This window comes from Lissotriton helveticus, chromosome 6, assembly GCF_964261635.1.
Source record: "Lissotriton helveticus chromosome 6, aLisHel1.1, whole genome shotgun sequence".
Lineage (NCBI taxonomy): Eukaryota > Metazoa > Chordata > Amphibia > Caudata > Salamandridae > Lissotriton > Lissotriton helveticus.
The window spans coordinates 1,183,410,051-1,183,482,139 of NC_136067.1; the positions used below are offsets into that span (position 1 = coordinate 1,183,410,051).

General features: G+C 45.9%; 1 long non-coding RNA gene across 1 annotated transcript; it reads right to left on the reverse strand.

Annotated features, from left to right (window-relative positions):
* Positions 1–20,579: 20,579 nt before the first annotated feature.
* Positions 20,580–39,612, reverse strand: LOC144761680 (uncharacterized). Its single transcript, XR_013595844.1, has 3 exons — positions 39,327–39,612; positions 21,074–21,170; positions 20,580–20,981 (listed from the first exon to the last, which is right to left on the reverse strand). It is a non-coding gene; the product is annotated as an uncharacterized LOC144761680 (long non-coding RNA).
* Positions 39,613–72,089: the final 32,477 nt, after the last annotated feature.

The window sequence follows — 72,089 nt, forward strand, 5'->3', positions numbered from 1 at the left end:
GGCTTGGTAGTTCGAACTGGACTGTTCCCATGAGGCCAAAGGTCAGAGCTGATTTGCATATAGCCAGTGTCTAGCCCAGGGTGGTGTGGAGGAGTGCAAAAAAACGATAGATTTAGGCCCAGATCCTTGTACTGGGGTGAATGTATGACATTGTTCTACATTCTGTCCATCAACTGTGTTTTTTGCAATGTTCACCCAGAGTGGGCTGGGTATGCTCAGACGTGAGTCCCAGGCTCTCCACACCACTGGAGTCAAGCTATCCAGGCTGATGAAGGCTGATAGCCAGAAACCGGTCCTTGGATGCTTGATTCCGGTCTGGGAAAGACATGGCTTGGTAGTTCGGACTGGACTGTTCCCATGAGGCACAGGGTCAGAGCTGATTTGCATATAGCCAGTGTCTCACCCAGGGTGGTGTGGAGTGCAAAAAAAGTGATGGATTTAGGCCCAGATCCTTGTACTGGGGTGAATGTATGACATGGTTCTACATTCTGTCAATCAACTGTGTTTTTTGCAATTTTCACCCCGAGTGGGCTGGGTATGCTCAGACGTGAGTCCCAGGCTCTCCACACCACTGGAGTCAAGCTATCCAGGCTGATGGAGGCTGATAGCCAGAAACCGGTCCTTGGATGCTTGATTCCGGTCTGGGAAAGACATGGCTTGGTAGTTCGGACTGGACTGTTCCCATGAGGCACAGGGTCAGAGCTGATTTGTATATAGCCAGTGTCTAACCCAGGGTGGTGTGGAGTGCAAAAAAACGATGGATTTAGGCCCAGATCCTTGTACTGGGGTGAATGTATGACATTGTTCTACATTCTGTCCATCAATTGTGTTTTTTGAAATTTTCACCCCGAGTGGGCTGGGTATGCTCAGACGTGAGTCCCAGGCTCTCCACACCACTGGAGTCAAGCTATCCAGGCTGATGAAGGCTGATAGCCAGAAACCGGTCCTTGGATGCTTGATTCCGGTCTGGGAAAGACATGGCTTGGTAGTTCAGGCTGGACTGTTCCCATGAGGCACAGGGTCAGAGATGATTTGTATATAGCCAGTGTCTCACCCAGGGTGGTGTGGAGTGCAAAACAACGATGGATTTAGGCCCAGATCCTTGTACTGGGGTGAATGTATGACATTGTTCTACATTCTGTCCATCAACTGTGTTTTTTGCAATTTTCACCCAGAGTGGGCTGGGTATGCTCAGACGTGAGTCCCAGGCTTTCCACACCACTGGAGTCAAGCTATCCAGGCTGATGAAGGCTGATAGCCTGAAACCGGTCCTTGGATGCTTGATTCCGGTCTGGGAAAGACATGGCTTGGTAGTTCGGACTGGACTGTTCCCATGAGGCACAGGGTCAGAGCTGATTTGCATATAGCCAGTGTCTAACCCAGGGTGGCGTGGAGTGCAAAAAAACGATGGATTTAGGCCCAGATCCTTGTACTGGGGTGAATGTATGACATTGTTCTACATTCTGTCCATCAACTGTGTTTTTTGCAATTTTCACCCCGAGTGGGCTGGGTATGCTCAGACGTGAGTCCCAGGCTCTCCACACCACTGGAGTCAAGCTATCCAGGCTGATGAAGGCTGATAGCCAGAAACCGGTCCTTGGATGCTTGATTCCGGTCTGGGAAAGACATGGCTTGGTAGTTCGGACTGGACTGTTTCCATGAGGCACAGGGTCAGAGCTGATTTTCATATAGCCAGTGTCTCACCCAGGGTGGTATGGAGTGCAAAAAACATGATGGATTTAGGCCCAGATCCTTGTACTGGGGTGAATGTATGACATTGTTCTACATTCTGTCCATCAACTGTGTTTTTTGCAATTTTCACCCCGAGTGGGCTGGGTATGCTCAGACGTGAGTCCCAGGCTCTCCACACCACTGGAGTCAAGCTATCCAGGCTGATGAAGGCTGATAGCCAGAAACCGGTCTTTGGATGCTTGATTACGGTCTGGGAAAGACATGGCTTGGTAGTTTGGACTGGACTGTTCCCATGAGGCACAGGGTCAGAGCTGATTTGCATATAGCCAGTGTCTAACCCAGGATGGTGTGGAGTGCAAAAAAACGATGGATTCAGGCCCAGATCCTTGTACTGGGTTGAATGTATGACATTGTTCTACATTCTGTCCAACAACTGTGTTTTTTGCAATTTTCACCCCGAGTGGGCTGGGTATGCTCAGACGTGAGTCCCAGGCTCTCCACACCACTGGAGTCAAGCTATCCAGGCTGATGAAGGCTGATGGCCAGAAACCGGTCCTTGGATGCTTGATTCCGGTCTGGGAAAGAAATGGCTTGGTAGTTCGGACTGGACTGTTCCCATGAGGCACAGGGTCAGAGCTGATTTGCATATAGCCAGTGTCTAACCCAGGGTGGTGTGGAGTGCAAAAAAACGATGGATTTAGGCCCAGATCCTTGTACTGGGGTGAATGTATGACATTGTTCTACATTCTGTCCATCAACTGTGTTTTTTGCAATTTTCACCCCGAGTGGGCTGGGTATGCTCAGACGTGAGTCCCAGGCTCTCCACACCACTGGAGTCAAGCTATCCAGGCTGATGAAGGCTGAGAGCCAGAAACCGGTCCTTGGATGCTTGATTCCGGTCTGGGAAAGACATGGCTTGGTAGTTCGGACTGGACTGTTCCCATGAGGCACAGGGTCAGAGCTGATTTGCATATAGCCAGTGTCTCACCCAGGGTGGTGTGGAGTGCAAAAAAACGATGGATTTAGGCCCAGATCCTTGTACTGGGGTGAATGTATGACATTGTTCTACATTCTGTCCATCAACTGTGTTTTTTGCAATTTTCACCCCGAGTGGGCTGGGTATGCTCAGACGTGAGTCCCAGGCTCTCCACACAACTGGAGTCAAGCTATCCAGGCTGATGGAGGCTGATAGCCAGAAACCGGTCCTTGGATGCTTGATTCCGGTCTGGGAAAGACATGGCTTGGTAGTTCGGACTGGACTGTTCCCATGAGGCACAGGGTCAGAGCTGATTTGCATATAGCCAGTGTCTAGCCCAGGGTGGTGTGGAGTGCAAAAAAACGATGGATTTAGGCCCAGATCCTTGTACTGGGGTGAATGTATGACTTGTTCTACATTCTGTCCATCAACTGTGTTTTTTGCAATGTTCACCCCGAGTGGGCTGGGTATGCTCAGACGTGAGTCCCAGGCTCTCCATACCACTGGAGTCCAGCTATCCAGGCTGATGAAGGCTGATAGCCAGAAACCAGTCCTTGGATGCTTGATTCCGGTCTGGGAAAGACATGGCTTGGTAGTTCGGACTGGACTGTTCCCATGAGGCACAGGGTCAGAGCTGATTTGCATATAGCCAGTGTCTCACCCAGGGTGGTGTGGAGTGCAAAAAAAGTGATGGATTTAGGCCCAGATCCTTGTACTGGGGTGAATGTATGACATGGTTCTACATTCTGTCCATCAACTGTGTTTTTTGCAATTTTCACCCCGAGTGGGCTGGGTATGCTCAGACGTGAGTCCCAGGCTCTCCACACCACTGGAGTCAAGCTATCCAGGCTGATGGAGGCTGATAGCCAGAAACCGGTCCTTGGATGCTTGATTCCGGTCTGGGAAAGACATGGCTTGGTAGTTCGGACTGGACTGTTCCCATGAGGCACAGGGTCAGAACTGATTTGTATATAGCCAGTGTCTAACCCAGGGTGGTGTGGAGTGCAAAAAAACGATGGATTTAGGCCCAGATCCTTGTACTGGGGTGAATGTATGACATTGTTCTACATTCTGTCCATCAATTGTGTTTTTTGAAATTTTCACCCCGAGTGGGCTGGGTATGCTCATACGTGAGTCCCAGGCTCTCCACACCACTGGAGTCAAGCTATCCAGGCTGATGAAGGCTGATAGCCAAAAACCGGTCCTTGGATGCTTGATTCCATTCTGGGAAAGACATGGCTTGGTAGTTCAGGCTGGACTGTTCCCATGAGGCACAGGGTCAGAGCTGATTTGTATATAGCCAGTGTCTCACCCAGGGTGGTGTGGAGTGCAAAAAAACGATGGATTTAGGCCCAGATCCTTGTACTGGGGTGAATGTATGACATTGTTCTACATTCTGTCCATCAACTGTGTTTTTTGCAATTTTCACCCCGAGTGGGCTGGCTATGCTCAGACGTGAGTCCCAGGCTCTCCACACCACTGTAGTCAAGCTATCCAGGTTTATGAAGGCTGATAGCCAGAAACCGGTCCTTGGATGCTTGATTCCGGTCTGGGAAAGACATGGCTTGGTAGTTCGGACTGGACTGTTCCCATGAGGCACAGGGTCAGAGCTGATTTACATATAGCCAGTGTCTAACCCAGGGTGGTGTGGAGTGCAAAAAAACGATGGATTTAGGCCCAGATCCTTGTACTGGGGTGAATGTGTGACATTGCTCTACATTCTGTCCATCAACTGTGTTTTTTGCAATTTTCACCCCGAGTGGGCTGGGTATGCTCAGACGTGAGTCCCAGGCTCTCCACGCCACTGGAGTCAAGCTATCCAGGCTGATGAAGGCTGAGAGCCAGAAACCGGTCCTTGGATGCTTGATTCCGGTCTGGGAAAGACATGGCTTGGTAGTTCGGACTGGACTGTTCCCATGAGGCACAGGGTCAGAGCTGATTTGCATATAGCCAGTGTCTCACCCAGGGTGGTGTGGAGTGCAAAAAAACGATGGATTTAGGCCCAGATCCTTGTACTGGGGTGAATGTATGACATTGTTCTACATTCTGTCCATCAACTGTGTTTTTTGCAATTTTCACCCCGAGTGGGCTGGGTATGCTCAGACGTGAGTCCCAGGCTCTCCACACAACTGGAGTCAAGCTATCCAGGCTGATGGAGGCTGATAGCCAGAGACCGGTCCTTGGATGCTTGATTCCGGTCTGGGAAAGACATGGCTTGGTAGTTCGAACTGGACTGTTCCCATGAGGCACAGGGTCAGAGCTGATTTGCATATAGCCAGTGTCTCACCCAGGGTGGTGTGGAGTGCAAAGAAAGTGATGGATTTAGGCCCAGATCCTTGTACTGGGGTGAATGTATGACATGGTTCTACATTCTGTCCATCAACTGTGTTTTTTGCAATTTTCACCCCGAGTGGGCTGGGTATGCTCAGACGTGAGTCCCAGGCTCTCCACACCACTGGAGTCAAGCTATCCAGGCTGATGGAGGCTGATAGCCAGAAACCGGTCCTTGGATGCTTGATTCCGGTCTGGGAAAGACATGGCTTGGTAGTTCGGACTGGACTGTTCCCATGAGGCACAGGGTCAGAGCTGATTTGTATATAGCCAGTGTCTAACCCAGGGTGGTGTGGAGTGCAAAAAAACGATGGATTTAGGCCCAGATCCTTGTACTGGGGTGAATGTATGACATTGTTCTACATTCTGTCCATCAATTGTGTTTTTTGAAATTTTCACCCGAGTGGGCTGGGTATGCTCAGACGTGAGTCCCAGGCTCTCCACACCACTGGAGTCAAGCTATCCAGGCTGATGAAGGCTGATAGCCAGAAACCGGTCCTTGGATGCTTGATTCCGGTCTGGGAAAGACATGGCTTGGTAGTTTGGACTGGACTGTTCACATGAGGCACAGGGTCAGAGCTGATTTGCATATAGCCAGTGTCTAACCCAGGGTGGTGTGGAGTGCAACAAAACGATTAATTCAGGCCCAGATCCTTGTACTGGGTTGAATGTATGACATTGTTCTACATTCTGTCCATCAACTGTGTTTTTTGCAATTTTCACCCCGAGTGGGCTGGGTATGCTCAGACGTGAGTCCCAGGCTCTCCACACCACTGGAGTCAAGCTATCCAGGCTGATGAAGGCTGATAGCCAGAAACCGGTCCTTGGATGCTTGATTCCGGTCTGGGAAAGACATGGCTTGGTAGTTCGGACTGGACTGTTCCCATGAGGCACAGGGTCAGTGCTGATTTGCATATAGCCAGTGTCTAACCCAGGGTGGTGTGGAGTGCAAAAAAAGATGGATTTAGGCCCATATCCTTGTACTGGGGTGACTGTATGACATTGTTCTACATTCTGTCCATCAACTGTGTTTTTTGCAATTTTCACCCCGAGTGGGCTGCGTATGCTCAGACGTGAGTCCCAGGCTCTCCACACCACTGGAGTCAAGCTATCCAGGCTTATGAAGGCTGATAGCCAGAAACCGGTCCTTGGATGCTTGATTCCGGTCTGGGAAAGACATGGCTTGGTAGTTCGGACTGGACTGTTCCCATGAGGCACAGGGTCAGAGCTGATTTGCATATAGCCAGTGTCTAACCCAGGGTGGTGTGGAGTGCAAAAAAACGATGGATTTAGGCCCAGATCCTTGTACTGGGGTGAATGTATGACATTGTTCTACATTCTGTCCATCAACTGTGTTTTTGGCAAATGTCACTATCCATGGCCTGTATTTTTGAATGAAGGGCTTGTCAATTATGTGGTCAGGTCACTTAGAGACGTTACAGGATGTCACATGTGTGTTGCCTCCCATGTGGTATGTGTTTTTTGCCAAATAATATGATGATAGGTAAATGACCCAGTGTCCTTGGTTGTGAATTGACATTTCCATTTTTTTTCAGACAACATGAATGCAGAGGAGAGCCATGCTTTCAATGTGGCAAGGGAACGGTGGCTTCATATCCGCCGGGTAAAGAAGGGCTACCGGAACATGGCCAAGAAATACGCGTCTGATAGGAAGGCTGGGAGCTGGCACTCTATGCCAGAGGCTGTTAGCCAGAAGGACAAAAATACCACCTCCAGGGCTGCTGGCAAGGCTTGCCGAGTTAAAACGTCAAAGACACAGGTCTCACCAGTGATTGTGGATGTGCAGACCACTCCAAATCCCATCCCAACTACGAGCAGTGCAGCAGCCATTCCGAGTACCAGCAGCCAGGGGCCGGTTCAAGCTGCACCGAGCCAGGGACCAGCCCAGACCACAACACCCCAGGATCTCGGGACACCCACCACAACGCCTCCAATTGGTGAGACACTAGTGAAGATACTGAACGAGCAGCACCGGAACAATAACTTGCTCCTAGACATGAAAAATGAGTTGGTGACCCTGAACCGGCGGATGGACGAAATAGCTGTCAAACTGGGTATTCCCTGAACATTGACTTCTTCTGCCCCACACCCCTCTTCTGCCTTCCCTCATTGTTATGTGGTATTAGATTATAGATAGTTGTATTATAGTATTTAGATGTAGAGTAGTTTTAGATTAGGTATAGTTAGTTTAGTATAGTGAGATATTTTTATGAGAGGTTAAGATAGTTTTGGGGCTAAGTTTCTTTTCTCTTTGGGTGGGGGGTTGATGTCCTTTTTTAGTTTGTGTAGTAGTGTATAGTTAGTATTACATGTGTAGTTTAGTTTAATATGTGTGTAGGGGTATTTGATATAATGTTAGTTTTAGTCATTAGTGTAGTTTTAGATAGGTAATATTTTATAAAATAAATACTTTTGAATTTATTACTACTTGCAATGGTGTCAGGTAAGTTGCAGAGTGTGGGTCTTGACACATTGTATGTTTCTCAGGCCATCAGTGGAGTGATCCCTATATGTGTGACTATGGATGCAACCTGTTACTGGGATGCATGTATAGTGTTAAGTAAACCTTAGCTGTGGTATCTGTTTACTAGCATGGTTGACATGTTACATTGGATTTATTGTGTATGGGCGAATTGAGCTAATTTGCGTTCTGCTATTTTGAACTAAATGGCAAGACAGTCCACAAGTTTGCAAATTTGCCGGCGTACTTGCGGATTTTGTTGCCATTTGCACAAATATGTGACCACATGTGCCTGTCACTTTGCCAGCGCACCATAATGCAACGAGGTCCCTTGAGTGAACTGGCCATTATAGTGAGGACGGCCGGGAAGATGTTTCATACTGCTAGTGTGTGGTGGAGGGGGCCAAACGGGCCTGAGCTTCTATGGGAGTTCACATGCATCTTGTTGAGAAAGGGTCAGAGACCAAGCAGAGCAGCAGGTGAGGAGAATGCAGGCTCCTTGTCACAGGAGCTTCACGGGGATGGCGCTTGGGAAAGGCATGGATGCTAATATACGTTTGGCTCTGGACCCCAGAATCCTTCAGATGTCCAAGATTGCTCTGCTGCGCGTGTTGGTACATAGCCATTCAGATCCTGCTCAGTGTGTTCATGCGCATGCAGCTGCTGCTGCTGGACAATGTCCCATCTCATACTTAACTGCCCAATACAGGACTATCCTGGCGCTGGGCAGTAGGGTGCAGTGGCATGCAGGTGCTGCACGCCTGGTACATGCACATACCTGTGCCAAGGGGGACACGTGTTTATTGGTGCTGTGTAGGTAGTTATGACTTTATATTTTGACTGCACTGACGGTGGTACCACCTACACAAATATGGAGCATCCAGGCACAAGACTTCATGGTGCAAGAGCATGATGGTGCTGTGCGTTACGGGTATATATGTACTGGGGGCAGCGGGTCACTTGGCACAATGTGTGCTCACACCCAGAGGGCTCCCAGGCAATTGAGCACAAAATATTTTCACACTGGGAGGGCTCCGGGGCAGTTCTGCAGCACGGGGCTCACAATCCCAGGTCTCCCAGGCAGTTTAGCTGTGCCACCCTCTGGTTCCTCACAGCACCCTCTGGTTCACACCTGCCACCATTTGGTTTTCTCACACCACCCTCTGGTTCACCACTGCCACCCTCTGGTTCACCACTGCCACCTTCTGGTTCACCACTGCCACCTTCTGGTTCACCACTGCCACCCTCTGGTTCACCACTGCCACACTCTGGTTCATCACTGCCACCCTCAAGCTCACCACCCATGCAGATAAATTCCTCAACACTGCCAGACACCTCCACTTCCAGATCCACACCGACGCCAACACCACCCTCAGAGGTACACTCATCTACAGCCCCCCGGACCACATTGTCAATTCAGCAAATCCCTCGCCAACCTCGCCTGCAATCATGCACTCACCTCCTCAGACTACATCTTCCTCGTGGAGCTGACATTCCAGCTCAGGAACAAGAACAACACCACCTCCAGCACCTTGTCGGCCACACTGGCCAACCTTAACCTCAGCCAACTCGTCACAAATGAACCCACCCACCCATCCACCGACGCCGCTGGTCACACGCTGGACACCACCTTCTACACAGGCACCCACGTTGCTTTAGAGCACACCACCTGTTTCCACTGGACTGTACCCTGCTGCATCCATTTCCCCTTAAATGTACAGTCCACAGACCACCGCACACAACGGGTACCTCACCACTGCTGGAGGAGAGTGACTGTAGACCAGCTGATCACCACCCTTACCCACAGGCCAAACAACAACTCCAACAACTCCACCAACTCCAACGCTGCAGGCTGCCACCGCAGGCAGTGTATGAACAACTGTGACAACACACTTGTGCCACTCAAGGAACCCTGTAAAACCCACACCAGCAAGCCAGCCACCGTGTTCACCAATGTGCTGGTGCGCCTCCAGAGTTGGATGCCGGAAACTGGAGTGGATATTACTCACCATATGCACTCCAGACAACCACGCAGACCACAAGGATGCCATACACATACATCAGCACCTCTTGTGATTGTCCAAGGGGTACTCCTTCGAAGCCCAGCTGGATGTCAACGCACACGGGAGCAAGGGGCTCTTCTGCATCGTAAGGGAACTCTCCAACTCCAGCACCAACACCAACAACATGACTCCTTCAGAAGTACTGTGCAACTCACTAGCCATCTTCTTCCACTGCTAGCTCGCTGATATCCATGACAGCTTCAACACGACACCCACCCAAACAATGCCAGGGCCCACCTCCCCTGTGAACACCAGCAGCGCATGCCACCTGACCTCCTGGTCCAATGTCAATAGCAACGAGATACACAAGGTTATGTACTCCATCCACTCACGCTCCCCGTCACACCCATGCCCACACCACGTATATAACATGGCAGATGTTGCCATCTGACCCGACTACAGAACAGCAACATTTCCATGGAGCTTGCAACACGGCAAAATCTACACCCTCCTCAAGTAGCCGAAGCCAGGCCACAAGGACCTTAAGTGCTTCCAGTATATCTCCCTACTCCTGTTCCCAGGGCGGATCACTGGGAATTGCTCAACATGCAACTGGCCCACCACCTGGTAGACAACAACATCCTGTACCCATCCCAGGCCTGATTCATACAAGTCCACAGCACCCTGCCAGAACTCATGTCTGCCACTGACGACATCATGAGCCAACTGTGCAACAGCAAAACTTCTGCCCTCATCCTCCTGGTGATGTGTCCCTATGCCAGCATGCCCAGGGCTTCTCCAGGACTTGTTGTACAGTACATGAGGGTATGCAATGTACTGACTTGCATGGTACATGTGTGCCACTGTGCCCATCCACCCACTTCCACCCGTCCCTGTTTGACACTCACCCTGGTGTTGTTGTGTGACTTCCAGAACAGCAGTATCCTGGCCTGCGACTCCTACCACAGTCTCCTCACTGATGACGTTGGCCACCTGCTGCTCCAGCTCATCCAGCTCCTCCTGTGGAGCTGGTCCACCGCCTCCCATCGCACTTGCTGCCCTTAGGTTGGCTCCCAGTTTCTTTTTAGTTTTGCTCTTCGTATCGTGCCACCGCTTCTTGCACTCGTCCACTGTCCTCTTTCACTCCCCCATGGCATTGACCTTAGTCATGATGTCCTGCCATATTTCCCTTTTCCTCACCATGGTGATGGTGGAACTCACAAAGAGTTCCTGCTGGTGTCGCGTCACCTCTTCAACCAGTACCTGGTTCTCCTCCGGAGTGAACTTTGGGTTCCTCTTCCGCTTGGCCTTTCCCTGGGTCTCAGCCTGGCCTTCCTGGGTGTTGTTTCTGCCCTCTGCACTAGTCCCTGGCTGCTCATCATCATTTGCAGTATTCTCCATGGTTAGCTACAATTTTCGGTTTAGCGGGCATTTTTCGTCCCGCTAACGCGTTATATGTTAGCCTCGGGCCTATTGGTTTAGCGATAATCATCGCTGATAGGACCAATGTGCTTTTTTTCACGTTAGTGTGCGACGGGTTAGCGTCGTCACACTAGTTCTATCGCATGATTTTATCGCATTTCTGGGGAAATTTCGCCGCTTAGCAGAGTATTGGTAATACCTCGCTACAGCGGCGATATTTCCAGGCGATATTTGGCGATAACATTTTTCCGGCTAAATATCGTTAGTGATATTTATCGCCTGTTATTGGTAATATCCCCCTTAATTCTTGGTATATCCCTTCACATTTATACGATAAATGAGCCACTAAAATTATAATAAAATGGTTCTAATAGAGGGCAGAAACAAAATGAAATGGATAAGAAAGTTAAAAATACATCATAATTTCCTTTATAATTACAGGTCCTCTAAAGAAATATATATACTTTTTTACCTGCACAGTGTGGTCTGCCAAATTACAGGACCAGGTAATATGACATCCTTTCCTTTAACATATGGGTGGGTGGGGTACTATGTGAAATTGGCTAAAGTTGACTTTAGCCTCCCATTAAAGTCCTAATGATCAAAATATAATTCTTTTAGTAATCTAACTCGGTGAAGATAATCCATTACGGTACCTCGAGTTTTGGCAACATCCAAATGCGACTGACAAGCAGACCCTATCAGGCTCCTTGAGAAGTTGTTTTTAGGCAAGTGAGAAAAAAATCTTTCCTTTTCATCTGTTCCTCAAAACACAAAGTAAAGGAGACTGATTGAGTCAATGTGTATTTTTTTTCTGCACTTATTGTTTCAGCTCATGCCCAGTGCATGTTTTACAAAAAACAAATACGGTGGCTCTAACCAAGGTTCCTAGATATTAAAATCTTTTAAAATTGGTTTGTATAATACTCTAAATAGAAATCTAGAAGAACCATTGGGGTCATGAATTATATTCCTCAGAATTGTTTTTAATTATTTTTATCGACACACCTGGAGTGATTTCTCTAGTGGGAAAAAATCTGCACTTCAAGCACTGTAATAACCCTACGGATATAGAGAGGTAGGGAGAGAACATAAGTGAAAAATGAATGTTTTTATAAAAGGGTGTTTTTTTACAAAAAAATCTTCTCCAATGGAATAAAATATAAAATGTATATACCTACAGATATGTAGCACGTTAATAAATACGAGATCAGAGGGGTCTGTTTTCATAAGGTATTATAGTATAAACTGGCACCATGTATAATAAAGATGGGGTGGGATAATTTATGTTTTGTTATAAAATGAAATGTATCTATTAGAATGTTATGAGAGTTTGTTGTCAGCAACACGGGTATTTTATAATAATACAAATATTCTCCATTGTTTAGAAAACTGTCCCGAAGAAGGTGAACATCAATTGAAATCACCGAAACGCCACGTCGACTTTTGTTTTCTAAAATTGTTTAATAATTGATTATGTTTTTATGATCTTATGGGCAAACTGTATTTTAACTCTGTATGTGTAATAAATTGTACAAATGATTTTTTGACATATCAAACTTTGGGTTTATGTGTATTATTCCGATGTTGGCTGACACAATGAATGTTTAGGCTATTCTAATTGTTTTGTGGTTCTGCAATATGCTCCTTGCTTAAATTGTAATTACATATTTGTGTTCACATCTCTGGGACATACTTGATCTTGTTGTTGTACTTACCCAGTCCCTATTGTGAATAGTAGGGTACCTCCCTCCTTTTGTAAACCTTGATTTGCATATGGCCACGTCTGAACTGGGGTGGTGTGGAGTGCAAAAAACAATGGATTTAGGCCCAGATCTCTGTACTGGGGTGAATGTATGACATTGTTCTGCATTCTGTCCATCAACTGTTGTTTTTGCATTTGTCACCCCGAGTGGGATGGGTATGCTCAGACGTGATTCCCATGCTCTCCACACCACTGGAGTCAAGCCATCCTGGCTGATGATGACGGCTGATAGCCAGAAACCGGTTCTCGGATGCTTGATTCCGGTCCAGGAAAGACATCGCTTGGCAGTTCGGGCTGTACTGTTCCCATGAGGCACAGGGTCAAGGCTGATTTGTATATGGCCATGTCTGAACTGGGGTGGTGTGGAGTGTAAAAAAACAATGGATTTAGGCCCAGATCTCTCTACTGGGGTGAATGTATGACATTGTTCTGCATTCTGTCCTTCAACTGTTGTTTTTGCTCCCGTTGCATACTTTGGCACTTGTATACCATTGCAAAAAGATTTAACCAAATAGGATGGATCCAAGTTTAAGATTTACAAAATTCTTCACACAAGGCCTAGAGTCAAGAAAATCTATCTATTACTCATAACACATAATGAAGTCATGAAGGTCAAGTTGAACATCAATGTACCATCAATTAATGTTGTGGGAGACATCCTGTCACATGCAAATCTTAATGCACAATGATGATACTTTGCACTCCAAATTACATCATATGTCCACTACCTGAAAAGTCAAACGAAAGCTGTACACATGTAGTTTAGCTATGTATCACATTTAACAGATAAAGTTCCTAGAAAACATTGAGGTCCCAACATTTGGGAGACAGATACTCTGAATTCACAGAGCACAACACTCCATATAGCCATATGAACATCTCCAATCCTGCTTCGTACAGGTGATGACGCCAATCATAAATTGTATATCCACAAGCCAGTACACATTTGAAGGTTCTGCGTGTCCCTGAACATCTATGACATGAAGATGTGGGATCACTAATGTCCCAAGGGACAGGCACATCACATCACTCTTTGGTATTGCATGCTCAGATTGCCTTGAAAGGATCAGAGTAAAGACTCACATATGATCCCTACAGTTCTACATTTCACTCCCTTGTGCATGTCACCAGTCAGTGAATGAGTGTTTTGAAACTCCACTGAAGATGAAACATCAACTGGCAAATGCATACTGGCCAATATGTAGGTAGTAATGCTGATAGCACCAGTGATGTTTGCACTCTTAATTCACTGTATGACCAGTACTTATCAATGGGAACTGTTGTACAGTCACTGCATGTGCTGTGCACATCACATGAAATAGGGCCACCATCACATGAGAGACAGGACAGTAGTGAGGGCACATCACTCCTCACACAAGCAAGATAAGTTGCCTGTGTGGTACAATTGTCACACAGATTTACTGAAAACATAAGATGAATACTCACTTCACTTAGCCAGGTTTCTACTTAAAAGGAGAGAACTGGATGTGGACAGGACACTGCTGTGTTCCATGTCAGAAAGACAATAGTCAGGGCACAGCGTCATGCACCTACTACAACATTTACACTAACAATGACCCCTCTTGTGTGTGGCACATGGGCCACCATCATTATGGTTGGTGAAACGCCTATCTGTAACACTCAAAGTTGGCAATATGGCCTGTATGACTCTGGCCAGGCCTCACTCCCAGCAGCTGCTTTTGGCCCCTCAGCTGCCCATCAAGGCCCGGGTAGGCCATCGCCAGTAAGCGGCCCATCAGGGGGTCAGGGTCCGATCTGCTCCCTTTTCATGTTGGAAGGACTTCCCAAGCTGGCCCTCCGTGATCTTCCGGGTCCAGCGCCACAGATCCTCCCACCACTTTCTGCAGTGAGCACTGTGCCGGTTGTTGACACTAGGGTTTGTGCCTCAAAGGTGATGGCTCTCCAAATGGCCATCTGATGGGTGCTGACCTGTATGGATGCAGTAGATGTAGAAACAGATTGTAAATGGAAGTTTAAGGATATATTTATGGTTGATGCACAATGTTTCAACACCTAGCAAACACATTCAAGAGTTAAAAAATTACATGTGTCCATGTCACATGCTAAGCACAACTAAAGCATGGATGCACACTTTAGTGGTCATCTGATGACTAACCTCAATCCTGGTCATGACCTACACTAACTGAACCAGCCAACATTTAGGCCAGGCCCATCCTACATGGAATGTGATATGAGGTACCATCCGCCTGATTCATCAAGCTAAATTGCACTCGCAAAGGGCAAGATTCTTAGAATCTTGCCTTTTGCGAGTGCAATTTTTGCATTTGGGATTCATCATCCCAAATGCAAATTTCGCTATTTAAGAATTCGCACATTTGCGAAGAATTGAATTTAAGGAATCTCTATTTGAGATTCCTTAAATGCAATTCATTTTTTTTTTTTTTTAAGACCAATGGTCCCAAAATTTATTTAAATTCACAGATAAGCCAGTACGTGTACATACAGTGTCAGAACAACGGGTTATTGCCACAAACAGTACTTAGCAGATTGTACATGTTAACACAGCAGTTATACATGAGTGAAAATAAACAGTTGCTGGTAGAAATGCATTGGTACATAAGTGACTGTGCCAGGGAGTGACTCATGGTGCAGTGCCCGCAGTTCGCAGCACTGCAGAAAGGGCCCAGCGCGTTCAAAAAAGAAAAGTCCACAGTCAGTGCATGAAATTGAGTTCCCTGTACAATGCAGCAGGGGATAGAGGCAACAGCGGAGGTGTGGTCGGGCATGATTAGGGGTACAGTATAAACGGCCTCTGTGTCAACCAAAGAGTGAACTGGGAAGTCTAATACTGGGGGGAGGGAAAAACATTCCAAAAAATTGTTGGACTAGTATTCGTGTGTGTGGTAGTGTACCCAGGATCCTAGCTGTGAGTGGTGCATCCGATATGGGCCATGCAGGGTCGGGGACAAGTGAGGAGGCGGCGTCGCCGTGGCTGCGAGGCAAAAGGGGGGGGGGGCACAGGCGGCAGGAGGGCAAATGCGGCAGGGGATGTCTTCACCACACACGGTCTCGGTCACCGGGAGGGGGGGGGAGGGGGCGCGCGGAGCGGGGGGGAAGACAGGGGGGGGAGGGGGGGGGGGGGAAAAGGGGGAGGGCAAAGGGGAGGAGGGGGAGAAGGATAGGGGCGGCGGGGCCCGTGTCAGGTGTGGACAGCAGTCGAGGGAGCCCTCCCAATGTCGCAACGGGACGGCACTCTATTTCGGCTTGCGTGCATGCGTGGTGATACGCAATCAGGGCAACGTCCCAGTCCTGGGCGATCGGGTATTTCCGGAGTCCAGCGGTTTCCTCCCTGTGCAGTGACACACTCTCCGCACAGGCCCAGGTGGCAAAAGAGCGGCGCCAGTCCGCAGGGCGCGGTGGGTCGGCACTCTTCCAGCGTCGTGTGATAAGACGCTTGGCCGTGATAAGGCCTAAATCCCAAAAGCGCGCCCGCATCTTGGTCTGTTTGGTCCTATTGTAGAGTCCCAAGAGGCACACTTCCCAAGTCTTGGGAAGAGTTTCGCCCGTGGCCGCCGTCAGCATGTCCGCGACCGCAGACCAGTACGAGGTAAGATGAGCGCAGCTCCAGAGTGCATGCAGGAGGTCCGAGTCTTGGAGGCCGCATCTGGGACACGCCGAGGAAGTGAGTCCGAAGTAACGATTCAGTTTGTCTGGAGATAGATATGCCCGGTGGATGATGTAATACTGTATAATCTTGAATCGTGCATTGCGGGGGACGACCCTGGCGCCCGCTAGAATAGCATTCCACTGGTTGTCTGTCCAGTCCGTGCCACGGTCGGCCATCCACTTGTCCCTCAAACTCCGAGAGGAAAATTGTGTGTGGCTGTGTAAGGCTTGCGCAAGCCAATGTACAAGGTGTGAACCATCTCCCATCACGTGCAGGTATTGGATGAGTAGGTGTGTGGACGGCTCGTGACTGAGGTCACCCCACGCCTCTGTCAACTCATGTAGGAGTCTGGCGTGTGTCAGAAATTGACCCACCGGCAGCTCTGTGTCCGTGGCCAAGGTCTCGAAGGGTAACAGCTCCCCGTCGCTATACAGGCCGCCTAGGTCGTCCAAGTCCACCGCAGTCCAGCTGCGTAGTTCGGCCGAGGACAGCGTGCCTGCACCCAGGGGTGTCCCCAGTAGAGGCAGGTTCGGGGCATAGGGCACCATGTGTTTGGTGAGCCGGAGGCTCCGCACGAGGCACCGCTTCGCCACTGCTACAAGGACCTGCGTGGGGGGGCGGCCCCGCGCCAACGGGTGGAAGAGGGCGAGCGCCTGTACGGGAGATAGGATGGTATCAGCCGTGGCTGTGTCCACTAAGTTCTTACCGCTCAGCCAGTAGGCAACCCACTGCAGCTGTGCTGCCAAGTAATAGAGTTCCTGATTGGGAACCGCTAGGCCTCCAGCGTCCATGGGTGCAAACAGAGTCTTTAGTGCTACCCGGGGCCTCCGCTTATTCCAGATGAGGCGTCTGGTGAGGGAGTCCAGTTCTCTAAAGATGCGCGTCGGCACATACACTGGCAGATTGGTGTAGTAATAGAGAAGCCGGGGAAGCATTATCATCTTGGTCAGCGCCACTCTGGCGGGCACATTGAGCGGGAGGGAATTCCAGAATGTGACCTGGGCCGTAAGCGAGGAAATGGCTCTTATTAGATTCCCCTCCAGGAGGTCTACGGGGTCTCGATATATGAATATCCCAAGGTAGCGAAATACCGTCGGGTGCCATCGGAGCGTCTCCCCCATCATGCGTACATCACACTGCGGCATCTCGCTACCGAACGCATAGGTCCCTGATTTGGCCCAGTTGACACGGAGCCCCGACATGTCGCCAAATATCCGAAATATGTCCGTGATCGCGGCTGGTATTTGCGTGAGATCTCTGACATATAGCAACAAATCGTCGGCATATAGAGACACCGAGTGGGTGCCATCCGCCAGCAGTATGCCCCAGGCGTCTCCGGAGCTGCGGAGCATCTCGGCCAGCGGCTCCATCGCTAAGGCGAATAATATAGGGGAGAGGGGGCAGCCCTGCCTGGTACCTCTCCCGATGCGGATCCTGTCCGAGAACAACCGTCCAGTCCGGACCCGGACCTCTGGGGCCTGGTAGAGGAGTCCCACCATCTGTACGTAAGCGTCCCCCAGTTCGTATTTCTCGAGGACTCGGAGGAGGTATGGCCACTCCACCGAGTCGAACGCCTTTTCCAAATCAAGTACGATGCACCCCGAGCGTGGCCAGGCTAGGGTCGCATAACGTTGGATTCTGAAAAAACGGCGTAAATTGTAGGACGTGCTCCGTGTGGGCACGAAGCCATTCTGATCAGAGTGTACCAGAGTGGGGACCAGTGGCGCTAGTCTCCGGGCCAGGGCCGCTGCAAGAATTTTGTAATCGGTATTGAGGAGCGCTAACGGCCTATAGGAGCCGAGGTCGCTCGCTTCTCTACCTGGTTTCAGCAGGGAGACCACGTTAGCCTCGTTCAGGGACGCCGGGAGTTCAGCGTCTTCCAGTGCTGCCCCATACATTTTCAGCAGTTCCGGTATTAATACCAGGGAGTAGGCCTTGTAAAACTCCGCCGGGAGCCCGTCAGGGCCCGGCGCTTTGCAATTGGAGAGGGAGAAAATCACCTCACGTAACTCCTCACCAGTAAGCGCGGCTCCTAGTTCGGCCTGTTGGGCAGCGGTAGCAGTCGGGAGCTGTAAAGACACCAGATAGTCTGTGATCTCCACCACCGTGGCCCGTAGCCGCGAGCTGTACAGGGATTTGTAATGCGACGTGAACGCTTCATGGATCTGCTGCTGGGTATAGACCTCAATGCCCTGGGGTGTACGGATGGATAGGATCGATGCAGAGTGCGTGTCCTGTCGTACCAACCATGACAGTAGCCTGCCAGGTTTGTCGCCTGTATTGTGGGTGCGCGCGGAATGTGCAGCGAAGTTGATATTCTTTAGGCGCTCCAGCAAGGTAGCGTGGTCCGCCCTGGCCGAGATGAGTTGGGCATCATCTCCCCCCGCTGTTTCCCGTTCTTTATCCAACAGAGCCTCTTCCGCCTGCAGCAGATCTTTCTCCACTTGCCTACGTAAGCTTGCTTGGACACCGAGGCAGCTACCCCGGTCACCGCTTTAAAGGCGTCCCACTCGGTTCTCGGGGAGGAGGTCGAGTCAGTATTGTCCTCGAAGTACTGTAAGATCCTCCCGGAGATTTCCTCTCGGAATGGAGTGTCAAGTAGGAGATCCGGTTGCAGGCGCCACGTTGGTACGGGCGGGCGTGGGCGCTTCCATCCATATACCAGCGTGTGCGGGTTATGGTCTGAATGTGTCCGGCCCAGGTAGTCAGTGTCAGACACAGAGGGGAGCAGGTCACGGGACAGCATGAATCTGTCCAACCTGACATGTAGGGAATGGGCTCCCGAGTAGTAGGAGTATACCCGGGCGGTGGGGTTCCTGACGCGCCATGCGTCCTGTAAGTTCCATTGCGTCGCCCAGTCAAGGAGGGCCCTGGATGTCGCCTGCACCGGGGCGGACGCCACCGCTTAAATGCAATTCATGAAGCATTTTAAAATTGCGAAATTGCAATTTTGGGCCGCTATTTACCGAGAGGTCAGACCTCTCGGTAAATAGCAAAAACTTAGAAAAATGCATTTAAATGCATTTTTCTAAGTTGCATGTTACACACACACATGTCCTTTGGACATGTGTGTGCGCAACACCAATGTAGAATACATTTCAGGGGTGCTACAGGGTGTCCTTTGGACACCCCTGCACCCTTGAAATCGCATCCTTATTTGCGATTAGCTAATTGCTAATCGCAAATAAGGAATAACTCCCCATGCATTCCTATGGGCCTGTAGGCCCATAGGAATGCATGGGGAGTTATTCCTTATTAGCGATTAGCAATTAGCTAATCGCAAATAAGGAACATGTAGGAATCGCAATATTTATTGCAATTCCTACATGAATCCCGTTTTGCAAGTCCTTAATAGCGATTCGTTATGAATCGCTATTAGGGGCTCGCAAAACGGGAGAATGATGAATCAGGCTGCATGACACACAACCTACCATTTGGGGCTTCTGATGGGTAAACTACCTGTGCATGACTGTCCAGACACCTTAACTGCCAGGCCCATTGCATTGATGCATATGGTCCATAGAGGCAGGAGTATGCACAACATCCTAAGGCTAAGGTCACAAGGTAAGGGCAGGTATGCGTGACTCAGAGCTACCGCTCTGGGGGCTGTGTAGACATGTGGGCTTCTTATATCAATATCCTAGTATGTCATAATCAGTTTGTGTTGTTTGTACTGCCATCACAACACACCCCTGTTGCCATACATGCCACTGTAACATGCATGACAATCAACATAACATTGTATGTGTAGTGTGAGAGGGAATATTGTAGCCAAGCCGATGATTAGCATTTCTACATCTATTCAAAAGTAACTCACTATCTACACTGTCAATGTCTCTGATGTGCAATAGGCCTGCACAGTTTAAGCAACACTATTAGAGCAGTGTCAACAGACCTATGTGAGTAAGGGGACAGTCAGTAGTGACAGACACACATTGACACTGTGGGTCAATGGAAAGAAGTATCAGGTCAGGGTGTCACCTCAGTCACCATGCCTCATATTGTCCATGTAACAGCTATCAGGGCTTCTAGTGAGACAGATAACTCTTCCTGGGAACATCCATTAATCAGCAGGTCTACTAGGACATTACTCTGTGCATCAGTTCTCCTGCCACAGTCAGGCCCTGCTCTCTGCAGGCTGAGGGTACTTATCCCACATGAACCTCACATTTCTATCAAATCAATACAGAAAAGCCCATTTCATATATGATTTGCATTATTCAAAAAATCAAACAAAAAATTAAATTAAAGAGTTTCTTGTTGTAGCAGTGTTATTTAATCACACTGAACATGTATCTCAGTCATAGAAAACATTTGAAATAGCATTTGGAGTGCCCGATCGTGAGGTGACGCAAGGGATAAGAAAAAGTGAAAGGTTTGAGTAAAGGTAGTGGGATACGTGACAGTTAGACGACGAGTTATACAGTTTTGCTATTCATTCGGCATAACATTTCATAGCTACATAGTACGACAAATGGAAATATTCATGTAAGTTGTTACACAGTCATATAATACAACAAATCGCAGTAGATCAGGTACTGTTGATTGTATGGCATCAAGGTAGTGTCGACGTTTCGACTCCTGTGTATGCGTGGGTTCCTAAGAGCCTTGCTAGTGGGGTCTTCCACAGGACTGGCGTGTGCGTGAAGTGGAAAGGGCACCTAAGGGTGTAATATAAATGTGTTGAAAATTAAAAAGTCACTAACTAAAAAACATTACACGTGAAAAAGGGTTCAGTAAAGACCGTATTTACCGTGGTTAAAACCTGGAAGTCCTCCCATGAAGTTCAAGTGAGGGTTGGTGGGCCCAAAGGCCCCAGGAACTTATAGTTGGGAGAGAGCAAACACCACCTGCAATATTAAGGTGTCGGTCAATGAACCTATCTATAGTGAAAGTATTAAGTATATACATGTAATCCATATTATTTTTACTTAGAATTAAGGCGTGGCCCTCATAGGTCCTACATTCAAAAAACAGAAAGGATCTGTGGTATCTATATTACGCTGTCCATTACTTAGTGGAAGGTGCCTGAAATGGCTGTGATCTAAAAGGAACGACACAGTGAACATGAATATTAAAAAACCAACACTTCAGGGTCGGGTTTCTCTTATATTGTCAAAACACTCTAAATTATCGTTATAGTCCGTATTTCTGTCCCTCTTGACATATTTAAACCCTCTAGTGTGGAAAAATGAGGGAAAACGTCAAGCCGACTGAGTTTGAAAAATGGGGAACATGACTCACCGCGTCCGCCGGTTGAGTTCACGTCGGGAAAATGAAGGCTTGACACGGTGCTGTATCTGCAGAGTTAAAGCAGGGAACATCACCTTCATAAGTCATCAAAGGACGGAATCTAAAGCCGCCAGGGTAACTAAGGGAATAGGTCGTAAACTCACTGCTACTCTTGTGGCCTCCTCCTCTCAGATCGGAAAATGAAGACACGGGCCGGGCACCTAGGTTGATTTAAAAGGCCCGTGGTCTGCCGAAAAACGCAGCGTGACGTCTCGCGTATTTAGACGCTGGATGCCTCTGCCTGACTAAGTGGGGTGGAGAAAAGACTCCTCTATATATCACTGTCCGTGGTGTGTGAATGATCATGTGTCAGAGCGCACATAATATGAAATACATGAGCCCCCTTGCGGCCCCCTTGCGGCCATCGCACGCCAACACAACCTCAACATCATCTCCTACGCCGATGACACCCAGCTGATCCTCTCCCTGACCAACGACCCCGCCGTCGCCAGAACCAACCTCCACGAAGGGATGAAAGACGTAGCCGAGTGGATGACAACCAGCCGCCTGAAACTGAACTCAGACAAGACGGAAGTCCTCATCCTGGGCTCCTCACCCTCCGCCTGGGACGACTCCTGGTGGCCCCCCGCCCTGGGCACCGCACCCAAACCAACAGACCACGCACGCAACCTGGGCTTCATCCTGGACCCCTCCCTCTCCATGACCAGACAAGTCAACGCCGTCTCCGCATCCTGTTTCAACATCCTGCGCATGCTACGGAAGATCTTCCGGTGGATCCCCACCGAGACCAGGAATACGGTCACCCAGGCCCTCGTCACCCGCCAACTGGACTACGGCAACGCCCTCTACGCCGGAACCACCGCCAAGCTCCAGAAGAGACTCCAGCGGATCCAGAACGCCTCAGCCAGACTCATCCTCGACATCCCCCGACGCAGCCACATCTCCGGACATCTGAGAGACCTGCACTGGCTCCCCGTCAATAAGAGAATCACCTTCCGTCTCCTCACCCACGCACACAAAGCCCTACACGACCAAGGCCCGAGCTACCTCAACAACCGCCTCAACTTCTATGCTCCCAAACGCCACCTCCGATCGACCAACCACGCCCTCGCCGCCGTCCCCCGCATCCGAAGAGCGACAACAGGAGGAAGGTCCTTCTCCTACCTGGCCGCCAAGACCTGGAACACCCTCCCGACCGACCTTCGCCTGACCCGAGACCACCTCTCCTTCAGGAAGAAGCTCAAGACCTGGCTGTTCGAGCAGTAGCAGCACTCCCCCCCCAAGCGCCTTGAGACCCTCCGGGTGAGTAGTGCGCTTTATAAATGCCTTGATTGATTGATTGATTGAACATTGTCAACAAACATTAGTATCATTACATTGTAAATGCCTATTACATTAGGTCATGCTTTATTAGCACATATTGCTTGTGTGTTAAAGATGATGTGATATTATTGCTGAGCGTAGGAGTTATAAAAAACAGATAAACTCTTTCATCAAGCCATTGTATTACCAACAACAAATGCCAGAACAAACACATTATATTTTTCGAAGTAAAAGAAATCAGTTTTTTAGAAAACCTACACAAAATGTTGCATTCTCATCATGTTACGTAGGGATGTTTAGTCAAACATGAACCCAAAAGTGTTGGGTTCTGAGACCTAGCTTATGATGGTGGCTTCTGCCCAATCTGGCCGAAAAAAGCCTGGAAGAAAGAAAAATGTCTTTCTTGATTCCCCTCACTCACCAGGGTTTCCCCATGGTGACATGCTTTATCATTGGGGCCATACCAGCTCTCTATTAACTGGGGTGTGCCACGACTTGCGGAGTTACATAGGAGCACTATTTTGTGGAAGACTATGTGTGGTGTAATGTGTGGTGGAGTGAATGTATAGTGATTAAAAATACCATGCAGTGGCCTAAGCAATTTTTATTCCTGCTCCTAGGTAGGTATGGTTAAAAACTGGGTGGAAACTATGTACCTATCTTTAATGAGAAGGGATTCAGTGTACGGTCGACATGTTTCGAGCTTCCCCTAGCTCTCCCTCAGGACCACACAGGGACGAGCCCTGTGTTTGCCACTACTAATAAAGCATGCGTGTAAGATACATACGATTTCTAGTTCTCGTTGTATGCTTGTCAGAGTGCGTAATAGCACATCATGGTCTGGGGTGGGGGGGGAGGGCGGTGTCTCCCTTTGAAACAATCTTCAAGAATGAGGACGCTGCGTCTCTTCACCTACTCGTCTGCCCCACCGGACCGCATCTACTCTGGTGCTGCAAAATCCGGGCTTTTATCTTCTGTTGAGTTTGGCCCGTGTATAGGAGTCCACAGGGGCAGATGATTCCGTAGATCAAGAGAGTGTGGTTCAGTCCATGTGAAACCCTCCTTTCCCCCCAAAGAGAAAAGAGATGCACAATCACAGAGACTCATTTGCGTAACAACTTTTTCGACAAGAAGTAATGCGGTAAAAAAGGCAATTAATCAGCATTGGAGCCTGGTTTCAGACGACATCGATCAGCCAGACGTGCCCATGCACTCATTCAAGAAAGCAAAAAGTATTAAGGACCATGTGGTCCGCTCCTTCCTTGAAACATCAACGTAACCGATGATCCAATCTCTCTGGAACCTTCCCCCCGTGAATGGTCACCACAAATGTGGACATTGCAAAGCATGTCAGAGAACGATTGTCACAAAGAGCTTTTCTTACAAGTAACATGTGATCGACCTGGTTTCTTTCACCAATTGCAACTCAATGAACTTGATCTATGGAATCATCTGCCCCTGTGAACTCCTATACGTGGGCCAAACTCAACAGAAGATAAAACCCGGATTTTTGCAACACCAGAGCAGAATTCGGTGTTCTGTGCAGGGTGCGCCCCTAGTAGAACACTTTAACGCAAAGGGACACACTCCAGACCAAATGCAATGGCTAGTAATAGAAAAAGCCAAACTCGGACAAAGAGGGGTAATATGTCCTCTATTCTCAACCTATGTGAATCCAAATGGATGATCCGCCTAAACACCATTGCCAATGGGCTTAACAAACTGGATTCAAGCCATGCACAACTATCATGCCTCACCCCAGAGTAAAAACCTCCTGAATACTGGCATTTCTGGTCCACTGCATTTGACCAACTGCATAGGCCAATAACCGTTATTAATACAACACCTAACCTTGGTGTATGTCCTCTGTTGCAATCTTTCATGTAACCCAAATCTAACTAGTAATGCCAATTATATGGTAACTATGGCGGGGGGACACTACTATATGTTTAAATGTTACAATTCCTTTGGTTTTTAGACTATGGCTTAAAGTACAATGATAAACATCCCTACGTAACATGATAGGAATGCAACGTTTTGTGTAGGTTTTCTAAAAAACTGATTTCCTATACTTTGAAAAATATAATGTGTTTGTTCTGGCGTTTGTTATTGGTAATACAATGGCTTGATGAAAGAGAGTTTATCTGCTTTTTATGACTCCTACACTCAGCAACAATATCACACCATCTGCATGCTGATGACGGCCCCGCCGTCATGCACTACAGTGACCTGTTGCAGGACACTCCCCCGCCGCACGGCCACCAGCTGTAGCTTGTGCTACTCCCTCCCATGCCGCCCTCAGCCTCGCTGAGCCCGCCCCGTGGACCCCGCCCCCCGCTGTATCTCCCGTCCTTTGTCGCCTTGCTACCGCTTTTCTGTTTGTTGACTGCTGTACTTGTGTGCCCCTTTGCCGCCTTGCGGCCGTTTTTCTCTTGTTGACTGCTGTACTTGTGTGCCCCGTCCCTGGTTTCCTTGTTATTACTGTGTGACTGTTAATAGATTTTTTCTCCCCCTGCGCCGATCACCTCGCTCTGCCCCTGTGACCCCCGCCCCGCTCCCCGCTTCCCGCTGCGGTGCTCACGGCCACGACCCCTTTGCCTCTGTGCCCTCCCCGCTCCCGCCTCCCAGCTGCTCCGCCCTCCCTCCCACTTGGCCATATATGGTGACCGCGCGGCGCAGGTGAGCGTGACCTGTTGCAGGACACTCCCGCGCTGCACGGCCACCAGCTGTAGCGTGTGCTACTCCCTCCCGCTGCCGCCCTCAGCCTCGCTGAGCCCGCCCCGTGGACCCCGCCCCCCGCTGTATCTCCCGTCCTTTGTCGCCTTGCTACCGCTTTTCTGTTTGTTGACTGCTGTACTTGTGTGCCCCTTTGCCGCCTTGCTGCCGTTTTTCTGTTGTTGACTGCTGTACTTGTGTGCCCCGTCCCTGGTTTCCTTGTTATTACTGTGTGACTGTTAATAGATTTTTTCTCCCCCTGTGCCGATCACCTCGCTCTGCCCCTGTGACCCCCGCCCCGCTCCCCCCATTCCCGCCGCCGTGCTCACGGCCACGCCCCCTTTGCCTCTGTGCCCTCCCCGCTCCCGCCTCCCAGCTGCTCCGCCCTCCCTCCCACTTTGCCATATATGGCGACCGCGCGTACGCGCAGCGTGCACGCGCAGCGGGTGCGCCGATTGTGCGCCAAAGGCGCGGCAAAGGTAAGCCCGTCTGCGCCCGTCCGCGCCTGGCCCGCGCCCAGCGCCCGGACCCCTGTCTCCCGCAGTCACCAGCCCTCCCGCCGGACCTATGCCGCCACCGTACTCTACGCACTCAACGCCGGCCGACTCCCGGGTTGCTACCGAGCCACCCCGAGACGCACCCACGGACCCTTCTGCTGCAACTCCTGCAAGTTCACCTGCATCCGGACCTGCACCACTCCAGCAGTGCCCAAGAGCTCGACGAATAACAGCAGCAGCCACCTGAAGTGCATCCTGCTCAACACCCGCTCCGTCCACAGACACGCCGTCGAGCTCTGGAACCTCCTCGACACCACAGCCCCAGACGTCGCCTTCCTCACGGAAACCTGGATGAACGCCTCCTCAGCGCCCGACATCGCCATCGCCATCCCGGACGGCTTCAAGATCATCCGGAGGGACCGCGTCAACCAGACAGGAGGAGGCATCGCCATCATCCACAGGAACTCCATCCGCATCACGACCAACACCGACGACACCCTCGCACCCGCCGAGCACCTGCACTTCCAGATCCACATCAACCCCAAGACCACCCTCAGAGGCACCCTCGTCTACAGACCCCCGGGACCACGCACACAATTCAGTGAGGACATCGCCGACTTCGTCAGCCCGCAGGCCCTCCCCTCCGCTGACTACATCCTCCTCGGGGACCTCAACTTCCACCTGGAGAACAACAACGACCGCAACACCACCACCCTGCTGGACAACCTCGCTAACCTCGGACTCAAGCAACTGGTAACCACCCCCACCCACTACGCGGGACACACACTCGACCCCGTCTTCTCATCCAGCAAGGACATCGCCTTCAGCCACGCCACCGGACTCCACTGGACGGACCACAGCTGCGTCCACTTCAGCTTCAAAAGGACCACGATCCACCACCAACAGCAACAGGTTGCACGCAGAAGCTGGAACAAGATCACAGCCGACCAGCTCGCGGCTTCCCTGAGCAAGAACCCACCCACCAGCGCAACGAACCCCAGCCAAGCGGCCACCAACCTCACGAAGTGGATCAGCGACTGCGCAGACGACCTCGCCCCTCTGAGGACCCCGCCTAGCAGACCCGGCAGCAAGAAAGCCCCATGGTTCACCGACGAACTCAAGAGCTCCAAGAAGGACTGCAGAGCCCTTGAGAAAGCCTGGCGCAGAGACCCAACACCGGACAACATGACTGCCCTCAAGCTCGCCACCCGAAAACACCACCAACTGATCCACACCACCAAGAAAACTGCATTCAAGGAACGACTGGACAACAACGCACACAACAGCAAGGAACTCTTCAACATCGTTAAAGAGCTCTCCAACAGCAACGCCGGAAACAACATCACCATTGGCAGGGAACATTGGCAGGGAAGGCACCATAGAGTCCACTGGTCCTGGGACTCTGGTCAGGGGGCAAGCTTAGTATCAAGCCCTTGGAATATCACTTATAACAGAAGATCACTGTAACACAAAATAGGACATAAAGCACACAACCAGTACCCACTGGTAACTGGTAAGTCCCCCCTACGCAATCCTAACCACCCTAGGAACAGGTCACGCAGGGAACCAGGACCTTACTAGCACCACCTGTGCTAGCAAGGACAACCACCTCAGTATCACAATACAAGTAGGGGCATAGACCTGGGGACAAAACACATGATGCAGAACCTACATTCAGCGGTGTAAGGAACACATGACGCATCAACACACGTTCAGCGGTGTAAGGAACAGGGCACATAATGTATCAACAACACATTCAGAGGTGCAGCAAAGAGCACTTTGCAGAAATCACAGTAACATGAACTTACATCAAAGTCCAGGGTGCGCCACTGCGCCAAGACCTAAACGTAGCAGCTGTCCACAAAGTGCTGGCCAGCTGAGGGACAGGACAGGGGGCCTAAACGCTGCAGCTGGCACTAAGTGCTGCGCAGCTGGGGAAAGGCCAGGGATGAAGGAGTGCGACTCACTCCTAAAGTCCAGAACATGTCCCTAGAAGCAAAAGAAAGACCTAAACGGTGCAGCTGCCCACTAATTGCTGGGCAGCTGTAGATCAGCAAAAACTGCGCCAGGGCTCTCACTAGCCCTCTGGGACCCAAAGCTGCTCAAACTGGGAGCCCTCTGGCTCTGCACACAAATATGCAAAAGGTGGAGCCTCTCAGGGCTCGATAGATCACTCTGCCCCTGGGGAGCGCACTGGCTCCTGAAACCATCATGCCCCAAGGATACTGTGCCCTTAAAATAACTGGGCCACCCTGGGAGTCATGCACCGGCTCTTGGAGATAATAGGCTGTACTGAGCCATCTGGCTCTTGAAGGAATCATGTTTCCAGATGTTGGGGCGGCCCTCTCGCCAGCGGGGCCGCCCAGGCACCTACCATGCGCCTCAATGGGCCCCCCCCCCCGACACGGGGACTTCAGGACCCCCATGGGTCCTCTAAACAACTCAGGACAGCAGCCCCCTCTTTACTCACCGGGGCTCTGGACGCGGTGTGTCTCTGCTTCGCCTCGTTCCCTCTTCTGGGACCGGGGCTCAGGTTGAGGAGCCCTCGCGGCTGGGCGGCAATCTTCTTCCGGGGCTCCCTCCTGGTCCTGGGAGCCCCGCAACCCTTCGGGCGGCTTCCTGCTGGTCCCCCGGTGCTCCCAACAGCTCACGGGAGCCCGGGCAGCATGCGACCATCTTTCTCTGCCGGCGGCGGAGCGGGCAGCCAATCACGATGCAGCGGCGGGCGGGACTTCCCCGCAAAACCGGAAGTCCCGCCCCGAGTCAGGTACCGTAGTGCCTGGCTTCCTGTTTTGCGGCGCTCGGGCCGCGGCGGTGAATCTCGGGGGCATTTAAGAGGGGTGGCACCCTCGAGATTAATTAAAACCAACACAGCGAGGTGGGCACTCGCCAAATAATTAAATAACTGGGGTGGCACCCGTATTTAAGAAGAAAGTGCAACGAAGCACTCTGGGGCACCAGAAGGGCAGGAGCGCTTCCCTCAGAGGGAACACGACAGCGCTCTGCCCAGGCATGAAAAATAAAGCGCTAAGGGCAGCCACAGCCCTGGGGCAATAATCCAGCGCTCCCAGCGCTCTCTGAGAGAAGGAAGCGCTTCCAGGCGCTAGGCAAAATATCCATAAAGCACTTACAGGTGCTAGGGCAACAGCCAACAATCAGGTCCTGGTAGAGTCCAGGACAGCAGAAGTCCAGGGGCTGGGCAGGGCTCAGGGAGGCAAGCCATCCGTGAGCCCAAGCAGCAGCACGCCCCTGGCAAGATTCTAGTTGGGAACAAGAACATTTTCATGGGGTCACAGCCCCTCTTTTATACACCTTTTCCCTTTGTCTTTAGGTGCAGGGTGGGGGCAGAACCAGTCGCAGCTGGTTCTTGAGTACTCTTGATGGCCCAACCACCCATTTCATTCACTGGGGAGGCTTGGGTCATTAGACGCACCACAGGGGGGCGGAGCCAGCATTGTCAGGGGAAAACCCAGCCTCATTCAGGACACAGGTACACTCCTCCCACACATCCCTCATGCTAATCTCCCACTCACCACCGGGCAGACCCAGCCAGACTTCCTGGAGCCTGGCATGCCAGCCAGCTCCAGCCAATCACGCTCCAGTACCCTCACTGCACACACACAGCCATGTCTAGAAGTGGCCCTTCCCCACTAGACACATACAAGCCGGGCATACCGTTGCGCAGCATTCATTCCCACGAGTTCACACATACCAAACTCGAGCCTGCACTCCCCACGCATCAGGAACTACCAGGGACACATACATTCCCCATGCATTCCTATGGGAGGGCAGGCCTATCTCACACACACACTCCAAGTGCGCACGCACTTTACACTGCGCCACAGTGTCAAAGTGCGCAAAGACCAGAAATCACTATTATTTAAGGCAAAAAGTTCAGGGGTGAACCTGCCACAAGGCCCAAGTCCAACACAACCCCCTTCCAGCCAAAACGCAGGGTAGGCCAATCACCACCGTGATGGACTTCCCTGCTTGGGGCGATAGAACACGGACGCGGGCCCGCACTGCAGGGACACCCTCCGGTTCTATGCCACATTGATCCATAAGACAAGCACATACTTAAAAAAAAACAGGTCCAACTAGGCTACCCCACTGGTACTCCTTAGCTGTCCACGGCTAGGACCAGGCCCTAGGCCATCTAGATACCACTGGTCCTTGCCAATCCACAGAGTGGGGGGTGGTAACCCCTGGCCTACAATAGCCATTCTCCACTTCCTTTCTCAGTGTAGTTCCAAACTACCACTGATTCTTCAACCTAGGGTCCGCACCCTCAGGCTGACCAGAGGTCACGGGCACGATTGCCCCACCCTACCTCTACTTCTGAAGCACCCTCCAGAACACAACTCTCCCACCAGTTTAGGACCTGACTTCCTCAGCAGCAGTGACCACAGTCAGACCAGCACAAGAACGGTGTAGTAAGGCGTTGCACTTTGCGGGTTGCCAGATGCGGCGCAGGCGGCGGCTCACGGACCGCGTCGAGACGGGGACGGCGAGCGGCATAGGCTGCGCGGCCGAAGGCAGACGCGGCTCAGTGCGGTGCCTACAGGACACCAGGCTGGTCATGACAGAGTCACAGCTCCCCCAACTGGTTTACCACCTGGGATTCACATTTACCGGATGCACAGGGGTCAGACTTCCTCTGACCCCCTTCCAGAGTTCTGCACCCTCCCACTGTAGAACAGGGTCCCTCCACTTAAGGTAGGCCCCACCTGCTCTCAGGGTAGTACCACAACACTCAGCCAAGAACCCTAAAGATCCCTGCTAGGCCTGTACCACCCCTTCTGGGAAACACAGGGTCTCTTCACTTAAGATGAGCCCCACCTGTGTTCACAGGGGTACCCCTAGAAGACAAACCGGCCAGGACACTGGCTACAGTCGCCCTGCCGTCCAGGACAGGCAACACCTGACCCTGGCTCCCCAACCTAGGGACGCTACCCTTTGGTTAGATGCCTGGCGCACCAGGACTTCCACAAGTTGAAAACAAAAATCTAAGACTTTCTCTCCTCCTTCAGCAGCAAGGCAACCACTGCAGGTCAATACCCCCTACAGCTTACCCGGTTCCTTCTCTTCAGGCAGGAGTCCCTTCTTGTAACTTCAGGACACTACATACAGTTGCCCTTACGTCCAGATCCGGAAACACCGGCTACTGGCTCCCCAACCGAGGGACGTACCCTTTGGTCAGATGCCTGGCGCACCAGGACTTCCTTGAGGGTGACACATAACTAATGTGTCGTGTACAAGTCTGCCTGACACTCCGGACAGAAGTGGCACCACCATGGTCACTCACTGGCGACACAACCCTTCTGGCTGGCCCCTGACCCACTGGCTCTTCCACTGGGGAACCTATCCCCCTCACACCCCTCCGTCTGGACTTCTGCACCCTCCCAACTGGAGCGGTACTGCCAGACACCAGAACTACTGGAACCCTGGTTACAGAGGTTCCACGTTCTCCAGACACTCTGGAAGATCCTCCTCAAATGACCTATTGGTACAGCCTAGGCCCCCGACCTGATGTTCCCTTCAAGAACAATCCAGGCCCTGAGACTGGGTTTCGGGCACCTGGAGACATGCAGTCCCACCCACTCCTTCTCCTCTTGAGACAGGACGTGAGCCCCTACACCGAGACCTAGCTGGGCTACACTGAACCTCTTCCACCACGCTGGGCTGGAAGACACCTCAGACACTCCTTTTGGAATCACTCCATCCCCTATGCCTCTCTCCTCCCAGAACATTACCAACTCTAAAATTCTGTCTCTCAACAGACCACAGAAATCAAAAAGCAGGCTCCACTATCTGCAGACGTTCTTGGGAAAAGTTCAACACACAGGACTTTAGGTATCTGAACAAAACAAGCATTCAGCAAGCTCCCCATCCAGAGAACTTACAAACACGTCCAGTGCCACACACCATTCATCCACACACACCCCTCCCCAGACTGGTAAGGCAGTTTCTACCACCCCTGACTTCTCAACCTGACCACACTTGACACAGGTACCATTACTCCAGGGCAGGGACGGGGGACACATGCACTGGACACACTTATGCTGCCACCACTGGATCCCACCCTTCTGGTGAATCCAGAAAACACACTGCACTTATGGGGATGATCTACCCTCCCGAGCTAGGGACACCTAACTCAAAGTGCACAAGAAACACATTTCCACAGAAATGACATTTTCAGCAAACTTAAAACAATAATCCCCACAATGTTTTTATCTAAAATGCAGAGTTTTGTGGTGCAGCCAGCTGCTACTAAGGTACAAGGCAAACACAAATCCTTATCCTCACCGCTTGCCGCCAGTGTTGGAAATGGGATCCCTGGCTGGCCAGGGCTTTTGCCAAAGTCAGTCAGAGACCACCACCCCCAAGTCAGGGCAAGGGAGTTACACGCCAAGATAACCCCTACTCACCCTCTAGGTAACGTGGCGCGAGCAGCAAGGCTAAACTTGGAGGCGATGTAAGTTAAGTATTTGCGCACGCACCCCAGCAACAACACCCAAAGGCCCACCACAAAGGAAACTCCACACAAGGTTATATAAAAATAGCCTTTGTATTACACCAAAACACATTAGATAAAACACACTTTACAATGTGCCAGAGGCACGGGCAGAATTTACAAGGGATTATTTACAAGACAGGGCCACCTGGACCACTGTCAGGAATCAGCACTTTTAGAAGTAACAATACAATACTTGTAGGCCTAGAACTTAGAACATAGCCTATCAGACAGTACCTTCCGTCCTGGTTGCACGGGATAATGCGAGTGACCTCCTTAGTAAGCTTGAGCGGGCGACCCAGCGAAGCGGCGCGGCTCAGGGGAGAGCGGCGCTGCTCGAGGCTTGGACGGGCTGCCGGCACGGTACAAGCGTTTCTCTGGGGCGACCAATGTGTGCGGCTCAGAAGAGGAGGGGAAGGCAGGATGCGGGCGACCCAGCGAAGCGGCGCAGCTCAGGGGAGAGCGGCGCTGCTCGAGGCTTGGACGGGCTGCCGGCACGAGCTGCCGAGGGGAACGAGCGAGGCACACTTCAGCGAGGCCCCAGGGGCCAAGGGAGATCAGACAAGTCCCAGCAATTTGGCAGGGAAGGCACCATAGAGTCCACTGGTCCTGGGACTCTGGTCAGGGGGCAAGCTTAGTATCAAGCCCTTGGAATATCACTTATAACAGAAGATCACTGTAACACAAAATAGGACATAAAGCACACAACCAGTAGCCACTGGTAACTGGTAAGTCCCCCCTACGCAATCCTAACCACCCTAGGAACAGGTCACGCAGGGAACCAGGACCTTACTAGCACCACCTGTGCTAGCAAGGACAACCACCTCAGTATCACAATACAAGTAGGGGCATAGACCTGGGGACAAAACACATGATGCAGAACCTACATTCAGCGGTGTAAGGAACACATGACGCATCAACACACGTTCAGCGGTGTAAGGAACAGGGCACATAATGCATCAACAACACATTCAGAGGTGCAGCAAAGAGCACTTTGCAGAAATCACAGTAACATGAACTTACATCAAAGTCCAGGGTGCGCCACTGCGCCAAGACCTAAACGTAGCAGCTGTCCACAAAGTGCTGGGCAGCTGAGGGACAGGACAGGGGGCCTAAACGCTGCAGCTGGCACTAAGTGCTGCGCAGCTGGGGAAAGGCCAGGGATGAAGGAGTGCGACTCACTCCTAAAGTCCAGAACATGTCCCTAGAAGCAAAAGAAAGACCTAAACGGTGCAGCTGCCCACTAATTGCTGGGCAGCTGTAGATCAGCAAAAACTGCGCCAGGGCTCTCACTAGCCCTCTGGGACCCAAAGCTGCTCAAACTGGGAGCCCTCTGGCTCTGCACACAAATATGCAAAAGGTGGAGCCTCTCAGGGCTCGATAGATCACTCTGCCCCTGGGGAGCGCACTGGCTCCTGAAACCATCATGCCCCAAGGATACTGTGCCCTTAAAATAACTGGGCCACCCTGGGAGCCATGCACTGGCTCTTGGAGATAATAGGCTGTACTGAGCCATCTGGCTCTTGAAGGAATCATGTTTCCAGATGTTGGGGCGGCCCTCTCGCCAGCGGGGCCGCCCAGGCACCTACCATGCGCCTCAATGGGCCCCCCCCCCCGACACGGGGACTTCAGGACCCCCATGGGTCCTCTAAACAACTCAGGACAGCAGCCCCCTCTTTACTCACCGGGGCTCTGGACGCGGTGTGTCTCTGCTTCGCCTCGTTCCCTCTTCTGGGACCGGGGCTCAGGTTGAGGAGCCCTCGCGGCTGGGCGGCAATCTTCTTCCGGGGCTCCCTCCTGGTCCTGGGAGCCCCGCAACCCTTCGGGCGGCTTCCTGCTGGTCCCCCGGTGCTCCCAACAGCTCACGGGAGCCCGGGCAGCATGCGACCATCTTTCTCTGCCGGCGGCGGAGCGGGCAGCCAATCACGATGCAGCGGCGGGCGGGACTTCCCCGCAAAACCGGAAGTCCCGCCCCGAGTCAGGCACCGTAGTGCCTGGCTTCCTGTTTTGCGGCGCTCGGGCCGCGGCGGTGAATCTCGGGGGCATTTCAGAGGGGTGGCACCCTCGAGATTAATTAAAACCAACACAGCGAGGTGGGCACTCGCCAAATAATTAAATAACTGGGGTGGCACCCGTATTTAAGAAGAAAGTGCAACGAAGCACTCTGGGGCACCAGAAGGGCAGGAGCGCTTCCCTCAGAGGGAAAACGACAGCGCTCTGCCCAGGCATGAAAAATAAAGCGCTAAGGGCAGCCACAGCCCTGGGGCAATAATCCAGCGCTCCCAGCGCTCTCTGAGAGAAGGAAGCGCTTCCAGGCGCTAGGCAAAATATCCATAAAGCACTTCCAGGTGCTAGGGCAACAGCCAACAATCAGGTCCTGGTAGAGTCCAGGACAGCAGAAGTCCAGGGGCTGGGCAGGGCTCAGGGAGGCAAGCCATCCCTGAGCCCAAGCAGCAGCACGCCCCTGGCAAGATTCTAGTTGGGAACAAGAACATTTTCATGGGGTCACAGCCCCTCTTTTATACACCTTTTCCCTTTGTCTTTAGGTGCAGGGTGGGGGCAGAACCAGTCGCAGCTGGTTCTTGAGTACTCTTGATGGCCCAACCACCCATTTCATTCACTGGGGAGGCTTGGGTCATTAGACGCACCACAGGGGGGCGGAGCCAGCATTGTCAGGGGAAAACCCAGCCTCATTCAGGACACAGGTACACTCCTCCCACACATCCCTCATGCTAATCTCCCACTCACCACCGGGCAGACCCAGCCAGACTTCCTGGAGCCTGGCATGCCAGCCAGCTCCAGCCAATCACGCTCCAGTACCCTCACTGCACACACACAGCCATGTCTAGAAGTGGCCCTTCCCCACTAGACACATACAAGCCGGGCATACCGTTGCGCAGCATTCATTCCCACGAGTTCACACATACCAAACTCGAGCCTGCACTCCCCACGCATCAGGAACTACCAGGGACACATACATTCCCCATGCATTCCTATGGGAGGGCAGGCCTATCTCACACACACACTCCAAGTGCGCACGCACTTTACACTGCGCCACAGTGTCAAAGTGCGCAAAGACCAGAAATCACTATTATTTAAGGCAAAAAGTTCAGGGGTGAACCTGCCACAAGGCCCAAGTCCAACACAACCCCCTTCCAGCCAAAACGCAGGGTAGGCCAATCACCACCGTGATGGACTTCCCTGCTTGGGGCGATAGAACACGGACGCGGGCCCGCACTGCAGGGACACCCTCCGGTTCTATGCCACATTGATCCATAAGACAAGCACATACTTAAAAAAAAACAGGTCCAACTAGGCTACCCCACTGGTACTCCTTAGCTGTCCACGGCTAGGACCAGGCCCTAGGCCATCTAGATACCACTGGTCCTTGCCAATCCACAGAGTGGGGGGTGGTAACCCCTGGCCTACAATAGCCATTCTCCACTTCCTTTCTCAGTGTAGTTCCAAACTACCACTGATTCTTCAACCTAGGGTCCGCACCCTCAGGCTGACCAGAGGTCACGGGCACGATTGCCCCACCCTACCTCTACTTCTGAAGCACCCTCCAGAACACAACTCTCCCACCAGTTTAGGACCTGACTTCCTCAGCAGCAGTGACCACAGTCAGACCAGCACAAGAACGGTGTAGTAAGGCGTTGCACTTTGCGGGTTGCCAGATGCGGCGCAGGCGGCGGCTCACGGACCCATCATGCACTGGGACAGGAACAGACTAATTTGCATATAGCCAGGTTCTGAGCTGGGATGGTGCAGTGAGCTAAAAAACGGTGATGGATTAAAACCATGATCTATTGACTTGGTAAGAGTATTCTGCATCATTCAGAAACTCTGTCCATCACCACCCCCCTTTTCCAAAATCCAACCACCCATTTCATTCACTGGGGAGGCTTGGGTCATTAGACGCACCACAGGGGGGCGGAGCCAGCATTGTCAGGGGAAAACCCAGCCTCATTCAGGACACAGGTACACTCCTCCCACACATCACTCATGCTAATCTCCCACTCACCACCGGGCAGACCCAGCCAGACTTCCTGGAGCCTGGCATGCCAGCCAGCTCCAGCCAATCACGCTCCAGTACCCTCACTGCACACACACAGCCATGTCTAGAAGTGGCCCTTCCCCACTAGACACATACAAGCCGGGCATACCGTTGCGCAGCATTCATTCCCACGAGTTCACACATACCAAACTCGAGCCTGCACTCCCCACGCATCAGGAACTACCAGGGACACATACATTCCCCATGCATTCCTATGGGAGGGCAGGCCTATCTCACACACACACTCCAAGTGCGCACGCACTTTACACTGCGCCACAGTGTCAAAGTGCGCAAAGACCAGAAATCACTATTATTTAAGGCAAAAAGTTCAGGGGTGAACCTGCCACAAGGCCCAAGTCCAACAAGAGTGTTTTGTCAATATAAGAGAAACCATGACCCTGAAGTGTTTTTTTTTAAATATTCATGTTCACTGTGTCGTTCCTTTTAGATCACAGCCATTTCAGGCACCTTCCACTAAGTAATGGACAGCGTCATATAGATGCCACGGATCCTTTCTGTTTATTGAATTTTGGACCTATGAGGGCCACGCCTTAATCCTAAGCAGTGGCGGCTGGTGACATTTGTAAGTGGTGTGGCATACAGTTTGTCGTGGAGTGCACCATGGCTAGCGAGAATAGTGAGCCCGAGCGACTTACAGTGGGTCTCCCCCAGGAAAAGTTTGAAAAAAGAGTGGGCAAATGGCGTATTTTCAAGCAATTTGGAGAAATCAAGGTTTAATAAAGCAATTGTGAAAGTGCAGTTATTACATTAATAAAGAGATGTCATATAATAACATGGGTAGCCGCTTATTAAGTACAACCACAGAGCTTCATAACAGACTTCAAGCTAAAAATGATGAGTACCTCACAGTAATTTTTAACAAAGTAAGCAGGTCACAAACTAGCAGCATTCAATAAATGTTAAGATTAACGTATTCAGTGCATGTATAATCATGTGTAGGTGCACCATTGTGTCTATGCATCCTTGCACATATAAATATACGTATTTGTCTGTGAGTGAGGCATTGTGGATGTTTTACTTGTGTGCCTGTGCGCTTTTAGTTCTAGTGTGCACACACCCTTTAAGAAGCATAAACGCTGGTTGCTAATGCTCATAGTTTCAGAAACCTTTCTATCTTCTTGATAGGTTTCTGAAGCTAAGAGCTTTGGCACGCAGACGCAGTGTGTATATTCTCCCCCCGGTTTAAATTACAGGCATGTTATGTATAAGGTAAATTAAAAGTATTACGCTAGCAACCAAGGAAGCAAAAACGTTAAAAGAAAAGTTTTTCAAATTCTAATAATAATTAAAGTTCAGAATCTCAGGACATTCCTCCAAACAGTGAATGACGCTTCAAGGTGTGCCCAATCTCTTCATTTCTAAATGATGCTACTTTATGCAAAGGACTGGTCGGTCAGGCCGTTGTCATGTATTTGAAAGTTACAATATTTGGGTACAATCCATATATTCAGAAATGTGCACAGATCAATTTACTTACCAAAGGCACAATATACATGTGTCTGCTGTGCTAAACATCCAAGTCAAATGCCATTGTCTCAATGTTTGCCTTTCAAACCTGCACTTTGAAGAGGCTGCCCTGGCCACAAAATCAAAAACATATTTTCTTGCGAGGCAACTGAGAAAAAAACGTATTTCCATATTGTGAGTTACATAGTACAAAAGCAATCGAGTAAGATTATTATTATTTATTTATTTGCAGAGTTTTATATAGCGCGAACTAGACCCGAACCGAATAAGGTATCAGAGCACTTTACTTATTTTTCCAGTTAGTTACATGAGGACACTTTCATTTTAGGCACGGGGAGATTAGATTAAGTGATTTGCCCAGAATCACAGGAGGTTTTTGGCGTCGTTACCGAGACTCGAACCCAGTTCCCCAGGTCCGAGGTCGAGCGCCCTAGCCGTTAGGCCAACTCCTCTCTTTACAATCATTACTAGGCATTCATACCATGCACTTGTTTTTATGGTTGTCGGTTGGTCACTTCAGATGTACCTGCAGAAACGCCGGCAGTGGCTGCAGAAGCAACTATCCAGAAAACGTTACAAGGTACGAATGAACAACGTAAAGGCATGTTACCAGTAGATTTTTGTACTGCAACATAGATGATTCGGCATAAGGGCGTTCCACGTTGTCTATCCAATGTCTTAATACATCGTTCGGACATGACAACCTAAATGCCCATCCCCCTTGTACTCTGGGAATGTTCAAAGATCATTTCTATGACGGCTGCAAAAAGCTATGCGGCGTGAGTACTAGTTCAAAGGCCACCACCCAGGTTGGGCTGAGTTGTAGGGATAAAGGAACCCACGGTGAACAGAAGTGGGCCAGCAATTATGCGGGCAAATGTTTATTCAGCACACGAGCGAGTGCGAGTAAGATTTACATTATAAAAGTAATTGAACTCCGATATCACTTGGGGTCGGGGAGGGAAGAAGACACACAGTGGACTGGGGCTGGCTGCTGAGCTGACACAGACACACTACATGCCTAGTAGTTTATCATGCGACTGCGATGATGACGACGCACAATACAACTAAGCAGCCTATAACTGGCAGGCCAAGTCCAACCCAAGCAGCAACGCAATCACCACAAATTTCAATCGGAGTCACGGTGTACTGTACTTACGGAGTCCGTCTCTGAAATAAATCCTGTCTGCGCGATGTCGGATTCATCGCTCCACTGTGATCGGAGAGATTATTCCAGGCTGGATTATTCAACTAGCAGAGATTATCCTATTGGAAATTGTGTGGGAACTGCGGGAGTCCTCGCATCCGGTTCAGGAGGCCGGCCACGAGGTCATGGAGCACGCCAGAGCGCGGTGACGTCCCCACAGCGGCCAACGCTAAAGAGCAGGGCTGGGCTAATACTGCCCATAATGAGACCCGGCTCCCCCGGGTCTCTACCTGTGTGAGTGCTAGGGGAGGAGGAGGAGGGAAGGGTCTACTGCGTGTGTGCGCATGCGTGGGCATGCGTGGGCAAGTCATAAAAATGACTTGTCCTAAATGCGCACACTGCTGCTGCCCTCCCTGCCACGCTCTCAGGGTCACACGCTGCCAGCCTGCCAGGCCCGCCCCCACACCCTTCCGCGATCGCGATGACGTCACTATTGTGACTCCGACCGACCTCCAATCATTATTCTGTCGGCAGTGTCGGGCTATTGTTGTATTGTGCACTGCGCTCATAATTTTACTTTTTGGTGCGTGCACGAATGCGCAGTGTGACAGTGACGGTCGTCCATGGCTGGTAGGGCAACGCCCCAACGCCCCCAATGGACGAACCGCCACTGATCCTAAGTAAGAATACTATGGATTACAAGTATATACTTACCACTTTCACTATAGATAGGTTCATTGACCGATGCCTTGATATTGCAGGTGGTGTTTGCTCCCTCCCAACTATAAGTGCCTGGAGCCTTTGGGCTCACCAACCCTCACTTGAACCTCATGGGAGGACTTCCAGGTTTTAACCACGGTAAATACGGTCTTTACTGAACCCTGATTTTGGGTTCACCCTTTAATATAACCATTTCATATGTCAACATACAGTTGTTTGGCATTCTGAAGGGATCTGTAAGGTATAACTACCTCCTTGACAACTGTTTTGTAAAGTCTGATGTGGGCTGAGTGATCACTGGGACAGTGCATTTGGCTAACACCATCCTCAGTTACTTATAAGAGTATACATACATGGCACATGGTGTGAAGCCTATACATAATATTGAGCATATACTATGATGTGTTTTGAGAACCAATTTTAGCTACTATGAACTTGCGCCCTGCATAGAGATATGTAAGTAACACAAGTAGAAATCATCCTTATCACTCATTTTAATAATGGTCTCTCTCCACAAAGCCCAGGGCCCCATAATCCATTACATGTGTGCCCTATGTAGGGGCCACACGTATACATTCAACATAATGATTACACTCTGACACTCAGGGGAAGAACCTCATCCACAGGGCATCTAGCTCCTGATAGGAATGCGACATTTTGTGTAGGTTTTCTAAAAAACTGATTTCCTTTACTTTGAAAAATATAATGTGTTTGTTCTGGCGTTTGTTATTGGTAATACAATGGCTTGATGAAAGAGAGTTTATCTGCTTTTTATGACTCCTACACTCAGCAACAATATCACACCATCTGCTTGCTGATGACGGCCCCCAGCCGTCATGCACTACAGTGCTCGTGTGCTGATGATGGCTGGGGGCCGTCATGACCGCACCCGCGATCGGAATGTGCTGCACAGGCGCACAATCATGGCAGCATGCAAGGGGTTAACACACAAGCAATATGTGCAAATGGAGTATGCCCTAATGTAATAGGCATTTACAACGTAATGATAATAATGTTTGTTGACGATATTATTCATATTATGTGCGCCTTGACATATGATCATCCACACACCATGGACAGTGAGATAGCGGAGTCTTTTCTCCACCCCACTTAGTCAGGCAGAGGCATCTAGCGTTTGCATACGCGAGACGTCACGCAGCGTTTTTCGGCAGACTGCAGGCTTTTTAAATCAACCTAGGTGCCCGGCCAGTGTTTTCATTTTCCGATCTGAGAGGAGGAGGCCACAAGAATAGCGGTGAGTTTACGACCTATTCCCTTATTTACTCTGGTGGCTTTAGATTCCATCCTTTGATGACTTATGAAGGTGATGTTCTCTGCTTTAACTCTGCAGATGCAACACCGTGTCAAACCTTCATTTTCCTGACGTGAACTCAACCGGCGGACGCAGTGAGTCGTGTTCCCCTTTTTTCAAACTCAGTCGGCTTGACGTTTTCCCTCATTTTTCCACACTAGAGGGTTTAAATATGTCGGTGGGGACAGAAATACGGACTAGCGATAATTTAGAGTGTTTTGTCAATGTAAGAGAAACCACGACCCTGAAGTGTTGTTTTTTTAATATTCATGTTCACTGTGTCGTTCCTTTTAGATCACAGCCATTTCAGGCACCTTCCACTAAGTAATGGACAGCGTCATATAGATGCCACGGATCCTTTCTGTTTATGGAATTTTGGACCTATGAGGGCCACACCTTAATCCTAAGTAAGAATACTATGGATTACAAGTATATACTTACCACTTTCACTATAGATAGGTTCATTGACCGATGCCTTGATATTGCAGGTGGTGTTTGCTCCCTCCCAACTATAAGTGCCTGGAGCCTTTGGGCTCACCAACCCTCACTTGAACCTCATGGGAGGACTTCCAGGTTTTAACCACGGTAAATACGGTCTTTACTGAACCCTTCTTCATGTGTAATGTTTTTTAGTTCAACACATTTATATTACACCCTTAGGTGTCCTTTCCACTTCACGCACACGCCAGTCCTGAGGAAGACCCCGCTAGCAAGGCTCTTAGGAACCTACACATACACAGGGGTCGAAACGTCGACGCTACCTTGATGCCATGCAATCAACAGTACCTGATCTACTGTGATTTGTTGTATTATATGGCTGTGTAACAACTTACATGAATATTTCCATTTGTCGTACTATTTGGCTATGAAATGTTATACCGAATGAATAGCAAAATTGTATAATTCGTCGTCTAACTGTCACCTATCCCACTACCTTCACTCAAACCTTTCACTTCTCCTCATCGCTTGCGTCACCTCATGATTGGGCACTCCAAATGCTATTTGGAATGTTTTCTATGACTGAGATACATGTTCAGTGTGATTAAATAACACTGCCACAACAAGAAACTCTTTAATTTAATTTTTTGTTTAATTTTTTGAATAATGCAAATCATGTTTTACTAACGTCTTCTGATGTTCGATTACTGGGACCACTGTTTAGTATATTGTCTCGTACCCAGGTGCCAGTGATTTTGGGTTCACCCTTTAATATAACCATTTCATATGTGAACATAGAGTTGTTTGGCATTCTGAAGGGGTCTGTAAGGTATAACTACCTCCTTGACAACTGTTTTGTAAAGTCTGATGTGGGCTGCGTGATCACTGGGACAGTGCATTTGGCTAACACCATCCTCAGTTACTTATAAGAGTATACATACATGGCTCATGGTGTGAAGCCTATACATAATAATGAGCATATACTATGATGTGTTTTGAGAACCAATTTTAGCTACTATGAACTTGCGCCCTGCATAGAGATATGTATGTAACACAAGTAGAAATCATCCTTATCACTCATTTTAATGATGGTCTCTCTCCACAAAGCCCAGGGCCCCATAATCCAGTACATGTGTGCCCTATGTAGGGGACACACGTATACATTCAACATAATGATTACACTCTGACACTCAGGGGAAGAACCTCATCCACAGGGCATCTAGCTCCTCTGCAGTGAAGAGAGGGGCCCTCTCCCTGTAGTGTTTGCCCTGAATGCTTCCAGAGATGGCAAACAGCAGCTAAAGTGGAGGAGGTATTTAAGCAGCAGTGTTAGGAGGCAAATTATCTATTTTCCCACCCGCCGTGTACATGTACGCCCCATACGCGGTCATCAGCGTCGGCACCCACACCCATTGAATTGCGACAGTTACTATCCTCAATGTTAGACTATGGCTGTGTCCGCCGTGCATGCGACCGCCTACCATGAGGTCTACTTTCGCCGACAGAGTACATTTGACATGTCCAATTAGTGGGGACAGCAATCCACTATGTTAGCGGTTTGGAAAACTGTATTTGTGACAGTTAAGTGCGTTACCACCACTACAAATGATGGTAAACATGTCTACATTTTAAATGCCCTGTTCCCATGTCATGTCCAGTACAAAACGTCATCTGTGCACATAGGGGAAATGTTATGCTACCCACACTATAGTGTAAATTTACAATGTCAGATTTGATGATGTGCACAGTTCTGTTATAAACCTGTGAAGTCCACTTTGGGGATGACAGGTGAATGTTCAAGATTTGGCAATGATGATATAAAATGTGTAATGCTTCATGAAGCATTAATGTTCAGAAACATGACTTTTGCCTTACTCTTCACATATGTTACTCTGCTCACTGTGACCAATATGCATTCTTGTGTAACTCCACACTTAGGTACCCTGGGAGAGGGAGGAACACTAGGCTCCAGTGTACTGCCCATTTCCAGACCTACAAACCATAGAAGAACGACATGTAATCCAGAAGTTCTGTTTGAATCGTCAAACAATCCGGGATTTGTGTCATCAGTTGGAGCCTGACCTCCTACCTCACATTCATTATCCTACATGAATCCCACCACTTGTTAAACTCATGTCTGTTTTGCATTTTTTGGTCACAGGTTCATTTTAGTTCACCAGTGGAATGTCACAACCTATGTTTAGTCAGGTACTCCAAGAGGTGCTAGCAGCACTTTTGAGACACGTGGTCAGCTACATCCAGTTCCCCAGGCGTGTGGATTTAGTCAATTTTAAGGCAGATTTTCATGCTTTCGCTCACATCCCACCTGTGATTAGAATGATCCTTTGGTGACACACATATTGCCCGGTTCCCAGAATCTGCCCATGATGACTTCATACTGCAGAACAGCACCATACCCCAGCTGATGTCACAACTACTACCAGAGCGGACCTGGCTTGTAGGTAAGTGTGATCTGTCCTAACTTTCTGTGGGTGATGTCAGGTTGTATGATTTGAAAGTATGTAAACCATTGTTGCACTTCTGTCTATCTTCCATCTAGGAGACTCAGCGTTTCCTAACAGCCTCAGTTGTTGTCACCGCTGAGGAATCCTACAATGACAGGGGACGTCCGCTTCGAAGAGGCCCATGGAAGAACATGACGGTCAGTGGAGCGGGCCTTTTGGCTCCTGGAAGCCAGATTTAGATGTCTGGACAAGACTCGGGGAGCCATCCTCTACTTACCTGGGAAGGTGTATAAGATCACCGTGGCTTGGTGCTTACTCCACAAGATTGCCTTTCAACGGAATATCCCTTACATCGCAGAGGATGCAGGCCATGAAGAGCCACTGGGTGAGGGACCTGAAATCGCAAATGATGATGATAGTAGTGAAGGGCAAGGAGCTGACTTGCGTCAAGATCTCATCCAAAACTACTTCTCCTGAGTGTAAGTATGGTGTAAGATGTGATGACTGACTATTATTGCAGCTCTTTTGTAGTGAAGTTGTGAGGAGGATGTTAATGCTACATACTAGCAATATAACGGTCTGGAATTTTCTGGGGAAAGGTGTTTGTATTGTAAGTGTAGCTTTGTTCAACTATAAATGCTGTCTTGGACTGTGTTCACTAGAAGTTGACAATGTGATGTTCAGCTGTAAATGGTGTCCTGTAGTGTGTTCTCTGGAAGTTGACAATGTGATGGTGCCATATTTTTGGTATTTTAGCTAATCTCTCTGTGTTGGTCTGTTTCAGTTACCTTCACTGTGACATCTTCATTTGGACATTTCAGAGTTGTGACATTTGCAGGTATATTATGCTTTTCAGACGTACAAAGTGAACATGGATTGGTCCTGGAAATGTCTGTCACAAAGTTTGGGTGTACAAAGCCAGTAGGTACCAAGGAAGCTTGCACAGCGATAGGATGGAAGTTACCTGGCTTCCATTGGACTTATTTCTTGTGGTGTTTTGGTCCTAATACAATATGCGTGCCATCATGTGATCCAACACAATGTCGTGCTGGGCTCAATTAATTGTAGTCTCTCTTCATATTGGCTAAATCCTCATTGTGTATGAACTGTTTATAACAGTGTCTCCTCAATGTAGGCCAAAGTGCTTGTGGCACATAACTGACCTTTGTTTGTGACATTTCACCAGATGCAAGCAACAATGGATCGAAATGACCCTGTGGTCAGAAACTGTTGTACTGACATGTGTCTGTTTATTTGTTTATTTGATGTAAGATTCCTTTTGTGAGGTAGGCAATATGACTCCAGCTGATGATGTAGACCTAATATATTGTTGCCCATTGTGAAGGATCTTGTCAGATGTATGCCCTCCTGCCATGTTTTGAAAATCTGCAACTGATTGTGTGATTACTGATACAGAATAACCGAATCATGTCTTATTTGCTTTGTGTCTGACATCATGTCAGCCTATGACTTGGACAATGAAATAAAGATGTTATCAGACCGGACACTTAATGGTATGTGTTGTTGTGACATAGTAGTGTTCCTGAGTTGGAGATTGTTTACATACAACATATCAATACTACGAGAAGTCCCAAGTATTGACATTGGAAAGTTCACATGGTAGTACAATCACATGGCTATATGTGTGAATTACAACAGGAGACAATAATTTGCTGACATGTGTGTTATATTCTGGTCTTCTCCTTTCCTGCTGCTCAGCCTGTGTGTGTGATGTCATTAGAATGTTCGTGTATGCATGGTTTGAATGTGTGGTCAGTTTGAGTGAGTGGGGCTGAGCAGCTGGATGCTGCTCCCGGTGGGGCCTTCCTTACTACCTAACTTATGCCTAATAAACCTACTTAAGAATACTTACGCCTATTGGATCTACCTACCTTACAAAGTACTTTTTTCAATGTAACAATGTGTTTTTAATGAAATGAACAAGGATGAGGTGAAGAAATGAACAAAGATTTACAGAGTGCAAACAAAAGTTGAAGGCTTCAGTCCTGTGGATGAAACCATTGTAGTAGAGTCCAAATTGTCAGGAGTACAAAGTCCAACATACTCCTCCCATCAGATACAGAAAGTGAGCAGGAATAATCCACAAAGTGCATGCGTAGCACACACAGGATGACACTGGGGGAAAAATGTCTTCCTGACGGTGGTGCGTGTATTGCCATCCACCTCTCCTAGTATTTCTGGTAGATGTCCCCTCTTTCTGAAAGAAGGTGGGATCCGGAGCTGCTGAGACAAGGGCATGTGCAGATGTGTCCTCCTCTGACACAGCCTCCCTTCCTGGGGCTGAGGCAGATGTTGACGGTCTGGATGTACTTGGACCACAGGAAGGATAAAATGCAGGTGAAAAAGCCCTGCATTGGGTGGTATTGATGTCCTGCAGCAACCCAACTAGGGAAGCCATGTTGGTGTGGATGCCGGCCTCCTTGGTGTGGATGCCGGCCACCTCGGTGTGGATGCCGGCTACCTTGGTGTGTGCCGGCCACCTTGGTGTGTGCCAGCCACCTCCCAGTATGTGTCCCTCTGCAGTTCCTTGATTTCCCGGATTTCTGTCAATAACCGGCCCAAGACATTTCGGGAGTCCTAAGAGACTCCTAGGACTTGGATGATTGTAGACTGGGTGTCGGTGTCCCCAGTGGGCTTACTCTGTGGGCCCACAGTTACCCTCCCACAATACCTACCCACATGGCCCGATGATTGCAGACTGGGTGTCGGTGTCCCCAGTGGGCTTAATCTGTGGGCCCACAGTTATCCTCCCACAATACCTACCCCCATGGCTTGGTACCCTTGATACAGACTGTTCCCTCGCACTGGGTCCTGATTCCTCTGTGACTGAGGTGGTGATAGTCGGCTCAGAATTCAGGACTTGGGCACAAGATGGGACTGACTGTGCTTGATGGACAGTTTGAGGGAGCAATGGTTGCCTGTGTTGTTGCAGATGGTGTGGGAGTTGTTGTGGGCACAGTGAGCCCAACTGGTTTTTTTTGTCGTTTTATATAGCGCAAACTTGACCAGAAGGTATCAGAACGCTTTACATGAGCACCAGTTGCATTACAGATGGACACATTAATTTCTAGGCACAGGGAGATTAAGTGATTTGCCTAGAATCACAGGATGCTTGAGCCTTCTGCCAGACTCAATCCTGGTTCCCCAGCTTCAAAGTCAGCCAATATAGCCGTTAATCCACATCCTTTCCCCTGGCTTCTGGCCACGCTGACCTGATGGGCCAGTACCATTGTGAGAGGCTGGCCTGGTATATGATGTCCACTGATGTAAGAAGGCACCTTCCACCCGTCCAGACAATTCTTATGGTGATTTAAGAGGTCTCAGACAACCTTAGAAAGCTACCCAAGTGATAGCTGTGGAGAGCAGCCTCCAGGCTCCATCTTAAAGGAGTGTAAAGCAGCTTGTTCTTCTAGAATGCGATCTTATAGTATAGTTTAAATGAAAGAGAACAGCACACAAGGTATTTTTAAAAATATGTATTTATTATATAATACTCTCTAGTATGTTCCAGTATCTAACACATGGAAATATACACAAAGCACACACTACTATAGCAAAGAAATTACAGTAAATAGTACTAATACACAGTGGCTGCCAGGGGGGACCAAACCATATACTAAGAAAGTGGTATAACAATCTCAACTCGAGGTCAGGATGTAGAATTGCTTGGACCCAAAGGAACCACCCAAGGTGAGTATATAGGGACCCCACGGAGAGCATGAGAAGTGTGACTACACAACCGCATGGCCCGTACAAGTCTATGTGCAAGTCTCTGTTGGATTTTTAAAGATTAAGGACCCTTCCCAATGGACCCTGCAGAAACCTGGTGGAAGACAGAAGGTTGGAGGGCCACCCCACCTGTGGATACTGTGGTACCCAAGTTACCTATTACAGGGAAAATGGGTGCATAGGTGTGAAGTGGCCTTGGAAACCGCAGTCAAACCCAATGAAGGACCTCAGGAAAGTGCCGCTGCTGGAAGAGGAGAATGTGTCTGTGGGAATCTAAATGTGGATTCTTTATGAAGAGTACCTGAAAGCAGAGGGGACAGAGTCTGGGTCACTTGATAGTGACCAGGGGCTCTGTGGGAAACATCCATTACAACGCAGTCATTACAACGACCTACCTTCATAACACAACTGTTAGAACGCAACTGCGTTTACATAGCATGCCATTACAATGCATGCCATTTAGCGCATACCATTACAACGCATGCCATTACAACGCATGCCATCACAACACATTATAAGGTAAGTAATGGAGATGTTTTTAGTATTAGGGTGGGTATGGGTTTTGGGGTACATGGGAATAATAATTTTTACCCCTACACTATCCCACACTTTCCCTACTGTTGCACTCATTGGAGTGGGAATAGTAATTTTACCCCTACACTATCCAACACTTACCCTACTGTTGCTCTCATTGGAGTGGGAATAGTAATTCTGACCCCTACACTATCCAACACTTACCCTACTGTTGCTCTAAAAGTATTATGTGTTGTAATGGTATGCATTGTAATAGAATGTGTTGTAATGATGGTTTTTAAAAATAAGTTGTAATGGCATGCGTTGTAACATCATATATTCGATCTCAGTAGATGAATACCCACCGATGTCAGGTGCTTCAAGATCGATGTCGTTGACCTTGACTATGCAGCTGTGGGGATCAGCCGACATTGAGGATGATCAAGAGAGGAATACGAGCTGTCCCACAAAGGATGTTGAGTGCTGAGGGGTCGGTGTCAGGCGGGAGCACCAACAATCCTTGGCAAAAGCAACCCACAAAGACAGTCAAGAAGTTGCAGGAGGAGTACCAGCAAGGTTCAGGAGACTCACCACAAGCAGGGGAGTCAGAGGCAAGCCCAGAGCAATCAAGGGGGCCCAAAGAAGTCATAGTTGACTGAAGCCCTCAGAATGCAGGCTGGCCAAGACCTTCGCCTCCCAGGGAAAGAATTGTAATAGTGCACTAGGAAGGCCACCACCAGTTCTCTGAGCTTCCAGGTGGTGGTTGTTGTACGTAGTATGTATTCTCAACCTGAGGTCCGTCCCTCCACTCCTAATGCCACTCTGTGTGTGCAGGGTGGTATCAACAGCATTTACTCTGTTGACTATCCTGTCCCCGATTTCCATTTTCCCACTAATACTGGAAGGAGAATGTTGGACTTGGGAGCTAAAAAGTTAGGGCTTTACTCTAATGTTTTCATCCACCATTATTGTCAATTCTTGCTCAGTGAAATGTGTTGTTTTTGCCAGGCATGGTGAAAAAAGAAAATGTGAAAGCTCCAAAACAAAAATTACAGGTGGTGGAAAGTGCTAAATGGGAAGATGTATATGGGGAGCTCAGAAAAGGTCTATCTGTCTTGCTGTGCTGCCGTTGTGAAGCAAAGGATGCTGGTCAGGGATGCAGTGTGTTTTGTAGTGTGATTTGGAGGCATGCCCACATGCCAAAACACAACAGCTGTGTTGTTTTTAAATCCATCCAATAGTCACTGTTGTGGTATTTTTTGTCTGTGTACCGCAGTGGTCTACCGCCATTGGGTAACCGCCATTTGTTAGCTGCCGCTTGGAGACTGTGAGTACAACTCTGTGATCCTGATATGCTCAGTGGGTAGACCATGGACCAGACGGCGGTGGAGGATGCACAGCCAAGATTGCAGATCGCCGTGGTCCTAGCATGAAGACCGCCGTGGCCGTGGTCTGCATTTTAGACAGGACAACTTGTGATATGGCGGGCGGTAGATAGCCCGCGCAGTGTAGTTGTAGAGGACGCGGTGGTTGGGTTTTCAGACTGCCATAGTCCTAATTGTCCTCTAAAAGTAGTAGATTTCTTTTTAATTGGTAAAAAGGTTGTTTTACAGCATTCCTGTTTTTTGTAAATAATGAAAAGCTGAAAAATCGATCCTGTCAGCACTGTTAAAATAAGGGAATCGTTTCAAGAAATTTGTGTGACTATTTAAAGGCAGTTCCTGGCACTCTTCCCATTATGTGCAATTGTTTATCGCTTGAGGATAAATAAATATATGCATGTGGTGATGACTAAAGTGGTGATAGCATTACATTACTTTACAATTATTGGTATTTTAATAAGGATCCCCATTATCGAGGGTTGTCTAAGCTAGCAAATTTAACATTGTATTTGTAAGTTATAATGCAATGATTTCCACACCATGATGATCCCGTCGTGCTCTGTGAGAAGAAGAATGAGGTTGCAGTTCTTGAACTAGAAGAAATGGTACAGCTTCATCAGGAATGTAATGTCCATTTAGTAATATTAAAACATCAATCAACAAGATAAGCCACAGTAGAAGGAAAAACACTCCGATAGCAATCCTGTTGCAGAACCAAGAGTAAGCAAGAAACAGTTTGTGACATTAAGAGGCTGTGGAGTGTGTCATTCTATTCCAAAGTCAGAGTCTTTTTTATAAAGAGTTATTTCTTGCCACGGTATCATTTGCGATCAGTGACATAATATCGGAAACAACAATGTTGTGTGAGAGAAATATTTTGTCAAAAATATCACTTACAAACAGATTTCCTATCCTTATAATGGTAAGAAAAGAAAAAGAAATATAGTTTCACACTAATATGATTAAAAACATACAAAAATATAGTATCCTAAAATATGTATAGTGTAAAGTAAACCAATATATACTAATATAAACACACATATATAAGTGCATGTTTCTTTTATATAATATATCTATATATATATATATTACCTACTGGCGGTCGCCAGTAGGTATATATAGTTAGGATTTTTTCCCTATGGGATTTTTGAAAATTCTATGTCTAATAACTTTGGCGTTTGTGGACGGAATTGGCTGAAATTTTCTGGAAAATGGAACATTTTGTTTCTGAGCAGCCACTGGAAATTTGGGGGGAGTTGGTCCAGGGGGGGCCGAGAAAAAAGGGGGGTCCCAAAACGTGTTTTTAACATTGAGTTTTCCATAGGGCGGTTAGCCTCACTTTTAGCCCGAACGGCTGAATGGATTTGCACGAAACTTGGCAAAATTGTAGGGACTGGTAGCCCGATGTGCCTTTTCTAGGTCTCAATATATGTGCTTCAGTGGATTTTGAGAAATTAACGTTCAAAAAAAGATATATATCTGTAAGCGCGGACCAGGCAGCGCCCCGGTACGCGTACTTGACGCGTAACGGAACTTCGCGTAGCGAAGTTGATTGGCTCTCTGGTGTCTGTCAACATTCTAAACAGTCCGGAGCGGCCGCCATCTTGTCTCTCGGTAGGATCGAGAGACAAGAGGAGGTCAAAAGCGAAGGGGCAAATGAACTTAAGGGGGCATAGTAGATACTCCCTGACCCCCTAGGTTTGATGTGGAGGCTTTAAAGGGGCCCCGCTAAGCAAAAAAAAATAAAAAAAATTTTTGTTTTTTTTCGTGGTTAGCGCCCGGTACGCGAACCGGGAAGCGTACTGGGGAGCGTATCACAATAAAAAATGAATGATAGACTTTTCAAATGCTGTATGTTAATTGATTGTTGGTTTTGTTGATTATTTTTTTTTTTTTAACTTTTTTTATTGTGTTTCATAATTTATTAAACTTTCTAACATTTCATTGTCAGAAATTTCATAATCATGGAATATAGATTGTAGTCTCTGAGGTTGTAAAATGTCCTCATTTGCAAGGAGGTTATCTACTGCTTGCACACATTGCAGTAGTTCTTGGTCCCATGTTTCATCCATAAATTCAATCTCATTTGGATCAATGATTTCTGTGTTGGACTCTGGAAGGACAATTTCAAATGAAATGTTTTGTTCACTTTCCATTTTTCCTGAAATTTGCATAAAAAAAATATATATTAGTAGAGGTAGGGCACTGTTGGGATTAATTTTAGATAGGCAGTTTTTATCAGAGAATTTATCTTTGGGCAGTGTATAGTATCAGAGTGGAAGTAGGAATATAAAAAAGTGTATCTAAATTTATAAGTACTACAGAGGGATAGTATATAACTAACAGAAAAAGTTTGCCATATTAACTTAAAGTGCACAATATACTTCAGTTTTAAAAATAATAACTTACCTTTAAAAAGAAGTTGAAGTTATTAATGAAAATCCAAATGAAATGTACACCAGGAAGTAGTAGTCAAAATGGCTGTGTTTCCTTCTCTTCCTTTATATATATTCGGGTACATAACCAATCAAATGTCAGGTAAAAAAAGTAGAAAATGAAAGTAACATTTTAATTGGTTGTCAATTCCAACACTTCAGATGTGTTTTGTGAAGTAATTTACCTCACGGTATTTAGAGAGGACTACAGGCTAAATGGCTAAATGGAATTCCAATCAAATTTGTGAAAATGGTAGGGATTGGTATGTAGTATGAGCTATTCTATATTTGGTGAAATTGTCTCCAGTGGCTTTTCTGTGAACTACTTTCCCACCTTTTTTGATGGTGCGCTTCCCAGGAAGCGACCCGGTACGCGAACCGGTGAGCGCCCTGGTACGCGAACCTTAAGCGTAACGGGAGTCCACCATTTTGTGTTTCGGTCGAATTATGATACAAGATGGAGGGCAAATAATGTTCAGAATGGGTAGAAGGGGGCACGGTAGACTTATCTTGACCCCCTAGGTTTTGTGAGGGTGGCTGAGGAGGCCCATATGTGCGAAAAAAAACACATTTTTTAAAAAAATTTCGCGAGGTTAGCTCCCGGTACGCGTACCGGGTAGCGCACCAGGGAGTGTACTTTGTTGAAAATTAGTGAAAAAAGTTAGAGTAAAATAATAATTGTGAGTAATTAGATGTAGGGTAGCTCTGAGAAGAGCTTTTGGGTTTATAGTACATTTTGGTACTTATAAGTAGGTACCAATGCACATTTTTAAATTCAGAGTGAAAACTCTGTTGCCCTCATCTGAGAAGTGAACTCCATCTCCTCTGTAGATATCTTGCATGTAATAACGCAAGTTATTGTTGTACAGGGAGCCCATTCCATGGTCTCTCATGTAAGCTGAAACAGATTTGTTTACATGCTTCCTCGACTTCTCAATTTGTGGACAAAATTGGTTTGACCACCTCCATTTCTGTCTTTGGCATATATTTGAATATACCAAGGCAGTCTGAGGAAAAAGTGCCATTAATTGCTCAAAGGTGTCCTTTAAAAGCATTTCCAGACCTACACCAGTCAAAGTGCCCAAGTCATTACCTCCACAGTGCACAATTAACAGGTCAGGTTTTGGCAAATGCATAAAGGTTTTCACCAATGGTATCAATTGGTGACATTTTAATCCTCTCTGGCCAAACCACTTAATTTCCACATCTTGTAAATTGAGGTTAGGTAAATTCCTGCTTTCAACGTACCTTTGAGCCCAGTGAATATAACTATGACCAACAATCCAGACAGAAAACATGGTGAGAGAAGGTTCTCCTGCAGTCAGATGAAGTGTGGCAATGAAATGGCAGTTGAAAAAATGTGAGTTTGAAATGAAAAAAACTGTGGAGTTTCTGTGTTCATGAAGTAGTAACAGTGATTGGTGGATTTTGATTGATGAAAACAGAAAGTTAGGGTGTAGAGATGTGTTCTTTGAAAGATGTATTTTGAGTGGTCAATAAAAAATCATTAAATGAAAGAAAGCACTGGATATGCAGGTGCACTGAGAGTTCAGAGTTCAATTGCAACATTGTTGTGTGAATTTGCAAACACCAGAGTTTCTCCAAGAGGTGGTTGCTATGGAAAATAGGCAGAAAGGGCAGAGGGGGAAGGGTTTTCATTTGAAAAAAAGTGAGGGAAGAGTTTTGATTGGGTGACATGAGAAATATGTGTGAAGAATTACACCATTTCTGTGCTTTTGATAGCTGCAGACTCTGGAGTGCATACCTTTTGCTCTGCTGAAGACAAATTGGTGTGTTTCTTAGACTGTTTTCAAACTCAAAGTATTTGCTAAGGTGAGAAAATATTTCTTTACTTTAGATAGAGAATAGTGTGCTTTAAGGAGAAAATTATGATTTATGTGGCGCAATTTGCTAGTAAATATGCTCTCACATGTGCATGGAAATTTTTGATTTTGAATGTTTTTGTTATATAGCCATGTTAAAAGTGACGCAACCATGCTGGAAAGCCAATCAAAAAATGCTTTCATGTGTTTTAATGACATTTTAAGTCATTTTCTGATGTGCAGTGTTTAGAAATTATGATTTGAAAATCGTTTTTGTGGAAAAGGAATTGTTTTTAAATTCATGACAAGGATATAATGGTGTATGGTTATTTATAAGGCAATTGACTGTCCTTGATGTTATTTTTCTCATTTTAGTGTAAGACCTTTCTCTGTGGCGCAAATTGCTTGTAAATATGCTCTTACATGTGCATGAAAATTTTAATTATCAATGTTTGTGTTACATAGCCATGATAAAAGTGAACCAACCATGCAGGAAAGCCAATAAAAAAACGCTTTCATGTGTTTCAATGACATTTTAAGTCATTTTCTCATGTGCAGTTTTTTGAAATTATGATCTGAAAATCGTTTTTGGGAAAAGGGAATTGTTTTTAAATTCATGAGAAGGACATAATGGTGTATGGTTCTTTATAAGGCAATTGACTGTCCCTGATGTTATTTTTCCCATTTTAATGTCAGACCTTTCTTTGTGGCGCAAATTGCTTGTAAATATGCTCCCACCTGTACATTGAAAATTTTGATTTTGAATGTTTATGTTACATAGCCATGTTAAAAGTGACCCTACCATGCAGGAAAGCCAATCAAAATACGCTTTTATGTGTCTTAAGGACAATTTAAGTAATTTTCCCATGTGTAGTGTTTTGAAGTTATGATTTGAAAATCGTTTTTGAGGTAAAGGAATGTTGTTAAAATTTATGTTCGCCATATGCCCCCAAATTTCTTTCTCAGGGTTGCAGCAGGGTGTTCTTGAGACACCCCTGCACTTTTGGAATAAATTCCTAATTTGTGATGAGCAAATTGTTAATCGCAAATTGCACCTTCATTTATATGAGCCTCCTAGCCCATGGAAATGAATGGGTAATTTGCAATTAGCAATTTTCTCATCGCAAATTTGGAATGGTAAAGAATCGCTATTTATTCCTTAAAATTCGCTTTTTTGGAAATGCAAAATAGTTATATGATACATATGGCGGTTGATGTCTAACAAGATAAGAAGCTTATGGATACATTTATGATGACTGGTGCAATGAAGTAGAAATCACTTACTTCATTGGTAGGCCTTTACAATAAATTATCTCCTCTGTATTCTTCATCAAGCATAACTTTAATCTGCAATCCTGAGTAGGCCTCACCTTAAACAAACCTCTGGATAGGCCACATCTTATTGTCATCCTGATTTAATCATTTATTATTCTAGGGACAGATTTATGATAGGTGTATACCTCTTTTGTGCCACTTAGAAAACATTGTCCATGGGGAAATGACTTAAAATGTCATTAAGACACATGAATGTTTTTTTTTAAAACGTTTGCAATTTTTTTGGGTCACTTTCAACATGGCTATGTGTCTGAAACAGTCAAAATCTAAATTTGCAATGCACTGGTGGGAGCATATTTACAAGGAATGTGCTTCATGGGGAAAGGTCTTATAATGTAATATGGGAAAAATGACATTAGAGATACTGAAATGCCTTATAGAGAAGCATACACCATTATGTCCTTGTCATAAATTTGCAAACCATTACTTTTCCCCAAAAACGATTTTCAAATTATATTTAGAAAACAGTGCACATGTGGAAATTACTTAAAATGTCAATAATTCAAAATTTGTGATTCCTTAAATGCAATGTATCAAAAAAAAATATGTAAAAAATGATATTAAGGATTTGGAAACTACCACCAACTTGTAGTTTGTGGTAATTTGCGAATTCTTTTCAAAAAGCATTTTTTTTTTTAAAAAAAAAAGGTCCCATATGACGCCCATACATGCCATTAGGGCATGTAGGTGTGCCATGTGCTCCCAAATTTCTTTTTCAGGGGTGCAGCAGGGTGTTCTTGAGATACCCCTGCACGCTTGAAAAAAATCCTATTTTGTGATGAGCTAATTGCTAATCACAACTTGCAACATTAATTCCTATGAGCCTCCTAGCCTATGGAAATGAATGGGTAATTTGCAATTAGCAATTTGCTCATTGCAAATTAGGAATAGTAAAGAATCGCTATTTATTCCTTAAAATTTGCTATTTATAATATGTAAAATATTTTGATGATACATATGGCAGTTCATCTGTAACAAGATAAGAAGCTTAGGGATAGATTTATGATGAGTGGCGCATCCCCAGGGATGTGACAGTCATCCTGCGCCACTGTTCCGCCACCCATGGTGTGCTGCATTTACAATGCGGCGCAGCATGGGGCAAAAAAGGCACAGATGCGTGACGCATCTGTGCTGTAAAGGTGGCGCATTGCTGGAGTTGTATCGTAAGTGCGATGCAGCTCCAGCAAGGATCAGGGGTGCCCCATCTATACAATGCTGCGTCAAGACCTATGCCAGCTTCAAGCAGGCGCAGGGTTTTGAAGCAGCTTTCTCCTATCTGATTGTAAATGCGGCACACCATGGGTGGTAAAGCAGTGGTGCACATTAACTGGTGCATGCCTGGGGATGTGCCATTTAATATAAATCTGCACTTTAACATTTGAGTATGTGCAGGGGACACAGAGTCGTTGAGGCTTATCCAAGGTTAAGAACAGATGAGTCCTGTTCAGTGAAAAATTAGACATAGGCTTCACCTGCTCAGCATCGCTGGACATGGCTAAATAATAGCTGCAAAATGTTACTCTTGTTAAATAATTTTACTATTATAATCTGTGAGATTTGTCTCTTACTCTGCAACATCTCATTGTTGTTGTCTTTCTTTAAAGATAAAGACAACCTCAACATGAGCGACAATCTGCAATCAGTTGATTTTGACCTCATCATTGAACTTGTAATTGAAACATCAGTGGATGTTGATCCATTGGATGATTTAAATCCTGAGGATGAAGAAGAGCGTGATGAGGATGCAGATTTGTCCGAATTATATGATATAGGATGGGAAGCTGACCTGCTTGAGCCTTTGGAATTATAAACATTTATTTTTAAAATTTATAATCAATAAAAAGTAAAAAGGTAAACCGTTTAATTTAAAAATAAAGACACCTTCAAAAACAGGTTATGTGTAGTGTCTTCAATAAAATATTAAAATATGCTCATAAAATTAGATCAGATTCACATATAAAATAGCATAGGTAACATAAATATAAATCTCATTTCTTTTCTGCTATTTCTGTATTGTAAATTTGCAAGGACTAAAAAATCTTCTATTTAAAATGTCAAGTAGTGTGTTATGTTTTTGATCACTATTACTGATTTACTGTTTGATAATAATGTTTAATAACATTTTTATTATATTTTTCCTCAGATTCAACTATGCCTACAAAAATAAGAGAGATGAAGGCTGCAAAATGTCAAAGACAGCAGGAGAAAAAAAAAATGCAGCAGTCCTCTAACAAAAAGATTTCTCAAGCGATGAAGAAAGCACCGGGTAAGAGCTCTAAATATTTCATAAAAAATATTTCTAATAAAAAAAATATTAGTACAGAAAATGTTTCAATCCATAACAACACAAGTAAATCAAATGGAAAGAAAAGGACAAATGAAAATGTTACTGCTAGAGCAAGAGATAAATCTGTGCATGATAGTAGAAGGAAACAACAGTTTACGGAGATTCGTAAACGAATGTTCCGTAACAGGATAATTGGCAATTTGTTAAAAAATATTAAGAAAGGTCAACAGAAATTAGTTTTTTATAGGAGAAAAAAAAAAGTTGAGAAAGTTATTGATCAGGCTTTTGAAATTAAACGTAAGTTATTTATTTTGATAATCAATAGAATTAGGAAGCTAAACAAGGCAATTTTTGATTTCAAAAGAAATAGTAGATGGAAGAGAATAGTTAATCGTAGTAATTTTTGTGAAGTTTTTTCTGGAGAATGGATACATAGTTCAAGCTGTGAGGCATTTTTTAATGAAGAGAGTTATTTCCAGGATAATGATTTGGTGCATGCAGTTGACATCAGTGGTCGTGCTTATGAAGTGAAAGATGGTTGTCCAGTTGAAAAAGAAAAACTTGTGACAACAGAGGCAGAAGAGTTGTTAGGTAATGAGGTTTTAGGAAGACGTGCTAAGGGTCCTGTGTACACCTGGAAGTGTAGTAGTATTTGCAGTGTGCGACAGGATTCCATCAATTTGCTTTGTGATTTTGTACGGTCATTTAACAAGAAAAGTTTGAAGCAGAAAATGAGGTTGTTGCAAGAATTAGATCCTTGCAGAGTGAGAGAAGTGACAGGTTTGCATGGTCATTCACTGGCTTGTCTTTCCAGGAGAGTATGCCAGAGTGTTTTTCATCATTTCAGGATGCTAGCAGTGCATCATAACAAAGTGAGGAAGTTAGTTAGACTGTTGTATTATGCTAAGAGTCCAGCAATTATGCTGAAACAATTATGCGCTGCTCTTTTGCATGGTTCTGAAATAGATGTGAGGAATATATGTGAAGAAATTGAGTTTTGTTACTTTGGAAGTAAAGAGGAGAATGTTGAAATTGAGCAAGAAATAGAGGGTCATTTGGAAGATACTGTACATGTTTCCAGTACAGATAATTTCCAGAGGGAAATTGCGACGTTTGACATGAAATCAAGTGAGAGGCCTAATTTCACTTGTGTGTGTTGTCGACGCACTTATTATAAGAATCAGACTAAGTTAGTGGATTTATATGCAAAAAGTGAAAGGGAAAATAATAGTGAATGGAAGGATTTTGCAACATACTTGATGGTAGAAAATTGTTTTGATTTGGGATTGGATCAACGTGTGTGTACTTATTGTTGTAACAAATTAAAACAAAACCAGATGCCTGCTAGAGCAGTTCATAATAATCTGGAATTGGTTGAGATTCCTTCTGAATTGAAGGATTTAAATACTTATGAATCTATTTTGATTCAAAGTATCCATCCCTTTCAGGCTATTGTAAGAATGGAGCCAAAGACAGGGAAATTGCCTCCATCAGATTTACAGAGAGGATTAAAGGGAAGAGTTGTTTATTTGCCTCTAGATTTGAAGAAAAACATTAACACAATTGGAGTAGAAAAAGTGGAAGAGGAACCTCTGGTTATCTTAGTTAATGGGGTTCCGACAAAGAATAAGAAAATATGGCAAGATTTAGTAGATGTTAGGAAAGTTAAAAAGGCAACATTGTATTTGAAAAAAAATAATAAATACTATAAGAATGTATATGTTGCAGAAGAGGAAGTAAGTGAGGAAGAGGATAGCGATTTGTGTGCTGGTCAAATTGAGAAAGTAGAACCCTCTACTAGTGAGGAAATATATGAACATTATAGTGTTCATCCTTTGCATTCAAAGGAAGTCATGGGGAATGCTATTGAGTTGTTTCAAATGAAACAAGCCAAAGGGAGTCCAATTAGTGTTTGGGAGGAAAGTTTGGAAGCTCGGTGTTTCCCACAGCTTTTTCCAACAGGTCAGGGAGGAAGATATGATGAGCGACCTCATCAAATTCCTGCTTCTGAATACCGGACTTTGCGATTGTATGCAGGAGATGCTAGGTTTCGACAATGCATTCCTTATTTGTTTCATCTCCTGTTTGAAAGCGATCTGTCTGGACTGTCATATGCAGTGAACCACATCTTGAAAAGTGGTATACACATGCAAAACATCTCGGCAAGTGATTTTATGGATAAAGTGAATGTCCAAGATAGTATTTTGGATTCTCACCTGATTAATCTCATGGCGTGTCAGCGTGGTACTAATGAGTACTGGTACCGTCGTCATGGTGATTTAAAATGTATGCTGAGGAACTTAGGTACTCCCACATGGTTCCTCACTCTGAGCTGTGCCGAGTATGGCTGGGAAGACTTACTTGAATTTCTACGAGAGGCAAATGCTAACGTAGAAAACATCGAATTCAAGACACCCGGAGAACTGTGCTCTTTGGATCCAGTCAATGTATGTAGGTACTTCAATCATAGATTTGAAGCTATGATGTCTTTCATCATGAATAAGAAGAATCCACCTCTTGGAGAGGTGTTGGATTTCTTCTGGAGAAAGGAGTACCAAGCAAGAGGTGCTCCTCATATACATATGTTGCTGTGGATCAAGGATGCACCTAAATTTGGAACGGATCCAGATGACTCAGTGATGAGTTTCATCCAACAGTATTCTACGTGTGCTGTTCCAAACGCAAAGGAGAAGAAAAGCCTAAGAGAAAAAGTTCTGCGTTTCCAAAGCCATCGATGTGGAAAGTACTGCCGTCGTAAATTCCGAAACAAGGACAAGTTCTACACTAAATGTCGTTTCGGCTTTCCACGACCGGTGATTTCTAAAGGAAGAGTAAACAGTTTGATGTCTTCGCTGCGACACAATGTCATGAAGAAATCACCTAAAAACACTTACAATTTGAAGAGGAACGAAGAGTCCAAGTACATCAACGACTACAACCCGGTGATTTTGTCCATGTGGAATGCTAACATGGATATACAGTTTGTGGCTGATAACTGTATGGCTGTGGCTCGGTATGTGACGTCTTACATCACCAAAAAAGAGAAGACAGAATTGAAGGATATGTGGGAGGACATTTCCCATGAAAAGAGCCTCAGCAAGAAGTTGTACAGTTTCAGTCTGAAGATGTTGTCGCATCGAGAAATCGGAGCGTACGAATGTTCTGACCGGTTGTCTTCAGCAAGTCTCTATGCCAAGTCCAGGAGTATCGTTTGGGCGAGTCTTGGTCTTGCTGCAACGCGTAATCGAGTTCTCAAACCTGTGCGGGAAATTGAGTATTTGGCGGAAAAGGAGCCAAACAGTACCGACATTTTGAAGACAAACATGTTGGATACATATTATCCAAATCGAAGCAGTCACCTAGAGAATGTTTGTCTGTATGAGGTTCTGCAAAATTACATGTTCAAGAGGAACATCAAAGAAGATACTGAGAAAGGAGTGTATGCTGTAATAGGAAGTGAGGGATGTCTGGTGAAGCAAAGAAAATGCCACTTGATAAACCATCGAAAATTGAGTGGCGAATCTCCTGAAAAAAAGGAGTTTTTCTATTTAGCACTTTTGCAACTTTTCAAGCCTTGGCGTGCAGAAGAGGAACTGCTTGGAGATTTCCTCTGTTATGAAGACTCTTTCAATGCCGCCAAGGAGACCATAGAATGTCCTGCTTTTCCCAAATATGTAGAAATGTTGAATGCGGAAATTGAGCAGGAAGCAACGATTGCAGCCGAGATTGCCAGAGACAGTTCTCAGGACAGTCAGAGTTCTGCTTCATTGAGTCAGGATCCACTAGGAGGACCTCTTATTGAAAATGAAGCTGCCACTGCTATGAATGAGGTGGAAAGAGCCATGGCACATGCTCAAGAGGATGCGGTTAACTTAGAAGAGTTGGAAAGGCAACTCAACGTTGAGCAGAGGAAAATATATGACGAAGTTACCATGCAAATTGATCATGGATTAAGTCATGATAAGAAAGAGTGCTCATGTACGTCGTTGAAGCCTGTCCGACTGTACGTGAGTGGAGAAGCGGGAACTGGAAAAAGTTTCCTCATTAAAGCAATTTCATGCTATTTGCAGGAAAGGACAGAGTCATCGCTGTCTTGTGTTGTCACTGCTCCAACTGGACTGGCAGCACATAATATTAAAGGGATTACTTTACATCGTTTACTGATGCTGCCAGTGGAGCATGACAACAAATTAGAATATCACAAGCTATCTGGAGATGCTTGTTTTGAAGTTTCAAGAATCTTGAGGAAAATGAAACTTCTTATCATTGACGAAGTAAGCATGGTTTCCAATGTCATGCTTGCCTTTGTGCATTTGAGGATGCAAGAAGTTCTCAAAACAGAGTATGATGTGTTATTTGGTGGCAAACACATCATTGTTTTCGGAGATCTTCTGCAGCTGACACCAGTGAAAGGGCAACCTGTGTTCAAAATGCTCACGCATGAAGATACCAGGAAGTGCCTAGGCAGCATTGGCAACGTCAATATATGGTTAAACTTCAATTATGCTGAACTGCATGAAAATATGCGTCAGGCAAAGGATGAAGTTTACAAGACTATTCTACAAGATGTTAGAATTGGAAAAGTGACCGAGCATGGGAAAGAAGCTTTACATGCACGATTACTGTCAAATTTATATCCAGAACAAGATGTTGTGCCTGAGAATATTTTTCAGAAAATTACTGATAAGAAATCTGGAATATGTTTGATGCCAACTCTTGCAGAATGTGCCAAATTTAACAACAAAATGTTGCATTTAGAAAAGCAAGAGATTGTGAAAGTGGAAGCTATTGATAGAGTAGAGCATATGGGATCAACAATTATTTTGTCTGAGAATCTGAAATCAAAATTGGATTCATTAGAGAAGACTATATCTAAAACTGCAGGTTTTGAAAAGACTCTGAATGTGTGCTTGAACTGCCGTATAATTTTAAGAAGGAATTTACATGTTGAAAGAGGTCTGGTAAATGGATCAATGGGTAATGTTGTTGATTTTGTGAAATACAGAAATAGAGATGGAATTGAATTTTTAAAAATTAAATTTGATGGCATTGAGGAAGTACAGCTAATTGCTCGTTGTTCTGCTAGATTTTTGCTTGTAAAAGACTTATATGTTCGCCGTAAGCAGTTCCCTGTTTGCTTGGCATATGCGGTGACAATTCATAAATCGCAAGGTTTAAGTGTAGACACTGCATTGGTGAATATTGGCAGTTCTGTGTTCAAGGAGGGTATGGCATATGTGGCATTGTCACGAGTTAGAACTTTATCGGGATTGTACTTGATTGAGTGTGATGTCAGAAACATTTGTGCAGATCTAGATTGTGTTAAGGAATACAATAGGTTAAGAAGAGAGTATGCGCCACATTTGCCTCAGTTTCCTTTGTTTGAGAAACGTCTGGTAGGCCGGAAACGAAGAAATGAGAACAATACTGGGGAGGTTGTAGCAAAAAGACAAAAAGTGAATGAACCTAAAATTACAAGCAGAAACAAAGAGGATTCTGTTGAAGATGTTGTTGGTTTTCAGTTTGAAAACAGTTCTGGTGTCAACTGCTATGCTAATGTAGTAATTAATGTTTTGTTTTCTCTAAAAAATGTAAAAGAAGAGATTGTGGTCAATTCTGATCAAAGATTTTGCAGTTTGTTGAATTCTGTGTTAGAGAAATGTAGCACAGATAGAACAAAAATAGAAAGTGTGTCTGAAATTCGAAACCTGTTAGACAGATGTTCAGGGCAAACACAATTCTCTCAAAATATTCAGCAAGATTGTCAGGAGTTTTTAATGTATATGCTTGATGTATTACATGCTGAAGGTGTAGATGTAGATCAGCTGTTTGGGCTTTCTTATCAATGGCAGCATGACTGCGAGAACTGTATGGTATCAAGTACTACTAGTGTAGACTCAGAAAGATTTATATATTTAACTTTGCCAGACAGTAAATCAGTCTCCTTTAATAAGCTAGTAAAAGCTGCTAATCACAGCATGGAGTGTAGCCAATGTAAATCTGAAATGATGTCCACATTATTTATACGAACATATGGCCAGTACGTCATTTTAATGTTCCAACGATGTAGGCCTGATGGAACAAAATTGACAACTTTAATAAAAAAATTTGTAGCTTCGCAGTTGTCAATATCAGGAAGGACTTTTGTAACTACAGCAATTATATATCATGACGGCCCTTCAATATCATCAGGACATTACACAGCTTATTTAAAGTCTAGAAATGGCTGGTCATTCTGCAATGATTCTGTTTTAATTTTCAAAAAAAAATTGCCTTTTGACCTTAAAAACTCTTACCTGGTGTTTTTAAAACCAAAATTTTAGGAAAATAATCTCGGGATATGATCTGTGGAATTTCAAGAAGTTCTAATGGCTCCTACACAATTTTGCCTTGAGGATAAGTGTAGTTCAGAGACATAACTTCTAATCAAAGGATTGGACATCATGGAGATGTATGTGCACTTTAAATGAGTTCAGAAAAACTGTTTCTTTTCATAAGCTAATTGAAGCAGCCAATCAAAACATGGAGTAGAGGGAATGTAAGTCTGCAATGCTGTCTACTGTTTTACATTGCTTTGTGATTAAAAGTGATGTAGAGAATTAAATAATTGTAGTACTCATAGAGGTAGTGTAAGTCTGCTTCATATTAAGCAGTATCAGTGTCATAGGAAATGTAGAACATGACTGACCAAGAAGGGGAAGATATTACTATTCCAGGATTGTGAAAATGATCTTCAACATTTTAATTCTGAAAGTTGCGGAAATGCCAAATGATGGGATTGGCTTACAAGAAATCCAAGAGTTATAAATATCTCTGACTAGATTTGGCCTTGTGGAAAATAGTGGTAGAGAGCAAGAAGTCATTTATTGCATGTAACGTGTTTTTAAAAACGATGGAGGTTTTCTTTCAGAAAGTGGCGGGCTGAAAGTAATAACAGCACAAAAGAGTGTAAGCTGTTCATAGGACATCCTTGGACGTCATGGAAAGTAAGTTAACTTTAAGGAGTTCTGAATTTTATTTTCTGATGTTGTATGGGTTTTTTAAACACAATCATTTTGATTGTGTTTTTTTTTCCCCGCTGTTACATGATGAATACCTTCAAGTCACTGTTTTTAGTGAATTTTGATACATTCTGAGAACAGCAAAAATAAACCATTTAACATGTATAATTAATTCTGTACTGTTTGCATTTATGATGTATATGTAGAACTGTGTAGGAGGCATGGAGAAGGTGAGTTTTCTGTAAGTGTTAAATTTATTGTATGCAGTGCTGCACTTCTACGTATTCTTTCATATGCTGGACTACATCTGCACAATGAGATACCTAAGCAAAGGAAACACAAGTGATGTGATTGTGAAATGAGCAAAATAAATTGCACATATTTCAATTACATCACCTGAGTTTCCTATCATTACGAATCACATTGTGCAGATCAAGTTTAGGTCTGTCCAGGGAAACATAGGAGGTTTCTACTTTGTTGAAGAGTGCAGTGGACATGACTCACTTCATTAGTAGACTTTCACAGATATTATCTCCTCTGTACACTTCAACAAGTGTAAATCTCATCTTGAACTCTGAGTAGGCCTCACCTCAAACAAATCTCTGGATAGGAGACATGTTATTGGCATACTGAAGCGACACTTTTCTGAAACAAGAGCAATGCAAAAGATGCACCATGTTTTAAGATAGGCCTCACTTCATCTGCATCAAGATACTGTTAGTTTAAAATGTATATCTTTAGCATTGTGTAGAGGACCTGGAGAAGCAGAAGCTTCTGTCAGTGTCAAAGTTGTTGAAAAACTATTTGTCCTTCAATATTTTCCCTTGTCGTTTGTAATTTTTAAATACATATTTTAATTTTTTTCAAATGTTGGTTCTCTCTTTCACAGATTGAAAGTATAGAAATAAAATGTGATTAATTTAACGGCAATTACAAGGTAAATAGTTGTACTCTTTTCGTTACATTTCTATCACATTCACCTACTATTAGATCCACTGCTTCACTTCTTTAATCCTCAGTTTCCTGCCTTTGCTACTTTCCTCATTCCTTTCTCTATTACCTATTTACTCAACTCCTTCCACTCTTTTTCTCAGTCCCTCTGTTCTCATAGTTCCTCAGTCTTGTTCACTCACTCCATCTCTATTACTCTTAGTGTCTGTGAATTACTTTCCCAACTTTTTTTTTTTGGGGACCGCTTCCTGGGAAGTTGCCCGGTTCGCAAACCAGCAGCGTTATGGCAGTCCACCATTTTGTGTTTCGTTCGAATCAAGATACAAGATGGAGGGCAAATAATGTTCAGAATAGGTAGAAGGGGGCACGGTAGATGTATCTTGACCCCCTTGGTTTTCTGAGGGTGGCTGAGGAGGACCATAGTTTTTCACTCTTGTTCACTCTCTCTGTTTCTATTAATGTCACTGTTTATGACTGATCAAAAAAATGTTTTTTAAAAAAGAACAGTAACTATAAGGGAAGGAAATAGACAGTTATGTTAAAAGAAATACAGCTATAGGGAGTAAACTAACGATACTGTTACCTACAATCCACTGCTGTTGATGTTACTGACCATGTCATGAATGATGTAATATGTGACATCATCAACAGTGGATTGTAGGTAACAGTATCCTTAGTTTACTCCCTAGAGCTGTCTTTCTTTTAACATAACTGTGTATTTCCTTCCCTTATAGTTACTGTTCTTTTTTAAAAAATATTTTTTTGGTTAGCTTCCGGTACGCGTACCGGGTAGCGCTCCGGGAGCGAACTAAGAGAAATACAGGTTGGCAGAGTTCCAAATATTCTACCAATTTTTTTATAATGGGGAGTTAGTTCTGAAAAGAACTTTTTTTTTAATGTTTTTGTTGTTTTATATTTTTTTTAGTATTTTTTGAACATTTTTTTACTTTTTTTGTATTTTCTGAACGTTTTTAAAATTTTTTGGGTTTTTTTGGGGGGGGGGGGAAACAAAAACGATCCATTATAAAGGGCTCAACAGGAGCAAAAAAAAAAAAGAATTTATTTTTTGGTGCGTCTTGTGCAAACATTAATATGATTTTGAATTGCTCGCAAAATCAAAGTGATGCTACTTTCTCTGTAGCAGATGAAAGCGCCACATTCCACGCACACTTGTTTTACGTGCCCAAACAACATTTGGATGTTTGCAATCACCTCCCTCGCCTCTGGTCCCGACACCTCTGGAACCACCGATCTTCTTGCCATTTGGAGGGGATTTTGTTGTTGGTCACGTAGCTGGGCAGCACTATAGTTATTTGGGTGCCACCTACTCATATGCCGATGCATAGTATGATTGCCATAACTATATTTTTTATCAGTGCCCCTTGACAATCTGTCACCGCATATGCGGCAAAACACGTAACGAGCATTCACTTTCTTTTGCCCCTCAGGAATTCTGTAGAATTGCCAGATATAATTCTCCTGTCGATTGTACCTCCTGGGCTCCTCTGGCAAAAACTCATGCTCTTCCTCCTCTCCCTCCTCTTCCTGTTCTTCCTCTTCTTGCAGAATTACTTCTGCAGGTGGTCCTCTCTTTCTTGGATTTGGTGGAGGTGGTGGGCTAGCACCAGCTGAAGCTACTAATGAAGCCATCACAAAGTCTCAATAAAGGGTCTTTCTCTCACCAAGATGAAAGTCAGAGTGATGAAAGAAGGAGGGGTTTTCATCATTTGGGAAAAACAAAAGTTCTAAACCAATGAAAAGTGTCCATTTTAGATCACATGACCTTGTATTACATCATTAGGAAACCAAAAGTGAAATGAACCAATGAAAAGTGTTATTATCGAGTCACATGACCTGCTATGTTTACATTACGCGGTCGGCGCCGCGCCGCGGATCGCTTCCGGTTCGCGTACCGCTACGCTTCCGGGTACGCGAACGTAGCACGTAATATGACGTATTACGCGAGAACGCGAAACGTCATGCTGACGCGAAGCGTCGCGATGTTGTTTTGTAACGCGAGAGGTGCGCTAAAGGAACGTTTACCAGTTCGCGTACCGGGTCGCGCCTCCGGATTGAGCTAACGGGAAGCTAACCGGTACGCGTACTGGGAGCGAAACAAAAAAAATACAAAAAAAATTGTATAAAAAACATGTAAAAAATATTTTTCTTTTTAAAGAATAATACATTGTAAAGGTTTTGATATTAGCTATTAAAAAACCAATGAAATTCACTGAAAAAACCATAGGTTATAGACCATATATAGTTAGGAATTAGCATTTACAAAACCTTAAAAATTCACTGAAAAAACCATAGGTTATAGACCATATATAGTTAGGGATTAGCATTTAAAAAACCTTATTTTACTCACACAAAACCATTGAAATTCCATATATAGTTAGTTGTACTAACTATATATCACGCACCCGCAATCCACTGCTGATGATGTCACATATTACATCATTCATGACATGGTCAGTGACATCACTGATGACATCACTGATGACATCTCAAATGACATCACTGATGACATCACTGATGACATCTCAAATGACATCACTGATGACATCACTGATGACATCTCAAATGACATTACTGATGACATCACTGTTGTGATAATACGATGAACCTCTTCAGACTCTAATATAACCTTAGATACACTCAGTGTAAACACAGACTCACAGATTGTCACTCATCCATGAAGTTACACACACACCTAGACAGTCATGCAAACAATCAATCACACCTCCATTTCCTTATCTATACAGTTAAACACACCTTACTTACTTATTCAAACAAATACTAAAACATATTTACTCACTTATACAATCCTGGATACAAGTTCACAATGATCCATACAGCCACTCACACATTCACTGGCTCTTATGCACAGTTATTTATATATGTCAACTCTCACATGTACTGTATTTTACATATGTACTTAATTTGACATGTAGCACTGAGATATCTATTCACTCACCAATACAGTCATGCACACAGTCAACCGCCCATACAGCTGTTTCCAACATGCACTTTTGAACCCATACATCTATGCACAGAGTCATACACTTCCCAGCCACTCACACACACACTCAGTCTCCCATACAAATGCTTGGGCAACCAATCAATAACCTATATAGTTACTCATATAGCTACTGATCAACACATGCAGCAGTTTACAGAACAACAGACATAATGATGCACAAATTAAGACAGTTTAGTCACTAACCCATGCACTCAGTGAGACACATTTAATCACTCACTCATACAGTCAGTCACGCACCTACTAAATCCTTCATCCAGACACTTCTACATCTACTCATTCTTCAATATGTAAAACATATTTAAACTTTACAGAAACACACAGTCACTGGATGATGTCATCAGTGATGTCATCAGTGATGTCATTTGAGATGTCATCAGTGATGTCATCAGTGATGTCACTGACCATGTCATGAATGATGTAATATGTGACATCATCAGCAGTGGATTGCGGGTGCGTGATATATAGTTAGTACAACTAACTATATATGGAATTTCAATGGTTTTGTGTGAGTAAAATAAGGTTTTTTAAATGCTAATCCCTAACTATATATGGTCTATAACCTATGGTTTTTTCAGTGAATTTTTAAGGTTTTGTAAATGCTAATTCCTAACTATATATGGTCTATAACCTATGGTTTTTTCAGTGAATATATATATATATATATATATATATATATATATATATATATATATATATTACCTACTGGCGGTCGCCAGTAGGTATATATAGTTAGGATTGATTTTCATAGGGAAATAGCAACATTCTATTTGGAATAACTTTGGCGCCGGTTGAGGAATCAGCCTGAATTTTTCAGCAACTTTGCCTCGCGGCTCTCCGCTCCTTCCCTGAAAGTTTGGGGGGGATTCGTCAAGCGGGGCCGAGATAAAAGGGGGGTCCCAAAACGTGTTTTCCCCATGTTAATTTCCATAGGGCGGTCGGTCGCACTTTTAGCTCGAACGGCTGAATAGATTTTCACCAAACTTGACAAAATTGTAGGGACTGGTAGCCCGATGTGCCTTTGCTATGTCTCAAGATATGTGCTCCAGTGATTACAGGTAGGGTAGCTCTGAAAAGAGCTTTTGGGTTCTGTGGCTGTTTTATGTACCTACAAGTACGTCCCCCACAACCCCACACCCCCACACCCACACACTCCCCACACATACCTCACACACGCACACCTCCACCTACACCCAAACACCCCACAGCCCTACACCGAAACCTTACACATCCACACCCACAACCACACATCCCACACACCCAGACACACACACACACCTCACCCCCCAACACACACACACACACGCACACACAGATACATCACAGACACACCCCACACATCCCACACACACACCTCCCCTTCACACACACACACACACACCCACACCTCACAAACACACCCACACATCCCACATATACACACATATCTTACACACATACCCCCCACATCCACACACCCCCACACACACCTCACACACCCACACCTCCACCAACACTCAAACACCCCACACACTCACACCCACACACACACATTACACCCCCACACCCCCACCAACACCCACATACCCCACACACCTACACACACCTATACACCCACATACCATAGTCTGTCAGGAAAACATAAAGAACATGGAGGCAGGAGATGAAAAAGAGATGAAAAAGAATAATGTCTGGAACAATTTTTAATTATTAAATATTAATTTATTGCTCTGATTTTTCAAAATTTAATAAGACTTCCAACATTATCTCGTCGGGAATGTCCTCATTTGGATTACATGATTCCATTTCTTCCACATATTTCAGAAACTCTTCATCAAGAGACTGATCGAAAAAATCTGAATTGTTAATCTCTTCCTCTGGGTTGTCCTGAAGATCAAGTTCGAATGAAATATTAAATTTATTTTGATCTCCTTCCATTATGTTGCTGTAAATTGCATAAAAAAAAATATATCAGTAGAGATAGGGCACTGTTGGGTTTAAGTTCAGACAGGTAGTTTTGATTTTTTAACAGTGAAGTTATCTTTGGGCAGTGTATGTTATCAGGCTGGAAGTAGAAATATAAAAAAGTGTATGTGATGAAACCTAAGTAAATTCATAATTATACAAGACAAGCCTAACTCCATCCATAACTATAACAGAGAAGCCTATCTCAATCCATAACTATTACAGAGGGATAGTATATAACTATCAGAAAATGTTTTCCAAATTAACTTAAAGTGCACAATATACTTCAGTTTTCCAAAAAACATCTTACCTTTGAAAAAGCAATTGAAGTTATTAGTGAAAATCCTTTTGAATTGTACACCAGGTAGTAGTAGTCAAAATGGCTGTGTTTCCCTCTCTTTCTTTATATATATTCAGGTACATAACCAATCAAATGTAAAAAAAAAAGTAGAAAATGAAAGTAACATTTTAATTGGCTGTCAATTCTAACACTTCAGATGTGTTTTTGTGAAGTAATTTACCTCAGGATATTTAGACAGTGCTACAGCTCAAATGGCTCAATGGAATTCCATCGAATTTGGGAAAATGGTAGGGATTGCTATGTAGTATGAGCTATTCTATATTTGGTGAAAGTGTCTCCAGTGGTTTTTATGTAAATTAATTTTTAACATTTTTTGGGAGCGCTTACCGGTGAGCGCCCCGGTACGCGTACCGGTAAGCGCAACGGGAGTCCTCCATTTTGTGTTTCGGTAGATTTGAGTCAGAAAATGGCGGACAAACAACGTTGGGAATGGGTATAAGGGGGCACGGTAGGTACTCCCTAACACTCTAGGTTTTCTGAGGGGGTCTTAGGAGGCCCATATAGGCCAAAAAAATATATATTTTTAAATTTTCGCGGGGGGAGCGCCCGGGAAGCGTACCGGGGAGCGTACTTTGGTGAAAAAAGTTAGAAAAGGATAATCATTTGGAGTGATCAGAGATAGGGTAGCCCTGAAAAGGGCTTTTGGGTTCTGTGGCGGATTTAGGTACCTACAAGTAGGTACCAATGCACAGTCTTAAATTCAGGAGGAATATTCTATTCCCCTCATCGTTTTTGATATCAAATTTAGGAAACACAGCACAGATCATATTTACAATCATCTGCCTCACAACAGGGATAAGACTGAGGCAAAATCTTGCACCTGCCTCACAACAGGAATAAGACTGAGGCAAACGCTTTCACATGAAACTTCACAATTTTACAAAATACAATTCCTCTATGCAAACAAACTCAATATGCTTCCTACACTGATTTAAAACACAGCTAACATCACTGTAAAGAGTCAAATTGACACCTGCGTCTAAGAATGCAGACAGGTATATGCTTCATGAAGCCTAGT